This window comes from Ovis aries, chromosome 9, assembly GCF_016772045.2.
Source record: "Ovis aries strain OAR_USU_Benz2616 breed Rambouillet chromosome 9, ARS-UI_Ramb_v3.0, whole genome shotgun sequence".
Lineage (NCBI taxonomy): Eukaryota > Metazoa > Chordata > Mammalia > Artiodactyla > Bovidae > Ovis > Ovis aries.
The window spans coordinates 74,635,036-74,706,319 of record NC_056062.1 but is presented as its reverse complement, the minus strand read 5'-3'; the positions used below and the strand labels follow the sequence as shown (position 1 = coordinate 74,706,319).

Here is a 71,284-nt window from a genome sequence, read left to right as displayed (position 1 = left end):
TTGCAGGCAGATTCTCTACCCACTGAGTCACCTGGGAAGCCCCAGAAATGATTGGATAAATCTAAAAAAAAAAAAAATCTGGACATCATCAAAGTGAACTCTTGGGTTCCCACGGTTTGGGAAGGAAAGCAGAAGTGGGTGAAACGCTAGAGTGAAAGCCTTTGCAAGAAAGGAGTGGAGTATTCATCACTAGAACCTCATATCCTTCAGAAAAATGGAAGCTACCTTCTGTGCAGCCACATCTGGTGTGCACATGACCAGTAGGATCCGGTATTTGCCAGGTTGGTTGTTTATGGGAATTTCCAAATGGCAAGAACACAGAGCAATTCTCTAGCTTCTGACAAAATCCACCGGATCACAGAGCACCATGGGACTCCCAGCCTAGCTGCAACTCTGCGATCTGAGGTGGGGTGGAACGTTCCTTCATCATCATAATGGTTGTGAACACAAGCCCAGCACAAGGGCATGGGGCCTTCTGGGATGGGGTTTTCTCAAAAGGAAAGATTAGGGAGTTCCCCAATGGTCCAGTAGTTAGGACTCCACGCTTTCACTGCCAAGGGCCCGGGTTCAACCCCTGGTCTGGGAAATAAGATCTCACCAGTGGCAGGGCATGGCCAAAAAAAAAAAAAAAAGGAAAGATCAATTTCTAATTTACTTTTTCACCACTCCTTCTAGGACAGGATCCAAGACTCATTTTTACACACCCAACTAAATGCAATGAAAAGACCCTCTGACAACTGAGGGAAGAGCAAGCAGGTGGTGAAATGGATTGGTCCAGGGCCTGGCTTCGAATCCCATCACCACAGCAGTCTGCAGTTTTCGGCTCCAAGAGACATTTGCTGTCTGCTAGGACTCAGGGTGGTTGGCTTCTGCTGCCTGCTGCTCCAGGAAAGAATTCAAAACCCAAGCATATGGAGAATATTTAAACTTAAATTTGGGTGTATGGCATTGGTTCCCTGGTACATTTGGCTTTGAAATTCACCATCTGTTCAGTATAAGAAGGCCGGGCAGACTAGGTGCCCGCTGCTCTGTAGTTTTGTAAACCTTCTGAATTACCCCCACCCTGTCCCCATCCCCCAACCCTCTTCTGCCCGCTGGAGGTCACCGCCCCCCAACCTTGTCAGGCATTGGGCTTTAATAATCGTTGGGTTATGACAACACCAGAGAAAGAATAGGGTTAATTGCAAGGAAAAAGTAGAAAGATAGGAGGAAGGACTGTAGTGGAAAGGGATACAAGTCCTTTTGTAAGAGCAAAAATTAGGAAAGATGGGTGAATCTCAATCTTATTTGCATCTTAGAATCACCTGGGGAGCTTTCCATAATGCCCAGTTCAGCTGCACCCAGGACCGTTAAGTCAGCGTGTCTGGAAGGTGGGACCCAGACCTCAGTAGGATCAGGGAACATCAGTTTTTTAATTTTCTCAGGTGATTCCAGTGTGTGGCCAAGGTTGAAAAACACAACTTTTGAGTCAGGAGGCTTGGGTCCTGGCTCCAATCAAGCCACTAATCAGAGTTGCCTAGGGAAAAACCACTTTCTCTTCAGTTTTTTTTACCTATTAAATGAGGGGATTGCCTCCAAATGTGTTTGACCAAAAGCAATGCAAGTTTAACCCCCCCTCCCCGGGACCATTTTCTAACATGGTTTTCTAGCTCTGAAATTCTAAGAAACTATTCAAATGGCAGTCAAAAGATTTGAGCTCTGAAATGTCTTGAAGTATCTGATCTGAGTGTAGCTTCTATTCAACGTACAAACTTGATAACAGCAAAAGTCTGATGAAAGAACCCGGGTAACTTTCTAGGTCCTTCTCTAGTAAGAGGAAATATTATTCTCCTTCCATTTCACAAGGCTTTAAAGAAAGGACTGTGGGTCTGTTTGTCTTGCATTGCTTGCTACTTAGCTAAAAAATTAGGCAACAGTCGAGAAAGGTCGCTAGTGCTTGCTCATGCTCCCTCTCTCTTTCCACATCTGAGGATAATTACTACCAGGCAGGAACATTTAATATGAATTCACTTAAAGAATCACGGTTTTGTAATCAGTGGGGAGAAAAGTTTTATTGGAACTTCATGTTGAAAAATGAAATTAAGTGACATAAAATATGTTTTCTTAGGTGTAACAAGTGTAGGTTATCACTGCAAATGTGCACTAATCCTTAGCCAAAGGATTCAAATGTTATTTTTCTCAGCATACATTTTCTGACAAAATTATAAATCTTAACATCTTTACTTGGACTTTTAAGGCCCTATCACAGAAGAGATAGGGATTGTAGTATTAACTGAGACATGATGTTTTTAATAAGAACCAATTTTATAAGTGACTGATTTATTAAAGAATATTTTCACTACTTCCTATCTTCAAGGATTTAGAGTAATTATGGTGGTGGTGGTTTAGTCGCTAAGTCGTGTCCAACTCTTTGTGACCCCATAGACTGTAGCCCTCCAGGCTCCTCTGTCCATGGGGTTTCCCAGGCAAGAATACTAGAGTGGGTTGCTTTTTCCTTCTCCAGGGCATCTTCTTTACCCATGGATCAAACCTGCGTCTCCTGCATTAGCAGGCATATTATTTACCACTGAGCCACAGGAAAGCCATACGTATAAATACTTATGCCATACGTCCCCATCTATGCACAAAAGAGGTAAATATACACTGTAAAGTGTATGCTGGGTAGCAAAAAGTTACTGGATTCTGTATTTGAATATGGCGTTACAGATAATGTTGCTGTCTCCTGTGATTGGAGAAGTGGGCACATTAACCAAGATTTAGTTTCTAAAGCCAAAACCTACCTCTTCCTACTCTACCGTGGACTGTCCTCGACAGTCAGTTTCTATAGATCCCGACTCATTTCAGTAGCCTTCTAATAACTGTGTTCTCAGGAAGAAACTGACCAGCTATCTTTTTTACATTGTAAATAATCTATTAATAATCGTGAACACTTATTAAGCTAAGGCTCTGCTCCAAGCACACTACTAAATTATCTTAGTATTTACAGCAGCTCTGTGGCCGACATGCATAACACCATCTCCGTTTCGTAAAGAAGTTCACACCCATGCTCTATTTTGTTAACTACTTTTTGAAATAATGTTTTCTTTCTCCTTAGTCCTACCTGAAAATCACTTCCCTGGCCCTCCACAGTGGGTAACTCTGTGTATAAACCTTCTAGCCCCAACATTCGGCACAGAATCCTAGTCCTAAATTGGATCTTCTTTGACATTAACTCACACCCCTTCCAGTATCCTGACAGGTGACCCCTCTGCCCCTTCATTTAGAACTTCCAGTGCTCACATGCTCCCTATCTCCTAGGGAATTTCATTTTTACCTTTATTTTAAAAACAATTAAAATTTGTCAAAAGTTTCTTCCTTGCATCAAGTTCTTCCTGTAGCTTCTATCCCACTAATCTCAATTCTGCCACTATGGGGTTCCCACCCTAAAGAAATCTAACTCTTTTTCTCTGTGGATGCCATTCATATAGTTGAAGCCCCTTATCACCTGAACTGTGTTGAGAATCTTCCTGCTGTGTTTTTACACATCTTAATCACATTTTCAGGCTATAAACCCTGAAGCAGAGCTTTTGCTGGAATTGAGCATCAATTAGTAGAGTAAATTGGATCAATTAAATAAAGGTTAAATACAGGCCAGTAAATCACTTGTAACAGTGTTTGCACAACCCTCCTAAACAAAGGGTGTTTTTTACTCCCAGGCAACTGTCTAGAGGAGGCCTGAGCCTGCTGACCAGAATGTGGAAGAGAAAGGTCCCAACAGGGAGTTCCCTGGTGGGCCAAATGTCAGGGCTCTGTGCTTTCACTGCTGAGAGTATGGGTTCAGTCGCTGGTCAGGGAACTAAGATCCTGCAAGCCACGTGGCTGAGAGGGGAGGAAGAAAACTTACAAGGTTGTTTTTTGTTTGTTTGGCTATGCCAGGAAAAAAAAAAAAAGTACCTGAAATATTACCTCCTCCTTACATCACTGTCCACCTGCCTCCCCCATCTTTGCCCAAGGAGGTGAAATGAGGCTACTTCTTTGTATCAAGCTTCTTATCCTCCTAAAAGGGAGCAGTTGGCCAAAAGGTGACTACTGAAATGCCAGGCTATCTCATAGAGAACCTCTGCTTTAAAAAGAGTCAGTTGTTATAATGAACTGATTCAGAAGCATGGTCCCTGGATGCAGTGGTAGGAAGGATGCCCGGGTGAGGCCCCGGAAGTAGATTAACAACCTTGCAACACTTTTTCCCCCCTCAGCCATGTGGCTTGCAGGATCTGAGCTCCCCGATCAGGGATTGAACCCATGCCCTTGGCAGTAAAAGCGCAGTGTCCTAACCATTGGACTGCCAGGGAATTCCCATCAAGTACCTTGTTTTTTAAGTTGAAGGATGCATCTGAGTTTGGGAGTTCCAGCTTTTCCCCTTTGCCCAGCTGTTTCCTCATCATTGCCTGGGGGAAGAAATAGGCCTGAAAGAGCAGTGCAAAGCATGGTGTCCTTTTCTCTGAGTGAAGGGAGCCAAGCCTGCTGAGACGGCTCCTGTGGGCCCCCAGCTTCAGACCTTCCTCAAGTCACATGTCCCACCCCCTTGTGGCACACGTCTAGACTACCCCTGCTGTGGAAACAGGGCAGGAAGAACAGGAGTGCTGGAAGAGGGCTCAGCAAGGAACCAGAGAAGAGGAAAGTGGGCAGGGGTTACTGCTGTGTTTGAGAATAAAACTGGCATCACCTGAACACCAGGCTTCTAGACCTCACTGTTGCATCCCAGATGGAAGCCAAGGTTCACCACACCCCTCAGAATCTCCTGGGCATCAGTGAAGCTTTGGTAGAGGCCAGAAAAGGAAGCTGAGAAGCTGGGTATGTTGCTAGAAAAGTATGTATGATGACAACCAAATGCTATTGCCCTGGACCCCGGGCTAATTCTTTGTGAAGTTCACCTCCCTTCATTTTATTCAAGCTACCTGCATCCTCTCTTTGAACCCAGTATTCTTGCCTGGAAAACCACAGAGAGGGGGAAAGTTTGTGCATCAAAGGACACTATCATTAGAATGAAAAGGCCACCCAAAGAATGGGGAAAATATTTGCAAATCACATATCTGATAAGGGATAAATGTCTAGAATATATAGAGAATTCCTGAAACTCAACAACCACAAAAACACCTGATTTAAAAAATGAGTAAAGGCCTTGAACAGACATTTCTCCAAGAAAGATACACAAATGGTCAATAAGCACATGAAAAAAAAAAAAGTCAATATCACCAATCATTAGGGAAATGCAAATTAAAACCACAATGAGATACTAGCCATTAGGATAGCTATAATTAACACAAACAGAAACAAACAAACAAAAGCCCAAATGTTTTCAGGTTGTGAAGAAAATAGAACACTTGTATACCATGTGGAAAATAGCATAACAGTTTCTCATAAAATTAAAAAAGGATCTACCATATGATCCAGCAATTTCACTTTGCGTAAGTACCCTAAAGAGTTGAAAGCAGGGTCTCCAAGACATGTTTGTATATCCATGTTCACTGCCGCATTATCATCGTAGCTAAAATATAGAAGCAACCCATGTCAAATAGATAAGCAAAATGTGGTATATACACACAATGCGGTTTTATTCAGCTTTTAAAAGAAAAGAATGCAGTTATCTGTTACAACATGGATGAAACTTGAAGGCATTATGCTAAATGCAATAAGCCAGTCACAATAAGACAAATACTGTATGATTCCACTTGTTTAAATGCTACAGGCTGAATGTTCATGTCCTCTCAAAATCTATACATTGAGATCCTAAACCTCCAATGCGATAGTATTAGGAGGTGATGAATGGGATTAGTGCCCTTATAAGAGAGACCCCAGAGAGCTCCCTTACCCCTTCCACCACGGAAGGACCCAGCAGAAGACAGCCCTCTGTGAGCCAGGAAATGGTCCATACCTAATCTGCAGTCAGTCATCTTGATTTGGGACTTCCCTGCCTCCAGAACTCTGAGGAAATAGATGTTTTGTTGTTTAAGCCACTCAACCTATGATATTTTTGTTCAAGCAGCCTGAACCAGCTAAGATATCAGGTACCTACAGAAATCAAAATCATAGAGACAGAAAGTAGCCCGGTGGTTGCCAGGGGCTGGGAGAAGGAGGAAGCAAGGAGTCCTTGTTTAATGAGTGCAAAGCTTTCAGTTTTGCAAGCTGAAAAGAGTTCTGGGGTTGGATAGTGATGAAGGTTGCACAGTATTATGAATGAACTTAACACCGCTGAAGTGAAGTGTTAGCCGCTTAGTCGTGTCCAACTCTGCCACCCCATGAACTGGAGCCCGCCAGGCTCCTCTGTCCATGGGATTCTGCAGGCAAGAATACTGAAGTGGGTTGCCATTCCCTCCTCCAGGGGATCTCCGCAACCCAGGGAATATAATCTGGGTCTCCTGCATTGCAGGCAGATTCTTTACTGTATGAGCCACTAGGGAATACCACCGAACTGTACATTTAAAAATGACTAAGATGGTAAACTTTATGTTATGTGTATTTTACCACAATACAAAATTCAGGGTATGTGTGAGGGCCATGGCAACTCTTGGAGCCCGGGCTCACCAAGTGCCCCCGAGAAGCTGGCATCTTGTCTCCTGATTCGAACGATGTTGCTGGGTAAGAATGGCCTGGGTGCTCAGGAGCCGCACTCAGGGAGTTTCAGATGCAGATTCCTGAGCTCTGACATAAAGATCCTGATTTGGCACCTGTAGGAGGTGGGGCCTAGGAGTCAGTATTTTTCAAACGCCTACACTGGTTTTGATAATTAACCAAGTGTGGGATCTGTTGGTCTGGATCATTAGGGAGCCTTTGTTATTGACCTCAGCTAATTTCAGGCACCGGCTTTTTTGGACTTAGGTTCAGCTATAAAGCAGCACAACACACCCAGGCGTGTCTCTGGACCATCGAGGCTGTTGCCTGCCATTCATTCAGACAAATGTGTATTAAGTGTCAGCCACCCTGTGCTCGTGCTGCGCTGGGAACAAGCTGTGTCGCAAGAGGCAGAGTCCTGGCTCTCACAGAGCAGAGATCCTTTAGCCCCCTCGCCCCTGACCCGAGCCCCTCCCTCTCCAGCAGCCTTCACTCTCTTGCGTTTTTTTATTTCCCAGCCTGCTCACCACAGGTGCCTTCAGTCGTGACCCCATGGACTGCAGCCCACCAGGCTCCTCTGTCCATGGGTTTTTCCAGGCAAGAATACTGGAGTAGGTTGCCATTTCCTCCTCCAGGGGATCTTCCCAACCCAGGGATCAAAGCCCCATCTCCTGCACTGCAGGCAGATTCTTTACCACTGAGCCACTGGGGAAGCGCCCTGTTCACCTTACTAGGTTGTAACTCCTTTCAGAGCTCAGTCTGCATCTAATTCATTCCTAGGCTGTCACTGTGTCCTGGGCCCGCCCCCACCGCCACTGCCCACACTGTGTGTCACGGTTTGCACTTGGTAAATGTCTGTGAAAGAGAGTTGTCCATTCACCCAACAGATATTTACAGGGTGCCTACTCTGCAGCAGCTTGTCTGTAAATCTCGTCCTCCCTGACCTCTAAGGCAGACACCCACCATTTCCGCTTGCTTCATGTTGTGCCCTGCACAGATGCTCACGCACTTCGGGCGTCAGGCGCATGCTGTTCAGTGGTGATCATCTGAATGAGATCTATCAATTGCGTGCTACCAGTAAACCCAGTCTGCAGGGTGGAGCACACTTTGGCTTTCCTGATCCATCAACTCCTTGGCAGTATCAGAACGAGATTCCTCTGCTGATCCACCACACCCAGCTCCCTCGGGAAGTTTTCAGGATCTCATCTGCTTTTGAAAAGGTCAGGCAGGGAGATGAAGAACCCATCAAAGGCCCCCTCAGGAGGGAATTGTGGTAGTGTTGAAATCTGGGTCCCAATCCCAGGGTCCCTAAATGGCAGGTTATGATCGAAGGCTTCCAACAGCAGGCCACTGGAGTTAAATTGATTCATAACCTATTTATTGGCTTGTAAGGTTGGTGTCAGTGGTTTTCAAGCTTTTTGTGCATCAGTACCACCTATGTGTGTGTGTCAGTCACTCAGTCACGTTCAACTCTTTGTGACCTCATGGCTGCAGCCCACCAGGCTCCCCTGTCCATCGGGATTCTCCAGGCAAGAATATTAGAGTGGGTAGCCATTCCCTTCTCCAGGGGATCTTCCCCACCCAGGGATCAAACCTGGGTCTCCTGCATTGCAGGCGGATTCTTTACCATTTGAGCTACCAGGGAAGCCCCTATAGAGCTTGTTAAAACAGGCACACAGACCCCACCTCATGATCTTGAGAGCTGAGGCTTGGAAATTTCTTGACAGCTTCCCAAGCAATTCTGCTCCACACACACCTCAGAACCTCAGGGGTTTGAACTGAGGACCTGCAGTGTTTGTGTCTTCATTCTGCACACATCCCCCAGTCCTTTCCTTCAAGTGTGGTAGTTTGTTCCTTGGCAAACTTGGCTAAAGCAGAACTCCCTCTCCCAGCTCCCTCCCTAACCCTGAGGGAGGAGCTTGTAAGAGCTCTGGAAGGTCGTGTGAGGTGGCGGCCATTACTCTCCAAAGGCGCTCAGGATGAAGGGCCTAGACAGGTAGACACAGAGATGCCAGGTCTACTTGTCCTCACTCTCCTCCACTCCCTCCATGTCCGGATTCTCCCAACAGCAGCCCCAGAGTCTCCCTCAGCAGCTTGATCCCTGGAGAAGAGACCCACACAGGGCACAGGGCCCCCCATCCCCGCCCCCCCCCCCAGGACATTCCCCCTGTCCCTGCCCCGTCTGGCTCTGTGGTGGCTGCCTCTCTGACCCTCCCCAACTCTCCTTTCCCAGGCCTTCACCTCCCCGACTCCTCCTGCAGGGGGTGAGGTCTCACCCCTCTAACAAATCCCTTACCCCAGAACTCACAGGGGCTTCCATTCCCCCCAGGTGAACCCTGACCGACTGGTCAAGAAACTACTTCCCATCCAAAATAAAGCAAGACATGGGAAATTTCATTTAGATCCAAAGAAATGTCCCTGGGCTATTAAAATGTGTCAACATCATGAAAGCAGTTACAAAGTAACCCAGTAAGCGCGACCATCCATGATCACAGGGTCATTGATAAATGCAATCCCATTCCGGGATTCTCTGCTGGCAAATAACTGCACCTTGGCCACAAAACTAAGATCATGGCATCCGGTCCCATCACTTCATGGCAAATAGATGGGGAAACAGTGGCTGACTTTATTTTTCTGGGCTCCAAAATCACTGCGGATGGTGATTGAAGCCATGAAATTAAAAGACTCTTTCTCCCTGGAAGGAAAGTTATGACCAACCTAGACAGCATATTCAAAAGCAGAGACATTGCTTTGCCAACAAAGATCTGTCTAGTCAAGGCTATGGTTTTTCCAGTGGTCATGTATGGATGTGAGAGTTGGACTGTGAAGAAAGCTGAGCACCAAATAATTGATGCTTTTGAACTGTGGTGTTGGAGAAGACTCTTGAGAGTCCTTTGGACTTCAAGGAGCTCCAACCAGTCCATCCTAAAGGAGATCAGTCCTGGGTGTTCATTGGACAGACTGATGTTGAAGCTGAAACGCCAATACTTTGGCCACCTGATGCGAAGAGCTGACTCATTTGAAAAGACCTTGATGCTGGGAAAGATTGAGGGCAGAAGGAGAAGGGGACGACAGAGGATGAAATGGTTGGATGACATCACTGACTCAATGGACATGGGTTTGGGTGGACTCCGGGACTTGGTGATGGACAGGAAGGCCTGGTGTGCTGCGGTTCATGGGGTCGCAAAGAGTCGGACATGACTGAGCAGCTGAACTGAACTGGGCAAAATAGAAAGAGGTGGCCCCTTTGGAAAGCATTAGTAAAAGTCACCCTTCCTTCCTCGTGGTCTCCGCTTTAATCTGGGTGCCCTTGTGCAGACCACAGCCTGCATAACTGAATATATGTAGCCACCCTCGATCTCTATTCTGTCCATTTATGCTAAGGGGCCCTGAGTCCCCGTCTGCTTTCCTGGTATCATCGGTCATAGACAGGTCACAGAACAGTCCCACCAAAGCGTTTCAGGCAAGGATAGCACTTCCTTGGCTCCTTGTATTAGTGTAATTTTTCCTTCCCCAGTGCCACGGGCAGCTGCCCTTTCCTGATCATTCATGTCAGCAAGCTGTGCTAGGATCCTGCATTCTCTACAGCCCTCACTCTACTGTAATGTTATTATGTGTTTGATATCTGTCCTACCCACTAGACAGTGAGCTCCCTGAGGACAAGGGCTCGAATTAGATCACCTTTCGATTCCCAGTGACCAGTGACTGGCACAGAAAAGCATGCAATAAGTGTTTGTGGAATGAGTTGATCGATCAAGCAGAGCTAAAGGAAAACTCCTGTTTTCCTCAATGCCTCAGACTTCTGATATCCAATGGGTAGGTTTTTTTCCATACCCAGCATTTTTCCAGTTATCAGTGTACACCAACTGGGTTCCTTATAATTTAACTCCATTCTAACACTAACTGCCCAGAGTTAACACAGACCTCACAGGTTACAGGACTTCCCCGGTGGTCCAGGGGCTAAGACTCCGTATGCTCCCAATGCAGGGGGCCTAGGTTCAATCTCTGGTCGGGGAACTAGACCCCATATGCTGCAACTAAGACCTGGCACAGTCAAATAAAAAATAAAAATAAATAGGCTTCCCTGACAGCTCAGTTGGTAAAGAATCAGCCTTCAATGCAGGGGTCACAGGCTACAGGCTCAGTCCCAGAAGATGCTGGCCCCAAGTTGTCACTTTTACTTCTGACCAACCAGCTGTGAATCAGGGGTTCCCTTAACCCCTTCCTTGGCTTTGAAAATGTGTTAGAACTGCTCATAGAACTTACTCATATTTACTGATTTACCATAAAGGATATAATGAAAGATGCAGGTGAACAGATAGGTGAAGAGGTGCATGGTTGAGGTCTGGAAAGTCCCAGGTTTAGGAGCTTTGGGCCCCATGGAGTTGGAGTGATTACCCTGCAGGCACGTGGATGTATTCACCAACATGGAAGCTCTCCAAACCCCATAGTTTAGAGATTTTTATGGAAACTTCAGGGCTTCCAGGGTGGCACGGTGGTAGAGAGTCTGCCTGCCAACGCAGGAGACGCTGGTTTGTTCCCGGGGTCGGGAAGACCCCCTAGAGTAGGAAATGACAACCCACTCCAGTATTCTTGCCTGGAGAATCCCATGGACAGAGGAGCCTGGAGGGCTACAGCCCATGGGATCACAGAGTCAGACACAACTGAGTGACTGAACATGCACGCAACCATGAAGACTTCATCATGTGGGCACGATCTATTATTAACTCCCCTCCAGTTGCTCTCCCCTCCCCAAAGGAATGTGGGGTGGGGGCGGGGGGTGCTGGGACTGAAAGCTCCAAGCTTCTAACCTTGGCTTGATCACTCTGGTGACCAGCCCCCATCCTGAGCCACCTAGGAGCCCACCGAGAGTCACCTTGTTAGCACAAACAATGCTCCTGGCACCCATGGAATTCCTAGAAGATCTATGTCAGGAACTGGGGGCAGAGATCAATTACATATTTCTTGTTATGTCAGAGGTCACATCTGGTTCTAGAGCTGGGACTTTCCTCTCAGGCTCGATCCTCTTTTGAAACAGTCAGGAACCAGAGGCCAGGTCTTTACCTCCCTTAGGGACGTATTCACACACTGAGAGACGTGCCAGATTCCGGGGCACCGTGACCTTTCTGATCTGAGGACTTCAGTGGTGATCGGTCAATCTTGGCTGATCACAGGCCACATCCAGGTTAATAAATATGTGACATAAGGAGCCACAATCCATTCTCCAGGGCCCACAGTCACTAATCTATCATGGCCCTCAAGTCTTCTCAAGACAGCACCCGGAAGAGTTCCTACCAACTGATCAGAGTCGCTACACTAAATGAAGGCCATGTCTCGCCTTGGGCAGCCTCTGAGAGGTGTCTTACTACCATCGGGGTCATCAGAGGCATCCGTACTCTTGTTTGGAGGAAGGCATTTGCCAAAGAATCCCAACAAGTACAAACTGAGTTGTAAATAAATGCATGCTCAGTCACTAAGTCGTGTCTGACTCTGCAACTCTGTGCTCTGAGGCCTACCAACATCCTCTGTCCATGGGATTTTGCAGGCAAGGATACTGGAGTGAGTGGCTATTTCCTTTTCCAGGGATCTTCCTGATCCGGGGATCAAACCTGAGTCTCCTGCATTGGCAGGCGGATTCTTTACCCCTGAGCCACCTGGGAAGCCCGTAATTAAATGGCCCCAAGGTTGTTCAATATAAGTCATCAATAACCCAACTACAAATAGCCATTTTCTTTTCAAACAAATGAAAAAGGCAAAAGGACGGCTTTGTATGGTATAGTGCAATTTTAAAGTGGGGGTTTGAAACTAAAAACAAAGCTACCATGTATATGATCCAGTGACCCCACGCCTGGGCATGTATCCGGAGAAAACTCTAATTAAAAAAGATACGTGCATCCAATCTTCACAGCAGCACTGTTTACAATAGACAAGACACAGAAGCAACCTAAATGTCCATCGACAGGGGAATGGATAAAAAGATGTGGCATGTATACACAACGAAATGTTAGCCATAAAAAAAGAATGAAATAAAGCCATTTGCAGGGACATGGATGGACCTCGAGATTATCATACTAAGCAAAGTAATTCAGACAGAGGAAGACAAATATCATACGATATCCCTTATATATGGAATCTAAAAAAAAATTGATACAGATGAACTTATTTACAAAACAGAAATAGATTCACAGATACAGAAAACAAACTTATGGTTACGAAAGAGGAAAGAGGGGGAGGGATAAATTAGGAGTTGGGGATTAAAATATTCACATTGCTTCTGCTACTGCTAAGTCGCTTCAGTCGTGTCCGACTCTGTGCGACCCTACGGACAGCAGCCCACCAGGCTCCTCCATCCACAGGATTCTCTAGGCAAGAATACTGGAGTGTGTTGCCATTTCCTTCTCCAAGTATTCACAGTACTATATATAAAATAAACAGTAAGGACCTACTGTATAACACAGGGAGCTGAATATCTTGTAATAATCTATTATGGAAAAGAATCTAAAAATGTACTGAATCTAAAAGTGCCATACACCTGAAATTAATACAACATTGTAAATCAACTATATTTCAATTAACATTTTAAAAAATTAAAATGGGGGTTTGCTACGGACACAAATGCCTGGGGATAAGTCTGCCCCACTGGAGTCTGTTTCACTGCGGGGACTTCTCCCTGTCCCCTGACACGCAGTCTGGTTCTTTTTGAATTCAGCAGGGCCAGTGGGGTCTCTGAATCCTGCCCATCTCCCAGCTCTGCAGTTACCTCACTTTAGTTGCAGAGCTAGGTGTTTGGTGGGAGTGAATCTGCTGTCAGGCTGGAGGGGGAGGGAGGGGAAGAGGGTTGAGGGAGGGGAAGGGAGGGGAGGGGCAGGGCGGGAGGGGAGAGGTGCCTCTGTGGAGCAATGGATGGAGGATGGGAGCCAGGCAACCACTTGGCTTCTTCCTCTAGTCCTGCCGCTTATTAACCAAGGGACCTGAGACAAATCAGTGCAATGGTCTGACCCTCTGTTTCCTCATCTGTGAAGGGGGTAGGGAAAAGAGTAATTATGCGTTGCTTATATTGGATGGCATCACTGATTCGATGGACATGAGTTTGAGCAAGCTCTGGGAGTTGGTGATGGACAGGGAAGCCTGGCGTGCTGCAGTCCATGGGCTCGCAAAGAGTCAGACACAACTGAGCGACTGAACTGAACTATAGGTATCTCGCTGGGATATTGAGAACAACAGATTACACTGAATGGCTGATAAGAAGGGAGAAGATTCTCTTCTATTCACTCCCTTGTTGCATAGATCCTGGCCCATAGCACAGTGGGGTCAAATGTTTGTTGAAGGAATAAATGTGAACACCAAAAGCTTTCTCTTGAGTTCCTTCAGCATGGAGGTTTCGTGCTTCACTGCAGCTCTGTGTACTTGTGTGTTAAATACCCTTTTGTATGCATTTAACATCTCATTAAAGCACTTAAAAGTTAATGCAAAAAGAACAAAGTAGAGAGCAAAACATGTGTAGAGTACCTTGCCAAAAGAAAGTAGTAGCATTGTCATTCTTGACTTTGCTTCCACACAAGCAGTTAAACTGTTCTGAGTGATCTCACTTTGTTCGTGAGACCTTACGTAAAGTAGAGGAATTCATAGAAAGGACGTTACATCAGAAACCAAGACTTGATGGTTTCTACTTTTTGAAGAGACTACGTGTAGGCTGATTTTTCTGTTTGAAGTCGCCACCTCTCACTTTTGCTGGGGTCGCACCTGAGCCCAGTCGAGGGAAAGCACAGGTGAGCCGCCGTATGGTGGCTTGCTCCATGGCCCCTGCCTTGCTTCGCCTTACGAGTTCCTACTTGTCCTTCAAGACCTACCCCGGGGGTCATCTCTTCTGGGACGTTTCTCCCAACTGCTGTACTGCATCCTGCCCCCTTAGCTCATCTGTGGCCGTGGTTCTCGAAACAGCTGATTTGATTGCTCCAGGGACATGTGGCCATGTTTAAAGATATTTTGTGGTCATGAATATTCCAATGAATATTCAATGTAGGGCTGATGCTGAAGCTGAAACTCCAATACTTTGGCCACCTGATGCGAAGAACTGACTCATTGGAAAACAGCCTGCTGCTGGCAAAGATTGAGGGCAGGAGGAGAAGGGGACGACAGAGGATGAGATGGTTGGATGGCATCACTGACTCAATGGACATGAGTTTGAGCAAGCTCTGGGAGTTGGCGATGGACAGGGAAACCTGGTGTGCTGCAGTCCATGGGGTCGCAAAGAGTCGGACACGACTGAGTGACTGAACTGAACTGATTGTCATGGCTGGGTAGGGGTGGCGGGGAGGGGATATCACTGGCATCTCATGGATAGTTGCCAGGGATGCTGACATTCATCCTACAACACAGAGCACAGCCACCCTCAGGACAAAGAGTTCCCTGATCCAAAGTGTTCATGGCACCGCCGTTGAGGAACCCTGTTTGATGGAGTGACATTGTCCTTCCATCTCACTAAGAGCCAAGCTCATCCTAGACAGGGCCCTTGTTGATTCAGCCTTTCATCCCCAGCACCACCACACACACTCATTTACTGTCCTATTTATTTGTTCCCCTGCCCTGTGTAAGGTGCCATACCAGCTAGAGATGCTCTCAAAGAGCTTCGTAATCAAGTGGAGGGCAAGGTCACGTAAATACCTAATCATCTGCAAGACAGATCACAAAGAAGGTCACAAGAAAGGAACAGGTAAAGTGCTTGGGGAGAACTGATTATTAGGTTGGACCAAATGAAGTTGCTGACATTCTATTTTTTTGACGGGAAAAGCAGCAGTTTTATACAGTTCACTGACAAGTGTGGTTTACCCTAAATACTTTGGACAGAGTTGGGAGCCATGAGCAGACTTCGCAGGAAGGAGAGACACGGAAGCATGAATTTCAGAGCTTGCCCCCTCCGCTGCATGAAAGCAGGACCCATTTAAATATATATATATTTATTTATTTATTTATTTGTTTGGCTGTGCTGGATCTTAGTTGCAAACACTTAGATGCAGCATATGGAATCTAGTTTCCTGGCCAGGAATTGAACCCGAGTCCCCTGCACTGGGAGCTCAGAGCCTTAGCTCCTGGACTGCAAGGGAAGTCCCAGGACCCTATATATATTTTTTTTTTACTTCCTATTTGTATGCACTTTTACTTCTTTTTATTCCCCCTCCCCCAGGCCCCTACATCACACTTCCTGGAAGAACACCTTGCATTTAGAAGCCCTCAGTTATTTTTTTGTTGACTAGAGTTCAGGTAAACTGTTTTGTACTTCAAGTTTGCTTTATCCTTGGCCTTGCACTTTAGTCCCAGGGAACTCTGAAGAACAGTGTCATAGATAAATATGTAATGCCCTGCTGGTGGCAACAGGTACAAGAAGAGACAGTCCCCCAGTACCATCTGAAGCCGCAGGCTGTCAAAGGAGCCGTGATGGAAACCGTCAGGAGCTGAAAGCCCAGAGGCACGGCTGGTGGCCATCTGTGCCATCATGTGACCCCCACACAGCCGGCCCACGAGCCTTGGCCACTTACTCACCTCGTGCCCTGGAGCAGGTGGTGGACAATAAACATTTCCAAGCTGGACTCAGAACTTGGCAGAGCTCCGCTTTCAACCACGTGCACACCAGAGAACTCTGGAAAACTGAACTGTTTATAAGGGTCAAACTTGGGTGAGTCTGATAAAGGCTGGCTCCAGGTATTCATCTAGTCCCTTGAAAGACTTGCCCAGGAGATTAGTACTGAACGGTTGGATGTTAGCAGCGGTGAACAGGCTCTACTTGTGGATGGAACTGGGCGGCTCAGATCACACCCTGCAGCTCCTGCTGCAAGTCTGGGCCGGAGCTAGGAGGCTTGCAGCCGAAAAGTTAAACCCAGGACAAGCCCGGAGGCTATCCAACCATCTGGCAGGTGGACATACTTAGGGCCCCTGGTGACCCTGCATGATACCAGACACCGGTAGCAAGACAGCCTGGGATCCTACACTTCTCCTTCCCTTTCCACCGGGCTCCTGGAGAGAGAAGCAGCCTCTCCCCTTCCAGATACAGTGACCCCGAGTTCATCTGTCAGCGTGGATCTCAGCCGATGCTTGAATTCTTGTCCTAACCAGACCTTGTTGGCAGAGCCACTGATACATACTGATTCTGGCCTAAATAAAGCAAGCTCTGGGTATAGAGGATTGTTTTAAGTAAAAGAAGGATTTTAGTGGGGGCAGGGATAAACTGAGATTGGAATTAGATAACTAATAAGAACCTACCATATAGTACAGGGAACTCTCCTCAGTACTCTGTAATGACCTATATGGGAAAAGAATCTGCAAAAGAGAGGATGTGTGTATATGTAGAACTGATTCACTTTGCTTTACAGTAGAAATCAACACAGCATTGTACATCATCTATACTTCAATAAAAAATTAATTTTAAAAAAGAGAAGAATTCAGACCATGGATATAGCATTTCTTTAGGTGGTTTCACATAAGTGTATTTTTTTGTTTTAACATTGGTCCATAGGGAAAAGATATGTGGAAGTCTGACAGGCTGATGTTGACGGACACAGATTCTTTGGAGCTCATCTATGAGAGTTAGGGAGGCAATTGGGGCTTCTACCATTTTCCCTCAGGGAAAAGGTTACTCAACTTTTGAAGCCCCACATATTTTGAGGATTTGTTATTGAAATTGCACTGTCCTTAAATTTAAAATGCCATCATTGTGGCGAATGCTCTGTGTGGTCAGCACTTCCCAAAGGTACCCACTCTCTAAGTCCTCCTGTGGATTCTGCTCTTGGCAGAATCTGACAGCATTTGCTTGTGATGAGATTCAATTCACTTAAGATTGAATTAAACTACTAATAAGAAAGACTTCAATTGACTTTCTGTTTTGGGGGGAGAGAAATATTCTTCTTTGGTATAACGTCATAAATCTTAATGTCACCAAAATGGGGCTTCATTCCAGACACTGCATGTATTTAAAAGACACTGACATTTCAAGAACAGAGGCTGTATTTGATTTCTCTCTTTCCCTGCCCTTCTAGAAAGTAAGATAAATGTCTGTTGAATGACTGTGTGTTCCCCACATCACTTCTACCTTTCATCTTTTTAAAGTATAATATGGATTATATATTATACTGTTATAATAATATGGATAAAATATACGGAGTCCGACTTTGATAACTTGAATTGCAAGGAGATCAAACCAGTCCGTCCTAAAAGAAATCAGTCCTGAATATTCATTGGAAGGACTGATGCTGAAGCTCAAGCTCCAATACTTTGGCCACCTGATGCGAAGAACTGACTCTTTGGAAAAGACCCTGATGCTGGGAAAGACTGAAGGCAGGAGGAGGAGGGAACGACAGAGGATGAGATGGGCTGGGATTTAATCCCAATTCCACAGCTGTGTGAACTTGGGCAATAGACTTCAGCTCTGACCTACAGTTTCTCCAGGTATAACATGGAGATACTAATAGTACCTATATCTGTGGGTTCTTGTGAGAATCAAACATGATCATATAGTTGGTGCTTTGATCAGTTCCTGGCACATAGTTAGCACTCAAATATGACTGTTGCTGTGACTCTACTCACTCTGTTTAATAACATGGAATGTGTATTTATTTTAACATAACAGCATTGATTTTGTCTCAACTTTGTGGTCTCCTTGACCCTTTTCTGATGATAGAGAAGATTGTAAGAGTTCTGGAATTAGAAGACCTGCATTTGAACCCCAAATCTACTACTGATTAGTATTTGAAGGAATCACTTAAACTCTCCAAGCCTGAGTTTTCTAATTTTTAAAATAGGAAAAATAGTGTGAAATAGTATGTACCTCCTGGGGTTGCTATGAGGATCAAATAAGACTATGTATGTGGAAATGGGTCATAACCACCACCACCACCACCACCACACACACACACACACACACACATATAGATTGTGGTGCTTAGGCTTAGTTGCTCCGAGGCTTGTGGGATCCTAGTTTCTGGACCAGGGATAGAATCTACATCCCCTGCCTTGCAAGACAGATTCTTAACCACTGGACATCCAAGGAAGTCCCAGGTCATAACTATTATATGAAATATTGCATAGGTATCACTGCTCTTCCATATCAGATTTGACAACCATCCAGCTGGGAAGGGTTCGGAGGTTATTTGGTCCATTAACTGTATGGTCAAGACAGTAGATGGTCCTCTTGGAGCATCTTCTCAGTTCACCTGCAGAGGCCAGCGGCCAGCATCATCTGCACAGATGCCTCAACAACACCGATTGAATTGGTTCTTTTCTGTGTCCATCCACTACTGTCTCCCCAGGTCAGACCAAGTGGTCACCACTGCTCACTGAGACCTCCTCAATGGTCTCTCAAATGGCCTCCCTTCTCCATATTCAGCCCCACACCCCCACACACAATTAGTCCAATCTGCAGACAACTGTCAGAGTCATCCTTTCAAAACCAAATCGAAAGGCCTGCTGTGACTCCTCTGCTTGAGAACATTGGATGGACTTCCATTTTCGTAATATGCTGTGAGAGGCTCTGGAATGACCCTCCATGTACAACACATACTCTGAAGATCTTAAAGACCTGGCAGGGTACTAAACTGTCAGAAAGGCCCAATTCAAGTAAAACTGGAAATCCAGGGAGATAATGGATGGGAGTCACTTTTTTTTGGAGGAGATATTTCATAACTGGTAAACTCTATAACACACATTAGTATCTAGAAATGATACTCAAAATAATATCAATAAAATCAAGCCTAGGCCAGATTTGGCCTGCAGACTACAAAGAGGTGGGGGGAAGATGCGATATGGTTGGGGTTCCCTAAAGGCCCTAAATTTGTGTTTTGGCTGTGACTCTTAGCCACTTTACCCAAACCCCTGGCCCTCTGCCTACTTCTTCTCCCACCCCCCGCCCTTTTTTAGGACTAACATGACTTATTTCATCATCAGTCTTACAAATTGCCAAGGTTGCACAAAACCAGGATAATAATTTCAATCCCAGGCACTTTTGTTGAGTGACAATCTGATTAGCAAGGGCCTGTTACTGAGCGGAGGGCAGTGGAGGGCCCCCACCCCAGGGACCACAGCACCTGCAGCAATGTGAAACACCCCTTCCCAGAGGCACCAGGTGGGGCTTTACCCACAGTTGGGGACCACTCCATGGGCTCTTGGTGCCCACTGACCTCCCTTAGTAGAGACACAGGAGCCTCCAGAGGCACCAAAGAGGCAGGATGCCAATGTTTACTTCTTCAGGAGGCTTTTAGCCAACAAGTAAGTGAGTTACAGTGTTATTTGCCTTCTAAGTGTTTTTGGACTTTCAGATTTTCTTTTCCCTATCATGGTGTCTGAGTCACTTCACTGTGTTTAGGTCAGGTGCCCAACATCTAACAGCCCATAATTCCTCTTCCCTTTTCAGAAAGTGCAACAAACCAGGTAGAGCACATCCTTTGGCAGCCTGGGCTCACTTATCAGGGTCTGGATGCTAGGGAGATGCAGGACATCCAGTGGGCACGTGCGTGGACCGAAAGACTCTGGACTCTTAGAGTGGAAGTATCAGTGCTTCAGTCTCTGTATCTCAGCTTCATAGAGGTGTGCCATGTTCCTGGACAAAATGGAGGGACAAAGATCCAAGAAGGAAACACGGAAGTTCTTAGAGGCACGTGGTACGTTTTAGACATTAAGAGCATGGGCTTCAGGATAAGAAAGGTCTGAGATGGAATCCTGGCTCTGTCACTTTATAACTGTGTGAACATGAAAGTGAAAGGAGGTAGTCACTTGTGACCCCATGGACTGTAGCCCATCAGCCCATTCTCCAGGCAAGAAGACCGGAGTGTGTAGCCATTCCTTTCTCCAGGGGTCTTCCTGGCCCAGGGATCGAGCCTGGGTCTCTCATGTTGCAGGCAGATTCTTAACCATCTGAGGCACCAGGGAAGCCCATTATAACTGTGTGACCTTCACCAAGTTATTTAAGCTTCCATTTCTGCATCTGTAAAATCAGGATAATACCAGGTTGAAAAACATGGAATTGCTTTTGTGTGAGTCAGGTGGTCAGATGTTATTTAGTTTCAACCTAATATGGTACCTACCTCATAGAGTTGCTAGGGATGAAAGGAGATCATTTGTGAAAAGGGCATAGCATAATTTTTAAGGAATATTTGAGTAAAGGAGCAAAGGAAGTGGGTAAGCAAGCTAAGAATGATAACTGGAACGTCTCTGAAGGAGGAGCGTGTCTGGGAGTATTCTTGGAAGAACAGAGCAAGCAGTAGGCCCAGAGCTGTGAGGGGCAGGGAAGAGGGTGGGGGTGGTCCAGGGAGCTGGCTCCAGGTTGGCTCACACGGGGCCCTGGGAGCCATCAGGAGGGGTATGTGTGTGTGTGCGTGTGTGAGTGTGTGTGTTTGCATGTGTGACTCTTAATGATGGAATCAAGAGCTAATATTTATTGTGAATTAGGTTCTGGACATTTATGTGCTACAAATTTAGTGCTCAGTAAACAGAAATCAAAGAAGCTGAAGGTATAGATGGCATGTAGGTGAATGAGACAAGGAAAAAGAGCAGTAAATCCTAGGCTGGCAGCACAAAAGCAGGTTTTCTGGATGAAAGAGCAGCATACTTGCTCCCAGGCACTGTAAGCAAGGGCCCTCTAGCCCATAGATACAGAGATCTTTGCTCCGTATCCAGGATGAAGTCGTACATCCTGGTGCCCGGCTCATCATGCATTGAAGACAGGCCAGGAAGTTGACCCCAGGTGACCTGAAGGCAGTAAGTCAGGAGAGTAATTCAGCATTGCAGAGATGCATGCATGCATGCTCAGTCGTGTCCGACTCTTTGCAACCTGATGGACTATAGCTTAGCAGACTCCTCTATCCATGGGATTCTCCAGGCAAGAACAGTGGAGTGGGTTGCCATTTCCTCCTCCAGGGGATCTTCCTAACCCAGGGATCAAACTCAAGACTCCTGCATTGGCAGGCGGGTTCTCTACTACTCTGCCACCATAGTTAGCAGTTAAGCAGGTCTCTGGATTGAGCTCTACCAGTTACTAGTTTTGTGACACTGGCAGGTTAATTAACCACTCTGAGCCTTAGTTTCCTCTTCTATAAAATGGGGGTAATGGTATCACCCACCTCACAGAGTTGCATGAAGATTAAAAGAAATAATGCAAGCAAAGCACAGAGTAAGCCCTCAGTTAATTATTGTTATTTCCAGGCCAACTGAATGGGATACTGGTGAAGTATTTCCAAAAATGTTTCAAGCCTAGTAGCCACTGCGTATTGTCAGGGACCTGTGTGAGGACATTAATTCTGTGTCAGAAAAAACCTGCCAAGCACATCTAAGGTTCAGGAAATCCCAGATAGGAAATGGAAAGCCTTGAGGACATGTGTCAAATCAGGTTTTGGGATGTGGGGAGAGAAAAGAGATGTGAGATGTGTATAGAGATACAGACTGTTTTGCAAAACAGCATTCATTTTTTTGGACTCTGAGTTAATGAAGAACTGGTATCTCCTGGCTTGAGACAGAACATACGGGGTGGGGGTGTGTGTATATGGAAACATCCTGTGTGCCACGTCCTGTGTGTGCTCTCATCCAAACCCCAAGGCAGATCTGCAGCTGGATGTTAAGTATCTACTTATCCTCCAAGGAAACTCAGGCTTAAAGAGGCAGAGCTGAGACTTGAAATCAGTCTGACAGAAGCCGACATTCCCGCTTTTAAGATGCGACCATGGAAGATGGTATGTGAGGTTTTCAGGACCTCCTCACTGGGAACAGAATCAGAATAATACTTACGACCTAATATTTATGTGAATAACAAAGAGATCTCAAATGTGACCTCTAGGAGTTAAAGATTCTTTTATTTACAAGATGAGATGGTTGGATGGCATCACCGACTCAATGGACATGAGTTTGAGTAAACTCAGGGAGTTGGTGATGGACAGGGAAGCCTGGCATGCTGCAGTCCATGGGGTCGAAAAGAGCTGGACACAACTGAGTGACTGAACTGAACTGAAAAATCAATTAGAGCCAGCTTAGGTAAATAAATAAATAATATTGTTTTTGGTAGGGGAGGATCCCAGGAAAAGTTGACCAGTGAAATTTCAAAAGGAGCAGAAATTAGGAATCCAAGTAGCAGGGCATTCTTGTGGACTTCCTAGAAACTGCCACTTACTTAACTCAGCTGCAGCAAACCCTAGAGCCTGGGTCTCTTTGTTCGAACTTCTGAATTTCTAAGAGAGAGAATTTGACTTGCTCAGCTCAGGCCAGGTTCCTATGCCCACCCACACCCCCACCCCGCCCCCACCCCCACCCTGCTCTGCTGGATTGAGGGGCAGGATCTACAATATGAACATGGCTCATGCATCAGGACTACCTCAAAGGAAAGGGAATCAGCGATGGGGGCAGATGAGGAGTTGAGTGGGCACCCCCTTACCCAGAGGGGTCCAGCAAGATTGACAAATGGGATCAGGCAATGGAAAAATAGATCTTATAATTTTTTTATCAAAAATAATTTAGCTATTTTTCAGTTTTAATAAATTGCATTATATGGACGTAATAAATGCAAATCAGATGTAGCACAGGTCATTCAGGTGACATCATCTAAAGTCAAGTTGTGGACCCAGGTGGTAATTCAGGGAGTCCAGGTAGTAGCTGTATAGTGTGGGGTTCACTACTCTGGTGATCCTACCTGTGGTGGGGATGATGGGGTGGGGGAACCCATGTCTGGGGATACCACCTAAAATATTACTTTCTAAATTATAAAGGTATTGTGGAAGTTAAAGAAAACTTAGGAGGAAAATTTTGCCCACAATCCTACTACCTTAATTCCATCATTCTCTTGTCACTTAAATTGCCATCAGAATGTTTATACAACTTTTTAATCTTTTTCCATTATCATGAGCATTTTTATGAGTGCATAGTCTTCACAACCATGGGCTTTAATAGCAACATAACAAGTATGTACTTTGTATAAAATAAACAGACTTGGCCTGAAGGGAAGCAGACATTTTTGTTAAGAAAATACTGATCTGTATGAAAAAATTCCTAAATCTGATGCCAGCAGCCAACCAACCTGCTTTCTAAGGATCACCTTTTCCTGAAATCTTTATGTCCAAGATCTTCCTGTCTGTCCTACTGTGGGATTTCAGATCTGTTGCTCCCAGGAAGGAGTGTGCAAGGCAGAGAATGCAAAGTTGGTGAGCAGGTCCGAGATGTTTAGTCCATGCTGATATCTGGACATTTAGAAGGGTGGTTCTCAAATAAGGCATTTCCCTCCACCCACCTACTCACCCAGCGGACATTTGCCAACGTCTGGAGACATTTTGTTGCCATGACTGGGGCCAGGGGAGGGATGTTGTTAGCATCTAGTGGTCGGAGATGCTGCTAAACATCCTAGGTTGCATAGAACAGTCCTCACAAGAATTATCCCAGCCAAAATATGAGTAATGCCAACGTTGAGAAACTCTGATGTAGACTGCACTGGAATTTCTTTTAAAATCTTAATGGACTCTGTAAGTTTTATGCTTTCTGCCTTTGTTTGATTTGGGAGGGATTTGGGGATTTTACTAAAGGTGATGGGAATGAATGACAATGGGTGTGCAAGATACTTGACATATAGCATGGGGCAGGAGATTGCGGGGTCAAGCGTAAAGACTCTGAACAAATCAAGTTGAAATCTTGGCTCACCAAGTAAACCCCCGAGTGCCTGCAAATGGGATGACAATACTTGCCTCCTGGTGCTGAAATAGGGATGAAATTAATGGGTCTAAAGCGCTTAGCACAGGGCCTCCAGAAACAGGGGTGGGGAGGTGGTAGCGATCACTGTGCCCAAGCTCACGGTAAGCCAGCCTCGACACTGCAGCTGCATTTGGTACACTCTTACTTTAGGAAAAAGAGATTTCAAACTTACTCTTATGATCTCGGCTGTGAAGACACAGGCAACGTGTACAAGACACGTGATCTACATGCATTTTGCAGGAAGAACGTCTCAGTTGTCTAATTGAAATCTCTTAACATATTTCCCTCAGCAGTTTTGTCTTCTGAAGAGTTTATTCATTTTCTTGTTAACTTGGAAAATATTTGTTTTCTGACATTCTTTGTTAAGCTCTTTTAATCTACTGAGAATTCCAGAGTGGGCCATGCTGAGATACAGTTAAAGGTTGTCTAAACAAAACTACTGTCCACAGAGGCAACTGAAGTCCCCCGTGCAGTGTAAGAATCTCTCTTGTCTCCATTCTGAGCTGAACGCCTGGTTATCGGAAAGCAGCCATAGGAGAACCCGGTGTGCGTTGGGAGGGTGTGCAACCAGTCCTTTATATCTAGAGCTTGTTTGTGTGTGTCTGAGAACATCTGAGGAGCATTGAACATCCCTCGTGAAAGGCATCCTGGGCTTCCTGGGATGGGCACAGAGTGAGTCCCAGTGCAGGGAAGAGGAGGAGAGGGGAGGAGGGGGAGAAGAGGGAGGGGAAGGAGGGACCAGCCAGGGCAGGGGCCGGTGCTGGAGACTGAAATGGGCCCAGTAGACAGGCAGAGGCGGAGCCTCAGGAGAAGAAAAAGGAGAAGGGGCCCACAGTGTGAGAAATGCTTGAGACAAGAACAAGTATTGGTTCTGGTCAGCTGGGAAGTTGTGGGGAAGCCATGTGTGGGCAGGTGGGTCTGGGCTAAGATGGTCTCAGATAAGCAAATAAGAAGGCTGAGAGAAAAAGCCGGAAAGGTGGGGGATAAAACCAGGTGTTTTGTTGCCACCAAGGAAAATGGGAGTCTCACGAAGAGGAAGAGAACAGATTCGGTCACATAAGCCAGAGCCTACCCGTGTCCTTGGGGTGTTGGAAGATGTGAGGTGTGGTTGGAAGCCAGGTGGAGTGGGCCGAGGCCAAATGCAGGGAGGCGTCGAGAGGCAAATGCCGACTGCTCTTTCAGATGTTCGTTCGGTTCTGAGTGTGAGGCCAAGCCACTTGCAGGGAGCTGGATATGGTATCCATAGAGCTGTGTCTCCTATGTTGTTGAGTGTGGTGATGGGCTGGTGGGGAAAGAAGCCGAGACAAGACCTGGGATAAAGGTTGGGGAGAGGGAGTAGAGTGAGATGGGGCCAGGTCTAGGTGCCGGTTCTTTAGACGGCCAGATGGGGAGCAAAGATGGCGCAGCCTGTTCATCACACAGAAGCTGACGGCGGGGTCATGCCTCATGACCTCCGCTTCCCCCAGGAAGTAGCAAGAGTGGTCACCTGCCAAGGGAAGGGGGGCCAGGCTTAGGCTGGGTTGTGGAGGGGAACGGGGCAGTGGGGAGGCCCACACATGTGTAGCAGCACCAGGCACCCCACTTGGGGGTCCTCCTCAGCAGTGAGACTGCCATGGACACCCCAGGAGACTCATCCAGCCAGGTTCCTCCTACCCAGTGTTGCCAGGTCCTGGCCTTTCCTATCCATTGCCCTTTAGGAACTGGCACCAGGCTGACCAAGGGGTGTGTGTGTGTGTGTGTGTGTGTGTGTGTGTGTGTGTGTGTTCATTTTACAAAGCCCGGTCAACAGTCATGGTCTGAAATGAGTTGTCTCACGTGAAAGTTCTCTTTACTTTGATTGAAACCCTGCTTTCCAGATAGTCTGTGTTTTGGGGTCCCAATAACTTCCACAAAACTGTTCTTAGTCTACCTTCCAAAGTCAGACCCATCTAGGTTTGAATCCTGTTTCTGTCCTCACTAACTGTATATCCTTGAGCAGAGTTTTACCTGTTTTCTGCCTCAGTTTTTTTCAGCTGTATAATCAGAATAATAACACTGCCTGAGGGGGTTGTTAAAGGATTGGATGAGAAGGCCTGTAAAGCATTTGGCACACTGTCTGGCGTATGATATGAGATGAATAAACGATTGCCATAATAACAAAATATTAGTGACAGTGCTTAATGTTAATCTTATCAATGTTAATAATAATTACAATCACAGTCCTTCAGATATTTAAAGTCAGCTGTGTTTCCACTAAACTCTTTCCTTCCAGCTGAAAGATCCTCAGATCTCTTTAACATTTTCTTCCAGGGCAAGGTTCAAACAGCATCTCTGTCAGGTGGTAGTGAGTCCCGTGTCCCCAGAGGAATTCAAGCAGAACATGAAGGGTCACTCTGTGATGACATTGTCAAGGGCCTTGAACTTCTGATTGAGGCTTAAACTGAAAAACCCTAGGGGTCCATGCCAACCCTCTGTCCTTCCTACATTCCGACATAAAGAACAAGGTCAGAAAATAAAGTGTACAGTGAATGCTATTCTGGGTCATAATCATTGTCACATTGTATTTGTCATATTTTAAAATTTATCACTGTTAACAGTTGTCATTGTCATCATTGTCAAGGCCAGGGTTTGTAATAGAAATACCCGTCTTCTAAACTCAAATTCTTAGAGAGGGTCTGATTAATTTAGAAAACATCAACAGTATCATGTTAGATTCCTAAGGCTGTGATGGTGTGTAAAGCACTACTTTTCTTGATAAAAATAATAGCAATACTCGTATGGTACTTGTTCTTCAGGTTCTGCCTACTTCACATGTTTTTATTTCCTTTGTCCTCATAAAACATGTGGAAGCTATTGCTGTGACCCTCCTTTGACAGAGGAGAAACTGAGGCTCAAGAGGTTGAGTGACATGCCCAAGGCCACATGGCTGGTGAGTGTGGCAGCCACACTTGAGCCAGAGTGACCTGCTTTCAGAGTCCTTTCTTGACCTCTAAGCCAACAGCCTATCTGCTGAGGATGGAAACCACAAACATATCACCTTGAATTTTTGCATCATTTCCCAGAAGAACTCCAGTCACACAAACTCATGTCTTAATTGGAAAGGAGTCTTTGAAATCCCTTTGTCCAGCCCCCATCTTACAGATCAGGACCCTGAGACCCAAGTGAGTCTGGAGACTTCACCTGAGCCCAGGTCTTTCATTCCCAGCACAGGAGTTTTGCTGCCCAAAAAGGTTTTTGTCCCTATCACTTCTCTTCAAGCGGGTGAGGTCAGGAACCTGAGTGGTACTAAGGTCCCTTCTCTGGCCTTGAGGGATGCTGGCAGAGATCAGGGGCACAGAGACTGGCATTTCCAGGCCACAGTCAACAGGCCTTATCTGAATCTTTGAAGAGGAATCAGCCCAGTCCCTGTTAGTCCAAGAGGAGCCCCACAAACTAGACGCCTTATCTCAAAAACAGGGCCTTTCCAGGCCAGGCCAAGGGGCCTTTTTCCTGATCTGCCCCACCTCCATCTGTTTGTGCAGAGATCAAATAAACAGCTTCACCACGAGGGAGGTGTTAGGAGCCAACTGGGAATTCTTTATCAGAGACAAGACTTGATTGGGAACAACTCCGGATGACTAATTATGGCTTCAAGGGGAATTCGCTGAGTGGCTGTAGCAACGGAAGAAGGGGCCTTCCCATGTAAACTGGGCCATCTCACAGCTCTGAGTCTAGCCATTTAATTAGCTCCATAGATAGTTGGATGTTATGGAAGCCAGTGTAGCATGTCAAGTAGACAGCTTTACAATGGCCGTGTGGGGAGCCTTCAGGATCTGGGCTCATGAGTAGCTGACGTCTTGTGCTGTTGAGAGTCTGGGCTCCCCAGGGCTGCTGCCAGAATACCCTCTTAGAGTCTCACTGGGTACCTGTTTTTCCCTTTGACTGGAACTTAGAAAACTCTTTGTTAAGCTCTCAAGATTTTAAAAATTAAAATTTTATTCATTTGATACTTTTTCCAGAATTTTAAAAACACACACAAATGTAGAAAGAAGGGTAATGAAGCCCCATAGACTCAACACTCAGCTTGAACAACTGTCTCATGCTTGTCTCATGCCTCCCCCGACTAAACAACTTTATATTCATTTGTTCATTTTTGCTGGAGTATTTTAAAGCGAATTCTAGGCGACATATTATTTTACCTGTCAATACTTCAGGATATATCTCTTAGCAATAAGTACTTTCGTAAAAACATTACCTGATATTGTAACCACACCTAACATAACCAAGAATTACTTAATATCATCTAATATCCTGCTGGTAAGATATAATAGCAGTATATCTGGATTCAGTTTGTGCCCAGTTGGTTCAGTTTTCCCCAACTGTCTTTAAAGATGCCTTTTTACAGTTGGTTTATTTGAAGAGAATCCAAACAAGCTCCCCATTTTGCATTTCTTAAACCAGGATAAATCTCTGACAATTCCCCTCCCCAACCCCATTCTCTTTTTCATGCCATTTAGTTGCTCAAAACCCAAGCCACTGTCCTGTACAGCGTCCCGTCCTCTGGGTTTGGCAGCATCTTTGTGGTGTCATTTAACATTTTCTGTTTCCCCTGCGTTTTCTTGTAAAGTCAATCTAGAGACGTGATTGCAGTCAGGTTCAATTGTTTATTTATTTGCAGGGGTTCTTCCTGGGCAGTTCTGGGCTCCCTCTATTGTGTCACCTCTGGAGACACTTAGGGACCGAAAGACTCGACCTTAGTGAAACCCAGATTGATCAGGGGCTTCAGGAGATACTGGCCTGATCCATCCATTATAGAGCTTCCATCAGTGCCTGAAGAGAAGTCATTCAGTCGCGTCCAACTCTTTGCAAGCCCATGGACTACAGGCTTCCAGGCTCCTCCATCCATGGGATTTTCCAGGCAAGAATACTGGAGTGGGTTGCCATTTCCTCCTCCAATCAATGCCTGAGTCTGTTCTTTTATTAGATGTGACTAGTCAACCAGACTTAATCAACTTTCAAGGAATAAACTCAGTTTCTGTTCCGTTTGTTTCTGACTGCCGCACCAGCTTTCTTTCCTTTGTAATCCTGTGTGCCGTTCTCAATGTTCTGTGCTCCTGTCTGGGACAGGTTTCCCTTAGGAGAGCAGCTCTGACCTCCTGAGCTCTCTGGTTCTGGTGAGCTGGGATCACCGTTTGAGGAGTCTCACTTTACATCCCTCAGACGGTGGCTCAGATGGTGAAGAATCTGCCTGCAATGCAGGACACCTGAGTTTGATCCCTGGGTTGGGAAGATCTCCTGGAAGAGAGCATGACAGCCCATCCCGGAATTCTTGCCTGGAGAATCCCATGGACAGAGGAGCCTGGTGGGCTATAGTCCAAGGGGTTGCAAAGAGTTGGACATGACTGAGTGACTAACACTTTCACTTTACAGTGAAACGAACTCTAGGGCCTCCCCACCAATCCCCAATTAATTCAACTAGAAAAATCAACATTTTTGGTTGGTTGATTTCCTTTTCCATTTCCTTCTTCCCCCACTTGGTGATTTTTGATAGATGAAGCGAAGTAATCTCACAGAGTCTGAACACCTGAGTTTCTCATGTCTTGACACCAATTCTCAATCTTCCCGACATCCTAGTGGGTATTCTGTCTAGCCTCACTTTTCAAGTGGAAGGCTGAGATTCTGAGAGACTCAGACTCACACCCTCTGCTCCTAACCCCCATGTTATAGTGTCTCCTAAAGATACACTGGGATCTCTCTCAGGTTTTGTTTGCTTGTTTTCCAAGAATATCCACTCTTGGTCATAGGGCCCAATCTGGAGGTCGGCAGGGCCATAGAGCCAATGAGTCTGGCAGAGAGCCCAGGACTGAGCAGGCACTTAATAATAAAAATTTGTTGAATGAATAAACCAAGTTATTAGTCAGTCTGATCCTTAATTGGTTTGCTTTTAAAAATGGAGATTAAGGACTTCAGTGGGTAAGAATCTGCCTGCCAATGCAGGGAACATGGATTTGATCTCTTGTCCGGGAAGACGCCACATGTCGTGGGGCAACTAAGCCCGTGTACGACACCTCCTGAAGCTTGCGTGCTTAGAGCCTGTGCTCCGTAACAAGAGAAGCCACTGCAACGAGAAGCCTGCAACAAAGAGGAGACCCCGCTTGACGCAACAAGGGAAAGTCAGAGCACAACAATGAAGACCCAGCGCAACCAAAATTAGTAAATAAATAAATTTTTGTAAATGAAGATTAAAATGACCTTTGCAGAGTCATTATAAATTTGAATAAGGTGATAGTACAGTAAGTAATTGGTGCAAAGTACATGCTTGGTTACTGAAAATTATTATTAATATTATATGAATAATATAAAAAAAACCAGAGAACCCCAAATATCCTTATATTTAGCTTTGGGAGCACCTTACTGACTTAGGCAAAGTTTTACTTTCCTGATTATATTTTGTCTAGCCTAGTGCCACAGAGTCCCTTGGACTGCAAGGAGATCAAACCAGTCAATCCTAAAGGAAGTCAGTCCTGAATATTCATTGGAAGGACCGATGCTAAAGCTGAAGCTCCAATACTTTGGCCACCTGATGTGAAGCACTGACTCATTAAAAAAGACTCCGATGCTGGGAAAGATTGAGGGCGGGAGGAGAAGGGGCCAACAGAGGATGAGATGGTTGGATGGCATCACTGGCTCAATGGACATGAGTTTGAGCAAGCTCTGGGAGTTGGTGATGGACAGGGAAGCCAGGCGTGCCGCAGTCTAAGGGGTGGGAAAAAGTTGGACATGACTGAGAGACTGAACTGAACTGAAAGGCCAGTCAGTCCATGGAACACTAGTCCCTTGAGATAATTAATCACAGTTCTGGCCAAAGAACATCACTGTTAAATTGTGGAGCCCCCTTTCCAAGTAATATTCATTGAAGTCCAACAAAATTATTTTCTGGAGACCACCTTTGGGGAATGCTAGCATAGACAAGGATTAAAGATCATTTGCATCACCTCTTTTCTCGGCTAACGAATATGAAATGCTCAGTCACAGTGGGGGAGGCTCTAAGAGATAGTCCTGATTAAAGTTTGCCATCTGCAATCTATAAAGTAGGTAAGAGAGACAGGCTGAGTGTTTATAGCAAAGGATGAACAAGATGAGTTGTGTTTGCAGCACTTGGATCAAGACTAGACCTCCCTAAAAGCTGTCACTTCCTGGTAGCCAGGAGCCTAATGTTCTAGGGCTGTCTGGTTTTAATTATTTCAATTTATCTGTTTGGAATTGACTTTTTCTCTGTGGGGTGCCTGAGTTTCTGGCTTCTATCCATGAGATATGAGCTAAAAACATTTGAGAATATCACAAAGGCAAACAATGATTTGCTCCTGAAGAAGACTGTTTCCGTAGAGTTGCTACTTTTCCACTTCTCCCCCACCCCCGTAAGGATCTTGTTGTTGACATGAGTCTTCATTATGTGAAAAAAATCAACAAAAATTAGACAAGTGATAATTACTTGATATGAGGGAATAGCCATTAATCATAAAAAATTACTTTTTGCTATAGCAGGGTATCATTTGTATTACTATTTACATACCATTTTTCTTTAAATCATCTCACTTTTTAACATAAAGAAATATATTTAGAAACTTCCCTGGTGGTTCAGTAGCTAAGACTCTGAGTTCCCAATGTCTGGGGGCCCAGGTTTGATCCCTGGTCGGGGAACTAGATCCCACATGCCCCAACAAAAAGTTCTCACACTGCAACTAAAGCTTTTGTATATTTCAACAACGTTTGAGGCTCCTTTGTGCCTCAACTAAGGCCTGGTGTGGCCAAAAATAAAAATGACAAAAGAGAGAAATGTGTTTGAATGGAAGTTCATAGTACTTTATAGAAGCGAGTATCACTCATCATAAAGAAGGAAAGAAGCTTCTCTTTTTGCGGGGCACAGGCTCCGGGCACACAGGCTTCAGCAGCTGTGGCCCACAACTCTAGACCTCGGGCTCAGTAGTTAGGCATGGACTTAGTTGTTCCGAGGTATGTGGGATCTTCCTGGACCAGGGACTGAACCCATGGCCCCTGCATTGGGAGGTGTTCTTGTCCACCGTACCACCAGGGAAGTCCAGCACTTAATTTCTTAACTAAAATGTGTACAAGAGAATGTACCCATTGAGCAAGGCCATCTCTTGGTCTACTCTGACCCACAAACCACTCCCTCTCGTCTATACAGCCAAGAGGAGCCCCTGACCTGTGTCCTGTGCTCTGCATCGCCTCTCACTGGCCAAGGAGTCTGCAGGGCCAACGGGTCAAACCTATGCAGGGTCCATGCTGTCCCCCAGATCCCAGAATTACCTGCCCAAATGGTCTCAACCCAATTCCAGGGCCTGTGCGGGGCCTCTGTGGGCTGGTCCTCTGGAAGTTCTTGGGCCATAGGGTGGTGGAAGCTGGGCCTCAAGCCCCAGGTGTCTGTCTGCATCCTGTGAGACCCTCTGATTGTGCTGTGGAGCAGGTGGTAAGAGCCAGGGCTTAGGAGGGAGCCCTACGCACACTCCACATTCCAGGGCGGAACTCCAAGGAGTCAGAGAGTTCTGAATTTGATCCTGACTTTCTAGGGCATGATGCAGCTATTCATCAAGGTATGTAGACAAACTATTCTATTTAACATTTTGTAGGTTTCATCATTTGTAAATCCTCGATGTGGGAAATTAGGGTCTCAACTTGTACTCTTGTCCCAGATCCTACAAATATTCGAGGCCCACCAGATGCTATGAGAGGAAGTCACTTTTATGATACCAATGAGTAGACACTTTTGAGAGAAGTGATAAAAAGGAGGTGGTACACACACAGTTTGTATAACAGAAGTGCTTCTGCACCCCATCAGAGGCCTTGGAGGAATTTTTGCTAGGCGATATCATAAACTAGGGGCTTCTTTGGTGACTCAGATGGTAAAGAATCTGCCTGCAATGGGGGAGACCCAGGCTGGATCCCTGAGTCAGAAAGATCCTCTGAAGAAGGGAATGGCAACCCTCTCCAGTATTCCTGTCTGAAGAATTCCATTGGCAGAGGAGCCTGACTGGCTATAGTCTATGGGGTTGCAAAGAGTCAGACATGACTGAGCGACTAACACTTCCAACTTTGCATCTTTCAACTGTAAACTGATAAATACTGTTTCCGGCACTTTCTCCACTGCAGCGTCTCTCTGTTCTCAGTGGTGTCAGATGTAAAATGGGCGGTTCTCACATCAGATTCCAAGAAGTTCAAGGAAGCACAGGATTTCCTGACTCAAGAAAATAATTTGACAGAACTGTTGTTTAATTAATTAGAAGATATTAAAATGCCTATAAACATATTCTTTGATATGAACATTGTATGTCATTGATATATAGTGTGGGTGTTATAACAGTGAGTGAAATCTGTTCCCAAAAATCTGAAAAGCTTTTGGTTTTGTGCTTCTGAGAAAGAGCTTCTGGGGCTGTGTTTCAGGTTCTGCGCTGACAGGGGTTTAAACTGCCATCTGTACGCTCAACTGCCTTTCAGAGCTTTATCTCCAGCCCTGGCCTCTCTCCTCAGGGGAGCTCATGAATCCACCTGCCCAGCCAACTCCTCCATCTCGCTCCCCACACTCAACGTGGAGTGTCCTGTGTTCACTTCTTGTGGCTGACGTAAAAAATTACCACACAATTTGTGGCTTAAAACAACAGAATTTTTTTTTTTAATCTTGCTTTTTTTCCTTGTTGTTGAGTCCTGTAAATCCTTTATATATTGTGGACGCATGCTTTGTGCTAAGTTGCTTCAGTCATGTCGGACTCTTTGAGACCCTATGGATTGTAACCCACCAGGCTCCTCTGTCCTTGGGATTCTCCAGGCAAGAACACTGGAGCGTGTTGGCAAGACCTCCTCCAGGGGAAAAACAGAAATTTTGTCTCTCATAGCTGTGGAGGCCGGAAATCTGAAGTGGAGGTGTCGGCAGGGCCATGCTCCCTCTGACGGCTCTGAGGGAGAGTCCGTCCTCACCTCTTCTGGCCTCTGGTGGAAGCTAGGTTCTAGGTCCCGAGGTGTTCTTTGGCTTGTGGCTACAATGAATCCAACCTCAGGCTCCATCTTCACAGGGCCTTCCCCGCCTCCCGCTGTGTCTCAGATCTCTTTCTGCCTTTCTCCTAGAAACCCTGTCACTGGAATTGGGGCTCACCTAAATCCAGGATGGTCTCATCTCAAGAGCCTGATTTACTCACATCTGCAAAGGCCTTTCTTTCAAATAAGGTCACCTTCATGGTTCCAGGGATTAGAACATGGACATATCATTCATCCAAGTGGACAAACCGCCATTCAACTCACTATGTGACCTATTGCATTTCTTCAAAACCAGTGCCTTCTGCTGTCTCTAGGGGAGGAGTGGTACCCACATTCCCCAGGTGGATGTGGGAAGTCATCCCCGCCCCAGCCCCTCCTTTCCCCTCCACATCCAGACAGTCACCAAGGGCTGTCAACCAACCTCTCAGAGCTCTGCAATCTGTCTTCTCCCCTTTGGTTCCCACTGCCATCCTCGCTGGCCTTCTTTCTGTTTTTCAAACTCTCACCTCAGGGACTATGCTTGAACCGATGCTTCTCTGGAAGGCTATGTCCCTCAGGCTTCACAGGCAGGTTGGCTCTTTTTAGAGAGCTCTGAGCTCAGGTATTAACATCACCACTTTTGAGAGGAGTTCCCTTCCTGATCTGCCTCAAATAGCTTCCCAGTGACTCCATCATGTCACACAGCTTTATTCTTCCCAAACTCCTTTGAACCATATTGCTTATTTGTAGATGTTTTTTTCCTTTCTGTCTGCCTCAAAACACACACACACACACACACACACTAAACTACATGAGGCTAGATAGCCATGTCTCTTTGCTCAGGTCTGTATCCCCAGTCTTGAGATTAGTGACTGAAGTGGAGTATTTAATGCAAGTCTACTGAATAAATGATTGGTGCTTCAGTGCTGGCCTTGACCTCCTTCGTCTGTTCAGACAACTGCATGACCTTTTAACTGTCTCAGGTCAAATCTGATCACACTTCTCTTAGGCTTAAAGATCATTCACCATTTCCCACAGGTTGTTCTGGGTCCTTAGCTTGACATCCAAGGCAGCCAGTGTACTCCAAACCCTTCCTCAAACTTCCCTCTAGTCACACCTAAGGACCATTCTGTGGTTCTGACTCTGTGCCTTTGCACCTGACGTCCCCTCTCCAATGCCTTCCTCTTCTTTCAGCTCAGAATCTGATTCTGATTCTTTACTCAAAAACCAGTTCCCATGTCACCGACTCCAGGAAGCCTTCTTTGACTTCTCCCCTCTGCCATGCTGGTACCAGGTTTTTACTGTTGCATTTCCACACGGTTGTATCACGTGCATTCTTCCCTGCTTCTCTGTTCAGCCTGACTTCCTGAAGCTAACCCCTGCATGCTCATGTTCAGCATAAATGCCATGATCACTCTGGACGAGCATCTCTTTCGACTTCTTCTGAACCTGCAGCCCTTCCACTTGGCCGTCTGAGCTCCAGGGCCTTGGGCTGCATGGTCCTGGGAGCTTCATCAAGCTGCTGTTTGCCTTTGGAGCGCCTCCTGGCATTGCCCTTGGGGCATCTTGATTTCTAGAATTGCTTGTCTGGCTTCTGGACTCACTGAGACAGCCTTAATCTCCTGCATTTACGTGCGCTCAGGTTCCACAGTTTCCAGGTCCTTGCCAGCTCCCCTAGACATGCTGCCAGTTACTAGTCTTCACTTAGCTGGGGCAATTAATGCTGAACCAGGGCCATGGGGCGTCTCAAAGCCAGGAAGCTGAGTTTCAAAGATTGCAGAGAAGCGAAGCAAGAAAAGTTCCAAAAAGTGTCAATTTAACAATCAAGACTTCACTCTGGAGGGAAGATATTTAGAGTCATGATGAGAGAGGCCGGATCACAGGCGGCCAGCGGGAGACTGGATGTGGAGACATGGGGGCAAAGGAGTGGGTACTCTTCAGCTGCGTGAGGGTAGTATCTTAATCTATCCAGGCTGCTATAATAAAGCCCTACAGACTTATGGGTGGCTTATGTGCTGTGCTGTGCTTAGTCGCTCAGTCATGTCCAACTCTTTGTGACCCCTAGACTGTAATTTGCCAGGTTCCTCTGTTCATGGGGATTCTCCAGGCAGGAATACTCGAGTGGGTTGCCATGCCCTCCTCCAGGGAATCTTCCCAACTCAGGGATTGAACTCGGGTCTCTCACATTGCAGGTGGATTCTTTACTATCTGAGCTACCAGGGAAGCCCAAGAAAACTGGAATGGGTAGCCTATGTCTTCTCCAGGAAACTCCGGACCCAGGAATTGAACCAGGATCTCCTACACTGCAGACGGATTCTTTACTAGCTGAGCTACCAGGGAAGCCCATCGGTGGCTTTGAGACAACAGAAATTCATTTCTCAGTGTTCTAGAGGTTGAAAGTCCAAGGTCAGGTTGCCAGCATGTCCCGGTTCTGATGAGAGTCCTCTTCTGCATTGTAGACTGCTGACTTCTCATTGCGTCCTCACGTGGAAGAGAAGCAGAAAGAGGAAGCAAGTGCTATAGCTCTTCAGTTTGGTTCAGTTCAGTCGCTCAGTTGTGTCCGACTCTTCGCGACCCCGTGAATCACAGCACGCCAAGCCTCCCTGTCCAACACCAACTCCCGGAGTTCACTCAAACTCACGTCCATTGAGTTGGTGATGCCATCCAGCCATCTTATCCTCTGTCATCCCCTTCTCCCTCTGCCCCCAATCCCTCCCAGCATCAGGGTCTTTTCCAATGAGTCAGCTCTTCGTATGAGGTGGCCAAAGTATTGGAGTTTCAGCTTCAGCATCAGTCCTTCCAATGAACACCCAGGACTGATCTCCTTTAGGATGGACTGGTTGGATCTCCTTGCAGTCCAAGGGACTCTCAAGAGTCTTCTCCACCACCACAGTTCAAAAGCATCAATTCTTCAGTGCTCAGCTTTCTTCACAGTCCAACTCTCACATCCTTACACGACCACTGGAAAAACCATAGCCTTGACTAGATGGACCTTTGTTGGCAAAGTAATATCTCTGCTTTTCAATATACGATCTAGGTTGGTCATAACTTTCCTTCCAAGGAGTAAGCGTCTTTTAATTTCATGGCTGCAATCACCATCTGCAGGGATTTTGGAGCCCCCCAAAAATAAAAGTAAGAGCTATAGCTCTTACAAGGGTACTAATCCCATTCAGGAGGGCTCCACCCTCATGACCTCATCTAATTCTAATTACCTCTCAAAGACACACTTCCTAATACCATCACATCTGGCAGTGAATCTGGCAGGGACGACATTCAGTCCACAACAGATGGAATGGCTGGTCAAGGGGCTGCAAGGTTGAGATATTTTGTGGGTGATGATAGACTAGAGTGACTTGAGCACCTTAGCAGACACCGCTATATTCTCAAGGATTCTCTTAAAGAACCCTGTTAAAGGTGAGGCTTTTCTCCCGGGTTTGAGGGGGAATGGATATGTGTATATGTGTGTCTTAGTCCCTTCACTGTATACCTGAAACTGCCACAACATTGTTAATCGGCTATAGATAAAAAATAAAAAGTTTAAAATTTGGAAAGGAAAAAAAAAAAGGTGAGAGTTTCTCAATCTCAACTCTATTATTAACACTTTGGGCCAGAAAAGTCTTTGTTAGGCTTGGGGTGGAGGGCTGGAGAGGAGGGTCTCTGTCCTGGGTACTGAGATGTGTAGCAGTAACCCTGGCTTCCGCCCACTGGATGCTATTAGCACCCCACAACCCTTGAATGGAGCAACGGAATGTACTGCATTGAAAACATAAGGAAAGAGAGAGGCTCTGAGTTGTACAGGAAGGAAGAGAAAATGTGGAGGGGAAGTTTGTGTCAGGGAGGAAGCTGGGTCAGGGGGCAGACACAGCTTCAAATTCTCCAGTAAAACAAAAGGCCAGATCAGCCACTAACAGGGAGGAAAAGGAGTGTCGCACTTTCCACTCTGCTTCCAGATAAGCTACTGTTTTTCACAAGACCAGACATAGTTGGGCACGGTTAACTAAAGGGTTCCAAGTGCAAGCCCTTTGAGGAAATTCGCATACTGTTTGGTTCTTCATAAATGCTTATCAGTGAATTAAAAGTTCTGATAAACTGTTAAACAGGAGACCAGTTTAACTCTTTTTGGAAATCTCAGCTTTATTGAGGCATTAATAGACGCACAGAATTATAAGATATTTGAAGTGTACATCATGGTGATTGATATAACTTTTTGTTTACTTCTGGCACTTCCCAAATGTATTGGGGAACCCTTTCCTAACTTCCTTCAAAACAAAACCCCCAAATCCCCACAAAACCCCCATTCATATCTCAAAGGACACGTGTAATCTTTGGGACAGATTCCAGGAAGCACTGTGTGAAGGACCCAAGAGGAGACTATGTGTGAGCCAGACTAAAGGGGAGGGTGTCAGCTAAGGACTGATGAGTTTGTTAGTGTGCAGAATTAACACAATTTCTTGTTTTTGTTTTGTCTTATCCAGCAACATTAACTGACCTACAGCAAAGAGCCCCTAGAAATGCAGCCAGCTGCCAAGAGGGTGGAAGGTGACAGGGACAAGGGAGTTGGGTGTTAGTGACATGGTGTTGAAACTGTTAGCCTGGGGAGTGGCTGAGACCTGACCCAGGCTCTCTTTTCACTCACCCTCTTCTCCAAAGGACGGTGCCAAGACCTCTGGGGACATGGGGAAGGGGTGGACGATTCTGTGTGAGGCATCACAAAGGAAGGGACCACAACTCTGAGTCTTCATGAGTAAACAGGAGTTTGCTAGGTAGGTAAGAAGGGAAAGGACATCCCAGGCCAATGGCATAAAGGTGTGGAGGGGTGACAGAAGGTGACAGCTTCCAGAGCTGTTGAGAAATTCAGTGCAGGAGCCAAGGCAACGGGAGAGAACAGAGAAAGCGGGACCGGGGTCACGGGTGCAAACTACAGAGGGCGTTACAGAGGGTGGGGAAAAGAGCATGGACGCAGGTCTTGTGCCTTCGTTTTTGATGTTTCCAAAGAGTTTATTGTTATTTTCTAGATAATCTGCTTTCTCAGTTTGTATTTCCTCTTTAACTCAAATTGTTTAAGATTAATTTTAGAAGTATATTTCTAGGTGGTTGTAACTTTTTATCTTCTGGTGGTTATTAAATTTGCATTTTATTGTAATATTATAATCAGAAGATTGTTTGTACTCAGCTTTTTGAAATCCATTAAGGTTCTCATTATTTCCTAAAATTTGGTTAATTTTTGGCTCTTGTATTATCTATCTTTAGAGGGGGAAAAAACTGCATATACATTAGTTGTACCTTATTATTTATATTATTTAGTTCTTTTACATGCTGTGTATGTGTGTTTATGTGTCTGTATCCAAATCTTATTCTCTTATGGGCTAAGAGTCTTATCTCCAGTGGCTTTCTTTTTTATGTATCTTTTTTTAAATGTGGACCATTTTTAAAGTCTTTATTAAATTTGTTACAATATTGATTCTGTTTTGTGTTTTGGTTTTTTGCCCAGGAGGCATGTAAGATTTTAGCTCCTCCACCAGGGATGGAACCTGCACCCCAGCACCGAAAGGTCAAGTCTTCACCATTGAACCACCAGGGAAGTCCCTCCAGTGACTTTCTACTATTTCTCTTTGAGGTTCCTGTAAAGAAGTTCTTTATCTTGAGAATATTGTGATCGCACTTGTTAATGTAGAAGAGAAAACTTGGGCAGCCATGCGGAGGAGGGTTTTGGGTGGAGATTGGAGGTGACAGGCTAGGAGTCCAGGCAGAGGTCATGGAGAAAGAAAAGGAGGTGGCGCACTAGCCCGAAGAATCACATGGACGAGTGGGCATACAGGAGGCAGGGGAGCTAGGAGGCCCCAGGATGCTGCTGCTGGTATTCACGTTGGAAGGTGGGACAGTGGGTGGGTGTCCTCACACTGTGTTGTGACAAGTTGTTGATTATTTATGGCTTTTCGTTTTCTTTTCCTTTTGGCTGCACTCACACGGCTTGCAGGATCTTAGTTTTCTGACCAGGAACTGAACTTGTGTCCCCTGCAGGGGAAGTGCTGAGTCCTAACCTTTGATCACCAGGGACGTCCCAACTTGTTGTTTATTTGACTCATCTCTATCTCCCCAGTAAGGGCGGGACCATGTCTGCTTGGTGTCTGTTGTCTCCTCTGAGCCCGGCACAAGTGGTTCCTGGCACACAATACAGGTTGCAAGACAGAATTTAATAAGTGAATGAAACCCTGTTCCCGAGATGGCTGTGGGACCTCCAGGGGAGGTGTCCAGTGGGTGGTTGGGGATGTAGGTTGCAGAGGGGTCAGGGCAGTGAGTCCCTAATGAGAAGGCATGCTTGCTGAAATGCTCTATGTGGTCTGGACTCCTCTGTGGGTAGCAGCTTACTGTGAGCCTCCTGACCTGTGTGAAGAAATCATGCGTGTGCAGGTATGTGCATTCGGGGGTGGGGTGGGTAAAGAGTCTTCGGCCAAGGGAAGACCAATGCATCACCGACCATGGTCTGCTGTGGTCAGACAAGTCTGTAACGTAATGCCAGCCCCTTCATCAGTTCCGTGCCCAGAAACCCACCTCCTTGGGACTTTTCCCACTATTTCTTAAGTCTCCTCCTTTATTTCTTCAAGGCTTTTTCCCCTTTATCTGGACCCTCGTACTTTCTGGCTCCCCAGAAACCTCGGCCCTTGATTCCCTGGCAATCTCTCTACTGGAGTCGTCGTCCCTATTGGGTCTGCCATGCTCCCACCCTCTCCTGCAGAGAACGGCAGGGAGGGTGTGCCCTCTTCCGTTCCATGTAGCTGCCCCTCTTTTTCTTTCCTTCCCAGCCAAGCTTCTGGAAAGACTTGTGCAATTTGTTATCTTTACTTATTTCTTATCTAGATTCAGCGTGATCCAGTCCATTTCCCATCTTTTTTCTCAGAAGCCTTTCTCCAACCAAGGTCATCAGTTTGCCAAATCCAATCCCAACGGAACCCACTTTCCAAACTTAACCTTCTCCGTCCTCTTGGCAGTATTTCACATCTACGTCTCCTTCTCCTTGATGTTTTCTCCTCCTTGGCCTTCTAAGGAGGGTGAATATATATAATCCATCTTCCAAACTGGGCCACTGTTTAAAGTGAAAGGGGGCACTCATTAATTATTATGCCAGGCTGTCCTAAACCAAGACTCCCTCAGGCAAACACAGACTTACGGTCCTCCCTGCCTCCAAAACCTCCCTCTCCCGTCTCTGGCTGCTCATCCTCAGGCTCCTTTGTGGGGCCCTTCTTCTCCATCCTCTCCTTAAGCATGCCCCCAGCATTCCCCCATTCTCCCTCCGCACCATCTCCCTGTATGATGTTATCCACTCGTGGCTCAATCCTTGTCTGTCTACAGTGTCTTGATTCCTACTCCACATACAAACCCAACTGCTGAATAGAAGTCTCTACCCGGTTGTCCTAGAGGCAGCTTCACATCTATATTTAAAACCAAATTCATTATCTTTAACCCTAAATAGGTTATCTTCCTGTGGGTGAATGGTAGGTGGAGGAATATGAAGGAAGTGGCCATTAAGAACATAGCTTCTGCAACCTAAGTGTCCATTGGCAGATAAATGGATAAAGAAGATCAGCATAGATGCAGAATGGAATATTATTCAGCCACAATGAAGAATGAAATACAGTCATTCGCAGTAACACAGATGGGTCGACCTAGAGAGTATCACACTAAGTGAAGTAAGTCAAAGAAAGACAAATACCATATGCGATAACTTATTTGTGGAATCTAAAAAGGATACGAAATTTATAGAACAGAAAAGACTCACAGACATAGAAAACAATCCTATGGTTATCAAAGGGGAAGGGGAGGAAGGGACAAATTAGTTTGGGATTAGCAGATACACACTATTATATATAAACTAGATATAAACAACAAGGACCTTCTATATAGCATAGAGAACTATATTTAATAACTTAAAACAACCTATAATGAAAAAGAATCTGAAAAAGAATACATATAGTCTCTAAAGCCAAGTCTGGCTCCAGAGACATTTTCTCAAGCACCTTAGTATTTTCTGTGTGCCAAGAGGCTAGAAAAGTGTTCAGCAAATAATAAGTGCTCAGCAAATTTTTTCCACCCTCCTTCTAGCTCAGCAATTTGTCTAACCAAAGTGAAAGTGTTAGTTGCTCAGTTGTGTCCAACTCTTTGCAATCCCATGGACTGTAGCCCACCAGGCTCCTCTGTCTATTGGATTTTCCTGGCAAGAGCACTGGAGTGGGTTGCCATTGCCTTCTCCAGGAGATCTTCCCAGCCCAGGGATCAAACCCTGGTCTCCTGCATTGCAAGTGGACTCTTTACTGCCTGAGCCACCAGGGAAGCACAAAGATTATCTACCCAGGAGTAGGCCTATTTTCCTCGTCTTTCCTTACTCTACATCTGGCAAGTCCTGTCAACTATACCTTAAAATGTTATGTGCCTTTCCAGAGTTGAGTTAATTATTATTCTTTTTCCAAAGTACTTTTAAAATTGAAGTAGAATTGATTTACAAAGCTGGGTTATCTGCTACACAGCAAAGTGGTGCAGTTATACACACACATTCTTTTTCTTGTGCGATTACTTTTCTATATTCCTAGTTCATTGTCCAAGATGTCTTGATATTGAGAAGTCAACTCCCAGAGTACCAGGTAAGAATGCAGAGTACAGACCTGGATGTCTGCAGAGTCTGAAGCTTTTCCTTCCAAACCTCCACTCTGCTTGCTTCCTTAGAACCTTACTGCATCACCATGGAAACAAGTCCAGGCCTGCCTCCTGGAAGATGAGAGACTCTGTGGAGCAGAGATGAGCCATCCTGCTAAAGCCAGGCTGCCACCAGTGCCCAGCCAAACCTGCAGCTGACCACAGATCCAAGAACAGAGGAACTGCTACCTGAGCCCACAGCAAACTGCTGACCTGCAGAAAGATAAGTTAAATGAGTGGTTGTTGTCAACCATCAAATTTTGGAATAGTCTGTTATGCAGGAAAAGCTTACTGGTACACTTAGAAATGGGTATTCCCAGATGGTTAAGAACCCACCTGCCAATGCAGGAGACATAAGAGACTTGGGTTTGATCCCTGGGTCAGGAAGATCCCCTGGAGGAGGGCACAGCAACCCACTCCAGTATTCTTGCCTGGAGAATCCCATGGACAGAGGAGCCTTGTGGGTTACAGTCCATGGGGTCGCACAGAGTCAGATGAGGTGCCTTAGCATGCCTACATGCTTAGGAATTTGCCACAGACAGGGTAGCTTGAATAACAGAAATTATTTTCTCATACTCCTAGAGGCTAGAGGTCCAGGACCAAGGTACCAGCAGAGTTAGCTTCTGGTGAGACTTTTCTTCCTTGCTTACGGACAGCACCTTCTTGCTGTGTCCTCGTGTGAGCCCAGCAAGAGAGACCTTGTCTCTTCCTCTTCGTATAAGGACATTGATCCTATCAGATTGTTGTCCTTGTTCGGTCACTAAGTAGTGTCTGACTCTTCGTGACCCCACAGACTGCAGCACACCAGACTTCCCTATCCTCCATTATCTCCTGTAGATTGCTCAAGTTCATGTCCATTAAGTCGGTGATGCTATCTAACCTATCAGATTAGGGGCCCAAATTTATAGCCTGATTTAATCTTAATTACTTCCTTACAGTCTCTGTCTCCATGTACAGTAGCACTGGGGATTAGGGCTTCAGTGTACGAATTTGGGGGGGGGGGGGGGGGGCGCACACAATTCAGCCCATAGCAGGTAGCAACCATCAAGTGGAAGTAGAAGCCATAAGAGCTGCTAAGTGAAAGTGGAAGTGTCAGCCACTCAGTCATTCCGATTCTCTGGGACCCCATGGACTGTAGCCCGCCAGGCTCCTCTGTCCATGGGATTCTCCAGGCAAGAACACTGGAGTGGGTTGCCGTGCCCTTCTCCAGGGGATCTTCCCGACCCAGGGATCGAACCGCGCTGCAGATTCTCTACCATGTGAGCTATCTGGGAAGCTAAGCGCTGCTAAGATCACCTGAAAGGAGTGTGAGGGCAGAGGAGACCCACTGACCAAGGACAGACTCAGGGTCCCCAGTCTGGGGACCGGCAGACCAGTCCCCGGGGCCAGCAGTGGATGAGCAGCCCTGTGAGAACAGAGAGGGAAAGGTCGAGGAAGTACAGGGAGGACCGAGGGGTTGATAAGGAGGCATGGACGCCAAGCCATCCATCATTTCATAGAGGAGGAAATGACTAACACAGTCAGCGCAGCAGGCAGAGGTCAGGGGCTGAGATGTGCCCACTGGTCTTGGCCCAGTCCCTGGTGACCCCGACAAACGTCAGAAGTATGGCCGAGCCAGAAGCCATGTCCCTGGTGGACTGAGGAACAGAAAGGAGATAAGGAACGGAACAAGCAGATAAAGGATGCTGCTGAGAAGTCTGGACGAGAAGGCACGAGAGAAATCAAGAACACAGAATCAAGAGACTTTTTTACGACAGGAGAGACTTACGTGTCTGTATAGGCTGAGAGGATTGAGCTAGAAACCAGGAGACGTTCATGATGAGGGAACAAGGTTTAGAGGAGGCAAAGAGGCAGGCGGCAGTAGCTAGCCTTTCTTAGCATTTGCCTGTGCCAAGCTCTCTGTGCAGCCTGTCTCATCTAATCCTTCCATCAGCTCTGCGAGGTAAAGGCAGGTACCATCCCATCTCACTGATGAGGAAACCGAGGCACTGAGGAGCTGAAGAAATCTGCCCAAGATCACCCAGCCAGGAAGGGATATAAATGGGATTGGAACCCCGGCAGCCCGACTCCACAGGCTGGGGGATCTGACCTGGATTTTGGCCTGCTTCTAAAATTAATAGGAAAGCAGTGGGGGTGTGGGGGTAGGAGGGGGGTGCGTGGAAGCGGACTCGGTAGGGAGGAAGGATTTGATGGAGATCATGTGATCCCAGTGGCCTCAATTTTTTTTTCCAGTGGTAGGAGACAAGAAGCTAAGCGTTAGGCCCGGGGTCGGAAGGGAGCATGCGGAGAGTGATGGAGGCCCAGAATAGTAAGTGGTTTAGACCCAAGGCTGCTGCATGTGCTGGCAGGTGGTACCCAGTTGGGAGTCTGAGCCTGTAGCGATGCCAGCACTGTGGTGGTGCCCTTCCCAGCAGTGCTCGGGAGCCAAGAGAGGCAGGAGGCCTGGCACCGGCTCCAGGCTGGGAGGCTTGCCAAGGGGGTGCCAGCAAAGGGTGGGGAGAAGGGCGCTGGGTCCTGGCGAGCATCTGTGGTTCCTGACTTGGCTGTGTCCGAAGGGAGGCCTGCACCCATCCCATGGCGGTCACCCCTGAATCTCAGAGCGTGGGCCTGGCCTGCTGTGTGTTCAGGGTCCCCAGAGAGGATCTGATTCCAATAGAGTCTGGAGTTCAAGCCGAGTCCAGGAGGGTAGGAAGTAAGAGGGGCTGACAGACAGGGTGTAAAAGGTAGAGGGAAGGGCTGAGGGATGACAGGGCAGGGTGCCGAGGAAGGCGAAAACAGAGATGTGAGCACTGGGGTAGGAGGACCCCGCAGGGTCTACACCATCCTGCTTGGGCAGGCTTGGGGGGCTTGAAAGGACTTGGGCTTCCCTGGTAGCTCAGGTGGTAAAGAATTGCCTGCAATGCAGGCAAGAGATCTGAGACCCCAGTTTGATTCCTGGGTTGGGAAGATCCCCTGCAAGAGGGCATGGCAACTGACTCCAGTATTCTTGCCTGGAGAATCCCCATGGACAGAGGAGCCTGGCTGGCTACAGTCCACAGAGTCGCAAAGAGCTGGACACGACAGCACAGCGCAGCGCATTTTACACCCTCATCCACACCCATATTCCTCTGCCCAAACTGAATGGAAGTGTCTCAGAACTTTCCCTTTGTCCTGAAGAGTAGGGACCTCTGAGGGAGAGGTTAAAACAGGGGAGGCCACAGGAGTTGCCTGAATAGACTTTTCTTTCCACGAAACCCCAGCACAGCCCAGAAAACCAACACAGGGGCGCCAGCAGGAGTGGGCTTTCTGTGGGACCCGAAGCATCTTCCGTGGCTGAAGGACTCTTCAGGAAGAGAAATCCTGGGGAATGGGCTGGGACGACCAGCAATGGGGAAAATGTTAATTTTACCCAACCCATGTTTACAGAGCTCCTAATATATATATATATACCAGGCACTATCTGAACAAGACAGGTGGTGTGATCTCATGTAGCAGCTCCCAGAGCACCTTCTCCAGGATGGTAACCATCTCCCGTGTTTTAAAAAGGGGGTGGGGTTCCCAGGTGCAAATAAGTTTGGGAAACACTAGGTTAAAGAGAGTTAAACAGATTTACTCCCTGAAGGACTTGTCAGAGGCTTTAATCTGTCACTATGCTCCAAGACATTCCCTGAAGTGGAACTGAATTTAGGGTACTGCCCTGCACCACCACCACCACCACCACTCCCCGCCCCCCCCAGCCCCAGGCCTGCTTGACCACAGGTTTCTCTCATTCCCGGCAGCCCGAGGACAGGAACACGTGATCCACCAACTCTCGTGGAGAAGCGTAACTCAGGTGGCAGAGTTCAGCCGTGAAGTCAGGCTCCGCGGTGGGGCCTCGGGCAGGCTGCTTCGGACCGTGTTCACTGTATCCATCTTCCCACCTGCAGCTCAGGCAGTGTCTCCCTTGTGCAGGTGTGAAGCTGGGAGTGCCGGGCCTGGCACCCAGAAACCCCTGACTCAAAGGACACCAGCCTGGCTTGAGAGGCCCTTCTGCCTGCTCTAAAATGCTATGGCTTGCAGGCCTAAAAACCACTGATTGGGGGCCAGGGTCAGAGCGCCTGTCTTCTCCCCAGCAGTCTCAAATGGCTGTCAAAGCCTGTGACAAGAACAAGGAAAGAGCAGTCATTGGGGATGAGGGTGGGGAGGGGGAAGGGGAGGGGTGAGGGTGGGAATAGGGGAAGGAGGAGGGGAGGGGTAGGAGGGGGAGGGGGAATGGGGGGAGGGGAAGAGGAATGTGGGGGGAGGGGAGGGGGAGGAAGGTACTTCCGTTTCCATTCCCATCAGCGAGCGCAGGCTCTAGGAATCTGCGGTCGGTGGGCTGGATTGACTTCTTGGACAGGGTGGCGACAGGCCGGGAACGGCCGGCCAGCCACCCACGCCCGCAGGGCCCCAGGATTGCTGCGGCCCGAGTGGGCACACCGGAAACCTCCCCAGGCCGGGCAGGCGCTGAGCAGCTGCGGGACTTGGCCCGGGCCCAGCCCTGTCCTTCCTGGAGGTGGCCGCTGGCGGGAGGCTTACCAGAAACGCTCCGCGGCCGCCGCTCGGGCTGACGTCAGCGTCTCCGGAGGGCGTCGGGCCTGGGGGATTTCTAGCCCCCGACGTGTCTGGGGAAAGGATGCCTCCTCTTCCAAGAGCAGTGTACCACTTCTTCAGGGCCTGAGAGAAATGGGAACAGATGGTGGTGTCTTAGGAGGGAGGGAGTTTGAACTGGGAGACATCGGGTAAGGACCAGGTCTCCACCTTGGGACTGGGGGGCGCTCTCCGCAAGTTCCAGACCCCACCTGTCTTCTCTGGCGGCTAGAAACCAGCCCCCTGGTGTTCCCCACGCAGGAGAGACCCTTCTGTACACTTGACTGTCTGCCTTCACAGTTATTTAGTAGGCTTGCTTTTATTGTCTGAACCCAGGGATGGGGGAGTGGCAGCGAGTGGAGATGATGGCCCCCAGAGACATCTGTGAAGTACTGTGATCCCCATTTTACAAGACCCAGAGGTCAAGCATCCTGCCCAAGGTCAAACGCTGCCCTGGAATTTGAACCCACGTCATTCATAGTCAATGCTCTCTAGGTAGGAGGAAAAGTTTAGGATCCTCAGTTTAAACTTCTGGTCTATTGGGGCAGGGGGGAGAGAAACATGCATATAAATCAACAGAACATCTCTGATGGAAGGAATGCTTTCCGTCATTGTTAAGGGAAAAACATTGTAGAGCCCCGGTGTGCGAAGCTTTGTTGGCTGCCTTTGAGGACTTAACAGTTTTTCCGGGAGCGTGCCCCATTACCACCAGACAATGAAGACAGCTCCCCCTCCTTCCCCTCTCCCCCCCCCCCGCCCCGCCCCGCCCCGCCCCGCCCCTTCTGGGTTGCCCCACCCCCACCCCAGCTCTCCTCTAGTCTCTTTTTCCAGCCAAGGTGGGGCCTCCAGAGCTCATGGCCTCGGGCCCAGGGCTCGCCTTGCCTCGCCTCCTTTCTTGGCAGCCGCTAGAGCTTGCTGCAGTTTTTGGCCTAGTAAAACCCTTTCTTGCCTCCCCAAGGGAGAGTTTTGATTGGCTTCAGCTGGGATGACCTCATCTTCTAGAATTTGGGGATGTTCCCATTTTCCACAGCTCCACCTTCAGCCAAGGAGTTCCCCTCTGGCCATCTTTTCTCTGAAGGCCACCCTACCCCAACCTGCCCAAGCGTTGGAATCCCTCAGACTCACTTGGGCAGGCCAGTGTGTGCCCGAGATTCCTGTTCTCTTTCCACACCAGCATTCCTGGGTGGTCTTGGCTGCTCCCAGCTTTGTCCCACCCCTCCTGCATGTTCCCTCCACCCTCAGAGCCCGCCCCTCCCCTCCTCAGGCCTTGCTGCAAGATTCATAGGAGACTGCATTATTTAAAATGATCACAGTCGTTCTCCTGTCAGCTCTTCTTTAAGATCATCTCCCTTGATCTTCATAATAATCCTATGATACAAAGATTGTCATCCCCAGTTGACAGATGAAGATACAAAGTCTTAGAGAGTTGATGTAAACTGCTCAAGATGAACAGCTAGTAGGCATGGAGTCTGGATCCAGACCCAGGTGTGTCTGGCTCCAAAGCCACCGCATGCTGCTGATCACCTTGAGAAATACCGCTGGCTGCACCCGCGTGGGTGATCCTGCCCAGCCACAGTGCCGGCTCTCCTGGAAGGATCATCAACAAATCCCATTAGCTCTAACCTTCCAAAAATCTCCAGAATCCGACCACTTCTACCACATCCCCTTGGCTGAGACAGCATCGCCTTCTACCTGAATTTACTGAAACAGTCTAGGAGGTCTCCTGTTTCTGCCTTCTCTCCACACAGCAGCTAGAGTGGCCCTTTAAAATAGTCCCTTTGAGCCTGTCTTTTCTGTGCTCAGAGCCCTCTGGTGGGTCCCATCTCACTCATAGTCAAAGCCAAAGTCCCTGCATTGGCCCAAGAGACCCTCCACACCCACAATCCCACAAACCTCTCTCCCTCCTCCCACTGTGGACTCTGATTTCACTTCTTACTGTTCTCACGCTCTGACCCACTTACACTGGCCTCCTTGCTAGTCCCTGCAAACTCATAGCAAGTTTCTGCCTCAGGGCCTTTGCACTTGCTGTTCCTACCATCTGAAAGTCTTCTCCCCCAGTACCTTCACGACTCCCTTATCTCCTTCAGGTTTTGCTCATATGTCACCTTTTCGGGGAGTCTTTCCCTGTTCACTCTTTCCTCCATCTGGCTCCAAAACCCTCTCCACGCCCTGCTTTTTTCCTCCCCATAGTACTATCACCAAGTGATAGTATTTTACTGATTTATTAGGTAATTGTCTGCTTCCCCTACTGGAATGCAAGATTTGTGCAGATAAAGATTTTTGTTTCTTTTTTCACTGCTGTATTTCCAGAGTCTGGAATCGTACTTTGCACATAGTAAGATGCTCAATAAATCTTTGTAGGAGGGAGGTGTTGGCCAGCTAATTTCAGGTGGGGCCAAACAGAAGGGCATAAGTATGTGGGCAGGCCTATGAGTCTCCTGGTCATGCCTTGTGAAAACGGAAGTTTGGGGCCCAGAAAGAAGTGGCCTCTGACCTCTCGTGCCTCCTCTGTGGCTTCAGGACCGTGTGTTGTTTGTTTTTGGGCAGTGCCAGGTCTTCTTTGTGATGCATCGGCTTAGTTGCCCTGTGGCGTGTGGCACATGCCACAACCAGGGATCAAACCAGTTCCCTAACCAGGGATCAAACCAGTTCCTTGACCAGGGATCAAACCAGTTCCCTGACCAGGGATCAAGCCAGTTCCCTAACCAGGGATCAAACTTGTCCCCTGCACAAGAAGGCAGACACCAGGGAAGTCCCACGACCAAGTGCTGACTTGAGTCTCTGGAGAAGCCGGTCCAGGAAGGTTCCTGGGAGGCAGATTCTGAGATGAGAGAGTGGAGGAGGGTTGAAGAAGACTCTAAGGAGGAGGAAGGGAGGGCGGGGGCAGGGGCGGACATCAAGCTGCGGTCTAGGCCCAAGGACAATCTTAGCCAACCCCACAGAGGGCTTTGGAGCTCAGGTGGCCCCTCAGAACTGCCCACATGAGGCCGAGTTGCAGGCCTTCGATATCCCCGCCTAGGCCTTACTGGCCGGGGGTCAGTCCTTGGGTGGGATGCAGTGAGGCACCCCTCTCAGCTGGGGTAGCAAGTCCTTTCTTGGAGGTTCTCGGCCATTCTATCACAGGATCCTTGAGGGGTCTGCCTTGTCTAGTGACCACCTCATCCACCTGTGGGGTCGCCAAGATCCAGGATGACCTGGGTCCTGGGGTTACTAAGGCAGGTTTAACACACTCGTTCAGAGATGACCAGTTCCCAGTGAAAGAACCAAGACAAAGCCTGACTAAACCTAAGAGTCGTACGCATGGTGCTCTTTAAATTAAAAAACAGGGGTGGGGGCATGAAGGCGCAGGTACTTGAATAACAATGAAGCACCGAGCATTTCGCCCACCTTCCTTCCTCCAACACCTCCTCCTCTGTCTCTGTGGCACATGGAATGACAGGTGTCAGATGTCGGTGTGAGAACCAAAAAGTAAGAGGTCACACACTCTTTAGCATGAAAAGAGAGGTGCCCTTCCCCTTCTCTAGAGGAAGGGCCATAGGGGTCGGCAGTGCACTGGCCAGGAGCTCGTGGTTCCTGCAGAAGTGGTCGATGAAGATGGGAACGTTTCTCTATCAAAGCCAACGTCTGTCAACATCTGCATGGAGAAAATCCTTGTGGTATCTGTATATCTCTCAGAGGTGAGCATAGCAAATAAGAGATTATACTTAGGAAGTCTTCAGACGTGGCAGGTGGGCTCATCCTGTGTGGTCGCCAGTCCCCATTCCTAGATATGTTCTACAGGAGGGAGCCAGACAGCCGGGAAGAGCCAGATAGGAGGCAGGATGGGGTCTGGCTAAGAGCTGCTGTCAGATAGTCTAGGCTTTTAATACTGTCTCCATCACTCATCAGAAGTGATGTCTGTATGTTGTAGACTGAATTGCTGAAGTCCCCAAAGTGTTAGTCGCTCAGCTGTGTCTGACTCTTTGTGACCCCAAAGTTCCCCCCAAATTATGTTGAAGTCCTGACCCCCCAGGACCTCAGAATGTGGCCTTGTTTGTAAATAGAGTCTTCGTAGGGATAATCAAGTTAACATGAAGTCATTAGGGTGGACCCTACTCTAATATGACTGCTGTCCCTGAAAAAGGGAAACTCTGGGACTTCCCTGGCAGTCCAGTAGTTAGGACCTCGCCTTCCAATGCAGGGGGTGTGAGTTCAATCCCCGGCTGGGGAGCTAAGAACCCACATGCCTTGGGGCCAAAAACATAAAATAGAATCACCCTGGAGAAGGAAATGGCAGCCAACTCTAGTATTCTTGTCTGAGAAATCCCATGGACAGAGAAGCCTGGCAGGCTACAGTCCATGGGGTCCCAAAGAGTCAAATATAACTTAGCAACTAAACCACCTCAAATAAATGGTAGCAAGATTTCATGTCCACACACACAAAAAAGAGTAGAAGCAACATTGTAACATATTCAATAAAGGCTGGCTTTTTTTTTTTTTCTTTTAAGAGAAAATTTGGAGACATAGACACACACATGGAGAATAGCACATCAAGGGTGAAGGGTGAGACCCAGATGAGGTAGCTACAAGCTGAAGAATGCCAAGGGTTGCTGGCAACCATCAGAAGTGAGGAGAAAGGCATGCATAGAATAGATTCTTTCTCCCAGCCCCCAGAAACCCTTCTGACACTTTGATTATGGACGTCTAGCCTCCAGAACGTCTAGCCTTGTTTTAGGCACCCAGTTTGTGGCACTTTGTATGACAGCCCCAGCAAACTAATACACTGATAAGTTTCTTAAGTTCACAGAGACTGTTTTCTCATCTGTAAAATAGGGTTGCTATTATTTACTCCACAGGGTTGTATGGATTACATGAAATAAAACCATCTCTGTAGTAATTTCAGGCACAGAGTAGGTGCTTTCTCAGGTCAGTGGTGGTGGCTTAGAAGTTGGAGCAGTTCGTAGCAGAGGTCTTTTCCATCCTGGGTGTACTTTAATTCTGTGATCCACACTTGGGGTTTGATGAGTTCCCACACCTCGGTACCCAACCCCCATCTGTTTCTTACCACTGTCCCAGACGAAGAAAACCAACAGCAGTTCTGTATTCTGAAGGCTGCCAGTTAAAATTACAGCTGCTCAGTGGTCCATGTGGAGGGAAAGATGGGGAGGACTGTCTTTAGAGGGTGCAGCAGCCTTCCTGGAGACCATGTTAACCCTGACCCTGAAACCCTGCCTGGTGGCTTTTAATACACAGACGGGGAGGAAGAAGAGGATGCTGCGTCAGCCCTTCTGGATATTTAAAATGATTTTCAGTCAAAGAGACAGCATTATTATCATCGGTAACAGATACCTAATGCTATCCCTCATCCTCAAGCAGCCCAGCACAGAACTCCAAGGAGTGATTTTGAATATTCTGGTTTGGTTCAGAGAAAAGGAAGGCGTGAGATCAAGCATCGTGTACTTCTGAAGTCAAAGGTGAACAAAATGACTGTCAATTAGATGTCGATTTTTCTGTAGCCAACCTTCTATGTCTTGACATGTTGTTTAAGAGTTGTTTGTGCATTTTAATATGTGATAGACACACTTGAAAGTTTGTTGCCACCCCTTATATAATCAAAGTGATACATATATTTTTGTAGGGCTTGAAAAATAATTTTACTCCTTTGAGTAACTGTGGAGATTTACAGTTACTATGGCATTGACTTATGGTACATGCTTAGCTGTATCTATGATTCGTTTGTTCAGGAACCTCCAGTTGTAACATTATTCCTTTTGAAAGCTTTTCAACTTCCCCTTAACACTCTGGAGTTCATCTTTCTTTTTCCACTTTGCTTCTACAGCTTGTGTTGTTAATTTTATATTTGAACAAAAACATCCACCACAATAAAAGCTTTTACTGTGGTGGGGGTGGGGGTATTGCATGAGGGACGCAGGCTTATTTTTTAAATCTTGGAAAACACAGCAGAATATGAAAAAGAAAACCTCCCAGAGTCAAAACATCTTGGAGTATTTTTCTTGTCTTTTTTCTACATCTGAGCATGAATAAGAAGCACGTGTGTAAGAGAAACAGGTGGGACTAGAGTGCTGTGCTTGAGACAAAACTGGGACATGCCTAGGCTTGTGTAGGGGAAATGGTGAGGCAGCTGCCAGAAGCTGATGCTGCTGAGAAAGTGCAGAGAGGGGAAGAGGGAGCCTGCTGGGGGAGACACATCCCAGGGTGGAGACTGTCAGGCAGTGAGAGAGCCTTTGGTGACTGGAAAGGCGGAAAGCCTCTGTGATTCCTCAGAACCTGTGGAATCGGGTCTGAGCTACGTGTGTGTGTGTGTGTGTGTGTGTGTATGTGTGTAAAGGTGGTCCTAGACAGCCATGTCAGCCACTGCAGAGCCGTTTCACTAAAAGACTGTGAGACAGAGGCTCCATCAGCCGTGGTTTATGACTCCCTGATGGGGTATGACACTGACAGGGAGGGGAGTGCCCTGGGACATCACCCCAGGTCCACGACCTGCTTCTCTATCTGCCACAGGTGCCCCGCAGTCCACAGGGCACAGACCAGAGCAGGGAAGAGGAGGAAAACAACCGCTGGAATCACGTGTTCGGGGGCCATGCCTGAACTTTGCCCGGAGCCCATGTGAGACACTGCAGGAAACTTCTAGAAACACTTGGGGAGACTTTGCAGAGCAGACGAGAGCCAGAGTGTGACTCTCAGGGGTCTTTCACTATGATGAGTTGGTTCATGACTCCAGCAAGACAATGAGACCCCTGAAAGCAGAGCCCTATCACATTAACTTTAGCTTCCATCACCTAGACTTTGGTGTATTCAAAAGTGCTCAGTACACTACATTTTATGCTGACTAAATACAATCTTTTTTGATAATCTGATTTATGACATGGTTTCCAGAAATATATTATGATAAAAAATGGGACTCCCTGGACAGGAAAATGAAGTTGGATATGCTGATCACACATTTGGCCTCAAGAAATCTTGGCATTCTCTTCCCCTGAATTCTGTGGGTCTCTGTGATTCATAATGTCCCAAAACATCAAGGATTAGACAGAAGCCAGAGCGGAATCATGCAGAGAAGAAGAGAGCTCAGAACCTCCTAAGCTACCTCCTCAGATGGACAAGAACCTGGGGACCTGGCCTTTGCTTTACTGGTGGACTGGAGGATATCAACTGGGTGTCAAGCACTGTACTATAGTCAAAACTATTATTTTTCCAGTAGCCATGTATGGATGTGAGAGCTGGACCATAAAGAAGGCTAAATGCAGAAGAATTGATGCTTTTGAACTGTGGTGTTGGAGAAGACTCTTGAGAGTTCCTTGGACTGCAAGGAGATCCAACTAGTCCTTCCTAAAGGAAATCAGTCCTAAATATCCATTGGAAAGACTGATGCTGAAGCTGAAGCTCCAATGCTTTGGCCAGCCACTCATTAGAAAAGACCCTGATGCAGGGTCTGAAGGCAGGAGAAGGGGATGACGAGGACAAGGTGGTTGGATGGCATTACTGACTCAATGGTCATGAGTTTGAGCAAGCTCTGGGAAATAGTGAAGGACAGGGAAGCCTGGCTGCAGTCTATGGGGTCACAAAGAGTAGGACACGACTGAGCGACTGAACAACAAACCACTGTGCTGGGTATCTTGGGGGCTCCTAGAGAAACAGAGCATAATCCTCGACCTTGGGGAGTTTATCATTAGTCAGAGAGATTAACTGGTTAAGTACCTCTGTGCTACAGAGTCTTTCAGGGCAGTGTGGAATCAGGAAACTGCAGACATAGATGATGTGGTAGGAGGATCAGGGAAGGCAGAGACCCTGAGGGGATCAGAGGAAGGAGAGGGATCCTGGAGAGGGTGGGGGAACAAGCAGGCATGGAGGACAGTGTCATCTTGGGGCTGAGAAGGAAGACTTCCAAGTCAGCAAGTGGATACCAGTCCAGCCCTACCCCTTTCTAACTGTGTGACCTTAGGGTGGTTCATTTGCCTATCTAAGCCTTGGCGTCTGTAAAGTAGTTCTGACCTCACAAGGTTGTTGAGGAATAAGCAAAGGCAATATGAGTGAGGCACTTAACCCAGTGCCAGGAGCATAACAAGCACTTAACAAGTGTCAGCATTGCTTTTGTTATCAGGAGCAGCTGGTAGGATCTGGAAAGATGGGGAACCTGGTTGAGCTTCTGGAGCAGTTCAGTTCAACTGAACGAGTGTTTGTTAGGTACCTACTATGTGCTAGGTGGGCCTCCCAAGTGGCTCAGAGGTAAAGAATCCATCTGCAAAGCAGGAGCTGCAGGTTTGATCCTGAGTCAGGCAGCCCACTCCCGTAATCTTGCCTGGGAAATTACACAGACAGAGGAGCCAGGTAGATACAGCCCACAGGATCGCAAAAGAGTCAGACACGACTGAGACAAGAATAATGTGTCAGCCACTGTGCTAGGCTCCAGGCAGTGGGCACAAGGGCCTCAAAGGAGCCAACAGGCAAATGGGGCTATGAGCAACAGATGTAATTCCAACAAAGCAGGGAATGTACAAGGTGCTCTAGGCTCACTGAAGAGGCACGGGGCCAAGGCTGCAGGTAGCTGGAGAGCCCTTTCCTGGGAGGTACATCTCAGCTGAGATCTGGGTAAGGACAGCAATTAGCCCAGTGGGTAGAAGGGGTAGAGCAGAGAGGGCAGGGAGTGTCCCAGGCAGAAGGAAGAACTTTTCACCTCCCGGAGAGCCCACTCCATTCAAGCCAGTGCAAGTCAGCTCTCCTGTCTAGATCCAGTGAGATGGGGCGGGAGTGGTAACTGGTGGTAAGAGCTCCCCCGAGGGCCACGGGGTGCCCCGAAAGAGAGTGCTGTGAACTCATCTGTGCTTTCGAAGGTCACCGCAATGCCTGATGGAAGCGGGCAAGGCCAGAGCAGACAGACTATGACATTTTGTGATCATTCAGGTGTGAGGCCGGGGCGGCCTCAACTAGGATGGAGGAAATGGCGTCAAAGGGACAGGAGCTGGTCCTTGCACTCCGGGATCTTACATTAGATGCACGAAAGATACTTGTAGACCCAGCAAGATGGGCAACAATGGAGCAAGGGGTGCTGCAGGGGTACAGAGGAGGAGGTTCAGCAAAGGCTGGGGTGGGGGTGGGGCCAGGCCACAGGTAGCAGCTGCTGCTGGGGGTACTAGTGGAGGTCTGGGAGCCACGGGCCAGGGCATTGTTGCAGGAAGGGGAAGCCCCTGCCAGGGCCCGAAAGGGGGCTCTTGTCTAACACTCGGAAATGAATTGTCCAAGGAGACACACTGACAAAGCAAGAGATTTTACTGGGAAGGAGAGCAGGAGGGAAAGGGAACCCAGGAGAACTACTCTGCAATGTGGCTCGCAGTCTCGGGTTTTATGGTGATGGGATCAGTTTCTGGGTTTTCTTTGGCCAATCATTTTGAGTCAGGGTTCTTCCTGGTGGTGCACGCATTACTCGACTAAGATGAATGCCAGCTAGAAAGATTCTGGGAGGTGGCAGGACCCATGGCATTTCCTTTTGACCTTTCCTAAACTGTTCCGTATTCCTCACCGGGACTTCCTGTTGTAAAATAACTTACAGGTATGCTTACTATGGTACCTGGCCAGGGTGGGCGGTTTCAGTCAGTGTATTTCCCTTAGCAGATTGACGCTGTCCTCAGGATCCCAGCAGGGTCCCATTTGATGACACAGGTTGCAGAGATCTTCATGGGTCCCTGAGAGGAAAGGAAGCAGGGGAAGTGATGTGGAGGAGGAATCAGTCCTGCGGAGGTGACTGCAGTGGGAAGGAGCTGGAGCCCAGAAGGGCAGATGTGCTGGTCTGGGCCCAGGGGAGGAAGAGGAGGAGGAGTGGGCTGGAGAAACTTTGCAGGAAGTGACTTGGCCGATGGAGGGAAGCAATCCTTCGCAGCTCAGGGGACCACGCTGCAGCAGTGGCCCTATCAAAACAGGGTGGCTGGAACCAGAGCAATTTGGCACCCTGTGCAAAGAGGTCATTTCGATGGCCAGCCTTTCCTGAGTGGCTGCTGCAGCCAGACCCAAAGCCAGGCGACAGGCAGACGTCACGATGCCACTTCACCCCCATTGTCGCCACCATTCATGTTGTAGACCCCCATTCTACAGAGGAGGCGAAGAAATTCACGCAGGCACACAAGTGATAAGAAGCTTTGTCAATATCTCGAGAGCCGACGGTGTGAGTTAGAGGAAACTATGAACCAGGAGTGACAGAAAGTCAAGAGGAACTAAAGAGCCTCTTGATGAAAGTGAAAGAGGAGAGTGAAAAAGCTGTCTTAAAACTCAACATTCCAAAAACTAAGATCATGGCATCTGGTCCCATCACTTCATGGGAAATTGATGGGGAAACAATGAAAACCGTGACATTTTATTTTCTTGGGCTCCAAAATCACAGTGACAGTGACAGCAGCCATGAAATTAAAAGACACTTGCTCCTTGGAAGAAAAGCTATGACAAACCCGGACAGTGTATTAAAAAGCAGAGGCCTCACTTTGCCGACAAAGGTCCATCTAGTAAAAGCTATGGTTTTCCCAGTAGCCATGTATGGATGTGAGAGTTGGACCATAAAGAATGCTGAGCGCTGAAGAATTGATGCTTTTGAACTGTGATGTTGGAGAAGACTCTTGAGAGTCCCTTGGACTACAAGGAGATCCAACCAGTCCATCCTAAAGGAAATCAGCCCTGAATGTTTATTGGAAGGACTGATGTTGAAGCTGAAACTCCAATACTTTGGCCACCTGATGCGAAGAGCTGACTCATTTGAAAAGACCCTGATGCTGGGAAAGATTGAGGGCAGGAGGAGAAGAGGACGACAGAGGATGAGATGATTGGATGGCATCACTGACTCAATGGATATGAGTTTGATCAGACTCTGGGAGATAGAGAAGGACAGGGAAGCCTGGCATGCTGCAGTCCATTGCAAAGAGGTTGCAAAGAGACACAACTGAACAACAGCAACGACAACCAATGAGCCAGAAAGTGCCTTCCCAGGTGGCACCAGTGGCAAAGAATGCACATGCCAATCAATGCAGGAGACATAAGAGACCAAGGTCCGATTCCTGGGTCAGGTAGATTCTCTGGAGGAGGGCATGGCAACCCTCTATAGTATTCTTGCCTGGAGAATCCGCATGGACAGAGGAGCCTGGCGGGCTGCAGTCCATAGGGTCGCAAAGAGTCAGACACGACTGAAGCGACTCAGCACACCTGCACGCATGAACCAGGCATGTGTGCAGACAACACTGGACAGGGCCTGAGAGTGAGCATTTTCCCAGTGTTTCCTGGGACTGTCACATGTGTCAGGCCCTGGAGACCCTGCGGTTAACAAAACATGAGGCTCCTGCCCCATGGACCTTAGCGTCCTGTGAGGGAGAGGGACAAGAGACAAAGAAGATGCGAGTGAACCTAGAGCGCAGATCGCAGGAAGCAGGGCGAGGAAGGGAAACGGACTCCAAACTACAAAGCGGCCAGTCTGACCCTTGGCCCAGAACCCTGGACCACAGAGCATCAAGGCATCAGTGGTTGGGGGCTGGGTTCTCTGGCTGGCTCGGAGGCAGTACTAGCCAGGCCATGGTTTCCTCACAGGAAGAAGCAGTCAGGTTACAGTAGCAGCTCTCAAATCGTGCCTTAGCTGAGGAACCTCTTATTCAAACATGATCTTAACCAGAAGCCAAGTCCAATGGGCAAACAGATGTAAGTTCAGCTTGAGAGCAGAACTGCCCCCTCTTTCCCTCCGGATCCTCAGCAGCCCCAAAGGAATCTCACAGATTTCCAAGGGCTCCAGGAGCCCACTCGCGAAACCGTGGGATTGTAACACGTTTACCATTAAACGGGCACTTACTAGATAAGAGCTACATGTACACAGCCTCATTCATTTCTCTCAACAAATCTACGAAGTCATCATTTTACCAGTGAGGAATCTGAGGCTTAGAGGGGTTAATAACATTAGCCAAACAGCAGCTGCTTGTTGATCATGGTCTGGACCCTGCCAAGCTGTCCAGCTTCCTGGCTCCCGCCCCTGACCGCCGCCCCCCCCATTCACACCCACACATACACACCTTCTTTCTTTAGATCACAGGAATCCATTTCTCATTCCCAGCCTTGGCACACACTTTTCTATTCTTCTCCTATGGTGTTAGTTCCCTATTGCTGCTATACACACACTAGTGGCTTAAAGTAACACAGATTTATCAGCTTACAGTTCTGGGATCAGAAGTCCAAGATGGGTAGGCAAAGCTTCCTTCCTTCTAGAGGCTCTAGGGTAGAATTCGTTTCCTTTCCTTTTCCAGTTTCCAGAGGTTTTCATGGCTCACGGCCCCCTTCCATCAACGCCGTTACTCTGACCTCTGCTTTTATTGTCGTATTTTCTCTGACCCTCTGCCTCCTCCTTATAAGGACACTTGTGATTACATTGGGCCCACACTGATAATCCAGGAGAATCTCCCATCTTAAGATCCTTAACTGGAGGGAATTCCCTGGTGGTCCAGTGGTTAGGACTTGGGGCTTTCACTGCCATGGCCCAGGTTCAATCCCTGGTCAGGAAACTAAGATCTTGCAAGCTGCCCAGTGTGGCCAAAAAAGAAAAAAAAAAAAAAAAGCCTTTAAGTGAATCACATCTCTCTTGCCATGTAAAGGAACATATTCACAGATTCTAGGGATTAGAACGTGAACATCTTTGGGGGCCATTATTCAGCCAGCCACATCTTATAACTCCACTCATCCCTCAGATCGGAGCTTTAAGGTCATGTCCTCAAGGAAGCCACCCCTGATCCTTCTGATAAGACCATCCTCAGTTGGGTTCTCAGGAGGCTGATCTCTCCCTCACCTTGCTTGTCAAGGTCATAATTTAGCATTTGTTTGGATAGTATTTGAGTAACTAAACATTAAGAGTGCTGTATTGCACTTAGCCACTGAGTCATGTTTGACTCTTTGTGACCCCATGGGCTGCAGCCTGCCAGGCTCCTCTGTCCATGGGGATTCTCCAGGCAAGAATACTGGAGGGGGTTACCATACCCTCCTCCAGGGCATCTTCCCAACCCAGAGACAGAACCCAGGTCTTCCCACATAGCAGGTGGATTCTTTACCATCTGAGCCACCAGGGAAGCCCAAGAGTACTGGAGAGGGTAGCCTGTCCCTTCTCCCGGGGGGCTCTTCCGGACCCTGGAATTGACCTGGGGTCTCCTGCTTTGCAGATGGATTCTTTACCAGCTGAGCTACCAGGGAAGCCCAAACATCAAGAGTGTGGGGAGTCCTTTTGTGTTTCTGTTTGTATTTTCAGCAGAATTTGGCACACAGCAGGGGCTCAATTAACATTTGTTAAATAAATTAATGAACAAATAGATGAACTTGCCTGAGGTCACAGAAGCAAGTAGCAGAGGCAGGATCTGAACTTGGGCAGTGGGTTCCCAGAGTCCTATATCCTTAGCCTTGCACAAGCTTGCCTCACACAGACCTACAGTAGCCCAGGCCCAGGGGGTGTGTTTAAGTCTTCTCAGCAACATCCCCCAGGTACCAGTTGCTTGGCCAACCCAAACTCGAACCCTTCCGCCCTCCCGCGACCCCCACGCCCCTCCAGTCTGACCTGTGATTTAGGACTTGATTCATAGGAGGTAGGACAAGAAGTTCTGTGAATGCTGGCCGTGTGGGATTGGGGACCGTGGGTAGCCAAGGCCCCAGGGGCCACAGTGGTGGGAGGTGGCACCAGGCCACCAGGAGGAGAGCCCTCTAGAGGGGGCGGTGGGCACCGGGTGGGGTAAGAGCCGAGGGCAGCGCCCTGGACACGCCCACAACGAGAAGCCGGAGGAGATCATGCCAGCCAGCAAGGAAACGAGCTGTCAGAAATCCGGAGGAGACGTGGGAAAGTGCAGTGTCATGGAAACCACGGAGCGAGCGTGTCCACTGGTTCTGGAAGAGGTGGCTGTCGAAGCATCAGGCGGCTCCACGGGGCGGGAGTGGGAGGCCCATGGCCACCTGTCCTCCAGCTCTGACGCCCTTCAGCAGGGTGACTTCAGCAAACTGCATGGGAGCCGAAGCATCAGGCAGAGGCTGAGTGGGCGCTTCAAGGATCCAGGAGGAAACTAGCCGAGACCACACATTTCCGGATCTGGCAAGGAGGGAGGGGGGCGGTTGCTAGGAGCAGCGCTGCGGACCAGGGGAGCCCGCACGTGGGTTTGCAGGCACCTGGGCAGAGCCTGGGAGGAAGCATGGGGAAGCCGGGGGAAGGTCACGCCGTAGGGGGGCACCGCTGGGCTGGGACCGTCCAGGGATGAGTCAGCGCCCACGTGGCTTGTGGCTCCCAGCCGGCCTCGCCCTGGTGTCTATGGTAGGGCCTGGGAGCTAAGCTTTCTCCCATCAAGTTCACCCAGGGATTGCTTTGGAGGGGACCCTGGAGACTCGGGGCTGGGGCCACTGAGTGCAGGACCTCTGCACAGCCTCCTACTCAAAGGCCAAGGGCTTCCTGGGCTCTGGGAGGACCTCAGAGGGCCTCCTGCCCTGGGTGGGGAGTCCAGTGTGAAACCACCTGAGACGGACTGAATGGAGGAGCTTAGTCCCCCTCCTACCCCACTTCTCCAAAAGGTTCTAGAAAACTGCCTTCCCAACCCCAAGGGACCTGACAACCATCTTTTGAAGATGTGAGTCCAAGTTTGTGCTTTGGACCCCTTGGGCAAGCTGATGAAGCCTGTGGATCTTTTCTCAAAGTGTGTAAAATACCAATGAAACCAATTATATTGAAAATTATATATATATTTAAAACTGAACCTTTAATATCATGCCATACATGCTTCTTTATCAAATGCACTAAAGAACAACATCTGGCAATCGGTCACAATTTTAGAGCTGTTGTTCAGTTGTTAAGTCGTGTCTGACCCTTTGTGACCCCATGGACTGCAGCATGCCAGGCATCCCTGCCCTTCTCTGTCTCCTGGAGTTTGCTCAGACTCATGTCCATTGAATTGGTGATGCTATCTAACCACCTCATTCTCTGCCACCCTCTGATTTTAGAGTAGTGGTGCGCATAAATGACACTGGGAGCTGTCTATGAAAGTCTGATGTGATATGAAACTGTCTGTGATCTCTTCTAGTGACAAAGTCACAGATCCCATTGCTACCGTGGTCTCTGCCTATGGTCCTAATGGAAGGAAATGCTCAGCGTTTGGTAGGGGTTAGTGAAAGTCAGGGTGTCATTTTTACCCATCCAAGTCCTTGGATCCCCTGAATTATATCCATGACCTTCAAAAACTTAAGAGCTTCAGTTCTGTGGCAAGAGTCAGAATCCCCAGTGCCTACAGGGTGCAGACAGGCGGCTGCTGTGCATGGCTGTAGAGCTGGTGCCCTGGAGACCACACACCTCTTGAGGGGCAGCAGCCCTGCTGGGATCCTGGAACAGTAAGGTTAATATCACCTAATCTTCACCTTTTAAAGAGATGCCAGAAACACTAATTATTTTGTGAACCCTTCTCATTTTAAATGTTTGCCCCAAATTGACATTTTAAAGGATACTCTGGGGCCAAACATAACATGAGTGCTGGCCTGGTGGAGCCTGGAAACCCTGGATTTGGGCTCCCTGCTGGATGGGGTTCTTGGCGGAATATGGACGTCACCCTCTAGGTCTCCAGTCTTCCCATGAGAGGCCTGTTGGAGCACACGTAACGCATAGCTCCAGGCTAAAAATGTACTAGGCAATAACCCCAATCCACAGTAAATTACCACATCAAACCTACTAATTGTCAAGTATGCCACCTCACAGGCTCTGCTTCCCTCCTTTGGGCCTGCCCTGGGGGCTGATGGGATCAGGGCGCTCTCTCTCCCTGCCTACCCCCCACCCCCCATCCCCCCCACACACACCCCTGCCATGCCTTATTCCATGAAGGGAGCTGGATCTAGAGCCAGACTCCCTAAGTTTCAGCCTTAGCTCCGCCACTTATCAGCCCGGTGACCTTGAGAAGTCATGCATCTTTCTCACCCCCTACAGGGCCATGTCTACACAAATGGTTTGGTGGGACAATGGCACTTGTAAGTTGCAGAATGTATCTACATGCAAGGGAGTTCTGATTCTCCCCACCTGGTTTCTTATTATCTTCTACCCTGATCAGCTGAGTCCCTGTGGGGTGAGGGTCTAAGACACAAAGGAAACCATGTGTGTCCCCAGATGCTACCCTCTGGACAGTACCTGTGAAATACAGGAGTGTGTGCAAGGCGGCTCTGACTAACTCGAAGGATGATCCATTTGGAAGGCCGCAGGGCCCGCGACGCTGACCCTGGTATTTTTCTCTGGCAGCAGTGAAATCCGGTGCTTTGCAGATTGAAGAGAAGGAAGAAACTCTGCAGGCCTTGGGGAGGGCTTCTTTCATTTTGCACATATTTCAGCGGGCCGCCCCCGGGGGTTTCACTCTCATTTTCACATGGTGCAAACCGTGCTCTCAGCTGCCGGGCAGCAGCTTCTCAGGGGTGGGTTGTGATAGGAGTTGGAAGATGAGACTGGATAAGATTCTTGCCACCACACTGTCACATCAGAGCTTTCTCTTTGGAAAAAAAAAAAAAAAAAAACTTCCCTGTGGCTCCGTGGGAGTTTTGCCTGCGGTTTTCCGAGTAATTGCCTCGCCCCCGCCCTCTGCAAGCGGGCTGTGGCAGGCGCTGTGCTGTGACTGGAGGCGGTGACCAACGTCTGCCAGCAGCCAGGAGGGCGGGCTGCTGGGGACACGGGTGGGGGAGCCCCAACCTCCCTCCTCAGGCGGGATGAGAATGAATTAGGGCCCTGGGGAAGTGGGAGCCCCCGGGGAACAGGTCATGCTGGGTGCCCAGAGGAAAACTGGGGTCCGTGTGGGCAAACGAAACTTCCAAGAGCCACATATACATGCAGATCCAGGGCTGGGGGCTGTATTTGGAAGCGGAGCTGGAGTCTCAGCCGTGCACTTACAGCTATGAGAGCCTGAGCAGACACTCCAATCTCTCCGTGCCTCTGAGGATCTGCCGCGTGTTTTATGGTGAAGATTAATAAATTAATACAGGGAAAGCTTTTAGAACATCTTAAAGGGAAAAACATTTCTTCTGCACAGAATATTTTTCTTCTGTCACAGAATACTTCTGACACCAAACGTGCGGGCATTTTCCAACTGTCTGGCAGTTCTCTAACGTCCGGACACGACCGGGTGTCCTACAGTTCTGACACTAACTGCCCGGTGTTGGTACAGACCCCACAGGTTGTGGCCTCAGTCCCGCAAGACTGCCCCCCACTTGAGATGCCAGTCCCAAGTCCAAGGCTATCGCCTGTACTTCTGACCAGCTGCCTATAAAGTGGGGGCTTTTCCAACCCCTCCTTGGGTTCCATAATTTGCTATCCTGGCTCATAAACTCAAGGAAACTCTTACTGACATTTCCTGGGTTTTTTTTTTTTAATGTGACAGGATACAGATAAACAGATGAAGAGGTTCGAGGATAGCACGGGGCAAGGGAAGGGGGAAAGGGTGTGTTCACCAACCCGGAAGCTCTCCACTGTCAGGGAGTTTTATGGAGCCTTCATCACGTGCTGTGTGCTGTGCTAAGTCACTTCAGTCGTGTCCGACTCTTTGCAACCCCATGCATTGTAGCCCTCCAGGCTCCTCTGTCCGTAGGATTCTCCAGGCAAGAACACTGGACTGGGCTACCATGCCCTCCTCTAGAGGATCTTCCCCACCCAGGGACTGAATGCGAATCTTTTATGTCTCCTGCATTGGCAGGCAGGTTCTTTTACCTCTAGCACCACCTAGGAAGCTAGACAGGATCAATTAATCTCCAGCTCCTTCATTACATAGATAGGATCGATTAATCTCTAGCCTCTGCCCTATACCCAGGGGATGGGCAGTGGACTGAAAGTGCCGAGCTTTTATTCATGGTTGATCTCTCTGGTAACCAGCCCCCATCCAGGAGCCCACATGGATGACTGAACCAGTGCTCTCAGCAGTGAAAGTGTGGCGGCCTAACCACTGGACCTCCAGGGGATTCCCCAAAAGACTGTCATCACCCTGGCAACTCCAGGGGATTTAGGAGCTCTGTGTGAGACTCCTATCACTCCTCTCACTCAGGAAACCACGAGGGTGTTAGGAATTCTGTGCCGGGAACCAGGGATGAAGACCAAATAGATCTGTTATACCACAGCAGGACATCAAGGGTGCATGCAAAGTGGCTGCTCTTATTATTCCATCAGGAGCACTCCCTGAAGTCTCTAATGAGGCCCTTGGAGACAGATCTGCAAAATCCTGGAGATGCTTATGTTCTTAGTATTCTGTTTGGAACCTAGTAAACCTCTGCCTCTCCATAAAGACCCAGCTCCAATGACACCTCCCCCGTGAGGCTCTCTTTTCATGTTGGTCATTATTAACTGATGGCTTTATGCCAGAATCTTTGTGGAGCACTCCACATTTTATCTCATGCAAGGGCAGATTCAGCTTTTGTGGGGTCTCACACTTACACAATTTAGAAGGTCCTCATATATATATGACTATCTGATTTTGTAATATTTATAAAACAAAAATGGCCTTGTGAGTTTGAAGACAAAGACAATGAGGAGGAGGATGTAAGGGAAAGACTAGAGTAGAAATGACTCCAAGCTCTCTGGCCTAGCTACCTAGCAAGATGGAACGCCAAGGGGAGGAGAAGCTTTGGGGAGGATTGGAGGGTTGGGCATGTTAAGCTTGAGATGTCTCTTGAAGTCGAGTAGGCAGTTAGATACAGGAGACTGGAGTCAGGGGAGAGGTCTAGGCTGAAGATGAAAAATAGAGAGTTGTTCACAATGGTTGGGTGTTAAGGTTGTAAGACTAAATGGGCCCACTAAGGGACTGCAGGCAGAGAGGATGGACAAGATCCGACCTCGGGCGGCTTGCCTGTGTTTGGGAGGTGGGGGGTGGAGCTGAGTAGGAACAACTAGGGAGGCTAAGAGGACCCAGGAGAATATGGTGTCTCCAGGTGGAGGGAGTGATCCTTGGGTCTGACGCTGCCGGTGGGTTAGGTAGATGAAAGCAGTGATGACTGGGTTACTGACGTGAAGACCTTTGCCAATAGACTCTTCCATGGGGTGAGGGGGTTGGGAAACTGATGGGCTGATCTGAGAGGGCAGCAGAAGTGAGAGAGGAACTGTGGACAGCAAACACGGACCACTGTCCTCAGGAGTTTGGGGGAGAGGGGGGTGGGGACAAGAGAGAGACACAGGCTGGTGAGGGAATTGGGGTCAAGATAAGGGTTCTGATGATGGGAAAGTGTTTCCTTGTTGGTGGGGATGATTCAGTAGAGGTGGGGGAATGAATGGTACAGGAGAGAAACAATAGAATCGGGGGAGGGGTGGGCTTGAGTCCATGAGAGGGGTTGGGATCTGGGACACACAGGAGTGTTAGCCTCAGACAGGAGCACCCATAATGTTGGGAAAGAAGGATGAGGTCCTAGACCCTTATGCAAAATGAGAGAAGATAGGGGTGTCGAGGATGCAGGAAGAAGCAGATGAGGGCTGGTAAGAGGTGGCCCTGTGAAGCAAGATAGAGGGGCAGTGGAAAGGTGCTGGGTTCTTCTGGGAGGGAAGAAGAGTTGTTGGAGATGGTGACGGATCGCTGTTTGGCCCCCTACATTGATCCTTTCCTTCCATGACTATAGAGTCTGGCTGGGCCGTCCTTGCCCGGGGAACACCCTGTGTCTCAGCCGCCCTGGCAGCCAGGGGCAGCTACGTGACTGAGTTCTGCCAGCGGCAGGCGACAGAAGTGAAGTGTGCAAGTTCCACACCACTGACCCGGAAGGAATTTGTTTGCCTGCACCTGTACCCTTTCCCCCTGCCAGAATGCCGATTCAGCTTCAACCGGCACAGGGAGCAACACGTGAGCCACGGCTGCTTGGCTCTGCCTGTCTTGGGCCCCCTCTGGCTGTCTAGTGAAGCCTGTGGACCCTTCGCTGAATAGTGTTCTTCAATTCATGCAATAAAATCAGAAGATTGCCAAGAAAAACAACTGCAATGAAATATCACAAAAATAGTCAAAAGTTACACTCTAAGAGTAGGTACATACTTCTTATTAACACATTAAAGAACAATCTAACAATGGATCTGATAGCTACTGAGTTTTCAAAGTAATAATCATGAGCATAAACACTGATTCACAACAGAAATCACAGATATTTTCCTGTCACATTTAGTTGTTGCAGATACTGTACCTGCCAATACTCCTGTTAGGCTTCCTGTCAGAATGGGAAGAAGTGCTACCTTTCAAGTATTCAATGGATCTTAGTATAAATCAGGATGTAATTTTTGCCCACGCAAGCTCAGAGAGCCCCTGAGTTCTGACCAGCCATTTGCAGATCCCAGGTTTAGAACATCTGTCTTTGGAGATGGTGGAACCACAAGATGGAAGAAAACTGCATTCCCAAATACACCGCATGCGGCAAAGCCAGCCTGTTGGCGGGGAGCCCCCAGACTGTCCCGGGAGGGAGTATTACGATCCTGCCTCCTGTATTGTGTTGTCTTTGGGCGGTGGGGGTGGGGGGGGGTGTCTTTTTGTTACAGCAACTTATCCTGTACCCTAACAGAGAGGCAGACAGTGACTAAACAGTTTTTAATACGCACTTACATGAGTCAGCTCATTGCCTTGCCCCGCAGCAACCTGAAACCCAGCTGAGGGCCTGAGACGCCACAGCCTGGGAACTCAGAAGGGAGCCCTTTTCATTTCGCTGCGCACCTCCCCGTGGCCCAGACATGGGCCTCCTCACGTCCCACTGCCCCGTCTGGGCCTCCGCAGAGTCCACCTGTTTCCTGCTCTTGGCCTGGACAGGCTGTGCCCTGGCTCACCCGCCCGGTGGCCAGCGAACAAAGGAGCAGCTGCTGTTCCCTTCCCCCTCCTCCCTCCCAGCGCGGACACACCCCGACGGACCTTGGGGCAGATCCTGACTAGGTTCACAGGAATGTCAGCAGAGAAGCCAGGTTGGTTGGGGCCATGATTGCTGGCAGGACCTCAGGACTCCGAAAGGGTCTGAGCTGAGAGGGAGCTGCAGCCGGCTGCCGCACGAATGCCCTTAAAAAGAGAAAGGAGAGGCAAGCCAAGAAGAGAAAGCGGTGCCCATGCCAGGAGCATGCAACTCTCAAGAGGTAGACGAGGCACCGTGGCCAACAGTCAGAACTGTGAGGGCCACGGATGAACCACCTACTGACTGCCAGGACTGTTCGGGGCTTTCCATGTACAGCCGCTTTTAACCCTCATAACGGGCCCCTTGAGCTGTATGTTACCATTTTTAAAAACTCTGCAAACAGGATCAGAGAGGTTGAGTCACCTGCCTGGGGTCGCACAGCCCTCAAACTCATAAGGATTCAAACCTCTTGTTAATAACAAGGTCTGGAACTAAGCGTACATAAGGGGTCTGTCTTTCATAGGAAAAAAAGGAAGTGTGGGCCTCAGTTCAGAAATTCCTGCCACTTTGGGAGCATGTGTGGCCTTCACAAAGAAGGCAAAGCTGGAATCTCTGGGGAGACTGCTCTGTGTCCTGGGATGGTAGTGCCGGCACGTGGTAGCCACGTGAAGCTATAGGATGGCGCATCTATCCATCCTTGCCTTGCATAGGATAGGCTGGACTGAAGCTCTGCCTTGGCAAAGAGCTGTAGCGTGGGGTAAGGTGGGGAGGCGGGAGGGTGGGCTGTGGAATTCCCTGAGGAGGGAACAGGCTGGTTCCAGATTTTGTAGAGGCCCTGGTCTCTGGGGAAGGGCAGAGCTAGAGAAGCGACCCTGGGCTGGAAAAAGAGCATGCCTTGTGGGGTCAGACAGACCCAGCCTGCCCCAGACAGGTGGCCTTGGACGAGCACCTACAAAGGACAGTCACAATCCTGGCAGCATCTGTGTTGGCTCGATGACTGAGATCACATGGACTCTTACACTCAGACGCCAAGGAGAGCGCTTGGCACACAGCATCCACTAAGCAGTCGCCCTAACTTCTGTCTCAGACCTCTGAGCAAAGCTGATCAGGTGACAGTGTGGCAGCCACAGTCCTGAGAAGTGGGCGAAGGCTGGGGGGCAGGGAGGAAGCTGACCCACAGGATCAGGCAGCCTGGCTCCCAGGCATGCAACCCTCATTCCTGACACTGAGCTCTTATCTCCAGGGCTGGGCCTACTCCAGCCAGCCTGGAGACCCGGTCAAGGAGCACAGAGGGCCCCACTCCAGCCTGGTGCCCTCCCCAGGACTTCTCAGCACCCGAGGCTCTGCCTTGCACTTATGTTCGAGCAGTGAAGTCTCTGGGGGTGTCTGAGCTGGGCTTCCCTTTATCTCTAGTTTCCCTCTACTCAGTCCACCCAAGCCTGCTCTGAACCTGCTGACCCCTCCACCTGCTCTCCCCCACCACTGCCTACATCTGCCCCCAACCCTCCCGGGCCAAGGACTCTCCCTAAGTGGAGCCTGGTGTCGCATAGCACAATCTGTCCCCAGGTGAGTCAGCCCAAAGCCACAAATAAGAGCAATGAAGGAATCCTGTATCTTCTCAGCTACCTGGTCCCCCAGGTGGAGGAGACCCTCAAACCTCCCCCCACCCACAGCACCCTCAGGTGGCCCTGCAGTTTGGGAACCCCAGCATCAGGATCATTCATTCATTCAATAAGGCACATGCGGGGAGCATCTTCTCTGAACTGGACCCTGAGCTAGAAGCTGGACACACCACCAGTGAATAATCCAGCCTTTAAGGAGCTCCCTATTTTAAACTAAGAAGAGGTGGACAAGGAAACACACAGTGATCCACTCCCCACAGTTGCAGGGCAGGGAACACAGTGGGGTGTGCGTGAGGGGACCTGCCCACTTCTGTGTGCTCAGGGAAGTCTTCCTGAAGGAGGCAGCAAGCGAGCCAAGCCCTAGAGCTTGGCCAGGCAAACATGGGAAGTACCTTGGGGCGAAGCACAGAACAACACAAGAAGATGATGTTAGAAGGAGCCTAGCATCACTTTGTGGAGAAGGCAATGGCACCCCACTCCAGTACTCTTGCCTGGAAAACCCCATGAACGGAGGAGTCAGGTGGGCTGCCGTCTACGGGGTTGCACAGAGTCGGACACGACTGAAGCAACTTAGCGGCAGCAGCATCACTTTGCAGACCAGCAAGGAGAAATGAAGGTGGGCAGGTAAGTAGGAGCTATGTCAGTGAGGAACCACTGAAGGGTTTTATAATACAAAGGAAGAAACTTATTGAAGCCATCTTTCAGAACCAACAGACGTCTGTAGAATGGACAGGAAGGACAAGACTGGGACCCAGCTAGGGTGAGGGGCTATTGCAGGAATTCAGGTGCTGCTGATGACTGGAGCCAAGGGGACGGGAATATGTACAGACTAGGTATTGTGGGTGGGACCAGGTAGTTGAGAAGATACAGGATTAAGAGAAAGGGAGGAGAGAAAGTGACTCCCAGGTTTCTGCCTGGGGCTGCTGGGTGGATGGATGCAGAGAGGTGGGGTCAGTGTCAGGGATTCAGGAAGCAAGCTGGTTTGAGCAGGAGGGAAGCCATGAACCCATTTGGGACTTGCAGTTAAGGTGTCTTCACCATAACCTTCACCACAGGGCCTCCAAATGGAGATGACCCAGGGGCAGGTATACACAAGAGCCTGGAGTTCAAGAGCCCAGCTGTGGAAGAGGCCTCACCTGGGGAAGGGAGCATGTAGGTGGGCTTGAGCATCCAGGCTGGGGGGCTCCAGAGAAAGGGGAACAGAGCAGATGGAAAAGACTGCGTGTTCACTCCACACCTGGGAGACTAAGGACGAGACTCCTTAGGGAGTCCGTGAG

General features: G+C 48.2%; 2 long non-coding RNA genes and 1 other non-coding gene across 9 annotated transcripts in view; 2 read left to right on the top strand and 1 right to left on the bottom strand.

The window, feature by feature from the left end:
• The window catches only part of LOC121820352 (uncharacterized), a 16,721-nt gene extending 13,371 nt beyond the window's left edge, over positions 1 to 3,350 (top strand). The window contains exon 3 of one of the 2 annotated variants that reach the window (XR_009594999.1): positions 676 to 3,350. This is a non-coding gene — a long non-coding RNA (uncharacterized LOC121820352). The other variant, XR_006060862.2, reaches the window with a different exon arrangement.
• Positions 3,351 to 38,397: 35,047 nt separating this feature from the next.
• LOC105611919 (uncharacterized) lies at positions 38,398 to 63,834 on the bottom strand. 6 transcript variants are annotated; one of them, XR_009594994.1, is made up of 6 exons: positions 63,701 to 63,834; positions 61,112 to 61,633; positions 57,122 to 57,236; positions 47,506 to 47,643; positions 42,939 to 43,182; positions 38,398 to 41,365 (listed from the first exon to the last, which is right to left on the bottom strand). It is a non-coding gene; the product is annotated as an uncharacterized LOC105611919 (long non-coding RNA). The 6 variants fall into 6 exon arrangements; XR_001435135.4 differs by lacking the exon at positions 61,112 to 61,633; XR_009594997.1 differs by lacking the exon at positions 63,701 to 63,834 and having other exon boundaries at positions 42,939 to 47,083; positions 61,112 to 61,760.
• Positions 60,003 to 60,074, top strand: TRNAE-UUC (transfer RNA glutamic acid (anticodon UUC)). The gene has a single exon. It is a non-coding gene; the product is annotated as a tRNA-Glu (tRNA).
• Positions 63,835 to 71,284: the final 7,450 nt, after the last annotated feature.